The following is a 63128-nucleotide window of genomic DNA, read 5'->3' as shown; positions in this document are numbered from 1 at the left end:
GGGTTTAAATTTTAAAATCTTAATCTTGTACTCGTCCGGAATAAAATTACCTTATGTGAAGGATGCATGTGGTTTATCCAAAAATAAAAAAAAACAAATATATCAAATATGAGAGAGAGTCCGAGTATCTTTGCATCAAGAAGAGAGAAAACAATCACTACTTTATAAATATGAGAGAGAGAGAGAGAGTCCAAGTAGCAACAGTGGAAGCAGAGATATATTTCAAAAACAATCAAGGAATTAATATTTAAGATGATGTTTAATCTTTATGTCTTCATCAACATATACAAATAATTAAGCTAAAAGCAGCTGAAGTGAGAGCATATGTTATGTTCATTTCAGTCGCAAAATAATAAAGATTGAAATATAAAAAAAAAAACAAAAAACAATTATACCTATATGATAATATATAAAATATATGTATATCCAACATAAAAACAAATAATGAATATTAAGTATACGAGCTAGCCTTAAAAGAGGCTAATTCAGCTAACCTTAATTAAAAGGATCAAACCGACTTAATCTATTTAATAAATGAGATAGGGTGCATATTTTTCAGTTTTTTTTTTTTAGATTTTTATTCTTAAAAAATTACTAGAAAAAAGAATGAATGAATAAAAAATGAATATAGATTGAAACAATATTTTGTAAAGCTAATGCAGCACGCTAGGAGTTATCATCCATGCCGTAACTCATGGCAAAAGTAAGGACCACTTCATACAGCAGTTGTATTATTTTCTAGTTCAATCAGAAGGGACAAAAAGAAAAATGCTTTCCATAAATTAAAAGCAGAGACACCGCCCCATTTCTCTCATGCAGTGGCCCTTTAATTTTTAATTTTTACAATCAATTCAATCCAAAAATTTTAAGACGTTGAGTAAGTGTATTTTTAATGGTTTATAAAAGGCTTTTATGTGAATATTACACGAGCTCAGTATTTTTTATTTTACCTTGTATTTATTTTAATTTCACTTAAAAGTGGATGACAAGGAGGTGATGATTGAACTCATAATTTTATGGTCACTTAAATTTTGATATTATATAAAGAACCAATTCAACCTAAAACCTTAAGGTGTTAGATAAATATACTTTTAATTATTTATATTATTCTCTAACAAGTACATCCAATATATATATATATATATATGGAAAATGATGAATAATGTCATTGGATATAAGATTTTGTACAGTGAAAAAAATTATAACTATGTATTACGGATAATATATAGTTATAATATTAAAGTTATTTTAAAAAAAATATAATTATGTTCTAGTGATAGTACATACTACATAGTTATAATATTAGGGAAAAGTGTTTGTCATTTTAAATGACAGAAAGTTATGTCATTTTAAGAGAGATACAGACACAAAAAATTTGAATTTTAAATTAAAAAAAACCACTCACTTTCTCTCTCCCATGATTTTCGTTTTTCTGTGTCTATCTCTTTCCTAAAATGACATAACTTATGTCATTTAAAATGACAAACACCAAACTCATAATATTAACATTATTTTTCTCTCTCTTATGTCACCCGACAAGCCTTGAAAAGTTATTGAGGAGAGAAAAAAAACAATTTTAATATTATAACTATGTACTACCCGTAGTACATAGTTATATTCTAAAAAACGTAATTTTAATATTATAATTATGTACAATCTGTAGTACATAGTTATGATCTTTTAACTGCACCAATCATTACATGCAGTTACTGTGCAGTTCGTTTTTGTTTGAAATAACTTATTTTATGATCAAGATTGTTTTTAAAATATAATAATTATTAACCAAACATGTTAGAAATAAGTTATATAGGTCGACCTGTAAATATAATATTATAAGCCCAATATAGGGGGAAATCTTATGTACGTACTCTAAGAATAGTTCTTTCAACATTTTAATGACCGTCTATGTCTAATTTAATGATATTACTTTTAATTCAATAATATGCACGGTCATGCAGTATATACAGTTATGTTCGTAGTACAATGGTAAGATTCTTTCCAATTCGAGTCGTATCCTTCGAAAGTGTTTCATATGTAAGCTCAGAGGGGGTTGCTCCCAATTCCCATGACAACTTGGTGAAAATTCTGTAAAGTAGAGGTGATGATTGAAAGCAGGCCCAGAAGACCACTTGCCCTGGCATTTGGCATGCCGAACAACATGTCAATATTGATTTGGCAGGTTAAGGTCATCCCTTTGATTCACATGACAGATTAGGATTGTTTAGGCACAGGCATGGCCACCATTTTTGCAAATAGTGTGACAAAGGCAGGCAGAAGACCTCCTTTGTTTATTGTTTATCTGTTGGTTCTTGAATATAGTTATCACTATAATATGATATACGATATGATTCGTACGATAAGTATAACGTACAATAGGATGTATCAAAAAGATATTTATTATCGTATATCATATTGTACAAAAATAAAATCAAAATTTATAATTTTTAATATATAAGAAATAAAGATTTGATTTATAATTTAAATTAAAAAAATCTAAAAAAATATTATTAATAAGAAAAGATTTGATTTGTACTTTAAACTCAAAAATCAACTTGAAATTTTTTATTAATAAAGAAACTAATTAAATAAATATTTTAATAAAAAAATTTAAATTATTTTTTATTATATTTCTGTATATTATGATTTACGATACACAATAAAAAACCGACGACACACAATACGTATTTCCACCACCTCGTTCTTAACTTCTTCCCTAGTATATACAAAATAGAAATCAAATTATAGAGTCTCGAATCTTGAAGTGTGACTGACTCCAACATCAAAATACCAAACTCTATCTTTAATGAAATCTTGAAATGTGATTGGCTTTCGACCTTTAATCCATAATTATGATATTTGCCTTATAACAATAGGGGATAAAGACAAATTTCTCTCAAACTTCTATATTCTCGAGTTAAAATCTCATTTTAAACATGCGGTTTTATGTTTTTATAATTTTTTTATCAAAACGTTTTTACTTTTTATTAACATTCCAAGCACTCTTATTTTTTTATGATTTTATGTTTTATGATTTTTTATTTTTATTTTATTATTAGGTAAAAGCTCGATTTTAATTACCTTACTCGAGTCAAACATTCGAGGCTAGACCAAGAAGCTAAAATTTGGTATCATTGTTACATTTTGGGTTATTTTTTTCTTTGGAAATTAATTTGTTCTGTATATAATTCATAAACGAGAAAAATATCAATAATTTAAAGATGAGTGATAAAGTCGGCATCAAAGTAGGAATAGACTAAACAAGAAATATATAAGTGTTCCATAAATCTAAGGCCTAGAGGTTAAAGGTTTAGATATGATATACAAGTAAAATATCACTTAATCAACCCGCAAAGGGTAGTTTATTTGGCAAGTGAGTACCCAGTGGATTTCTTTGGTCAAGGATTCAAACTTTGGCTAAAGTAATTCTTTGGAATTCTTTAAAAAATCGCCTTTCTCTTAAGAGGGGATTGATCTCACACTTCCTCCAATAATAATGGTCCAATACACTCTCTGTTTTAATGAAGAATTTACCTTAAGATCATATTCTAATAACAAAATGGTCAGAAGAGGTTGAATGAGAATACTTCCATATTACATAAAAAAAAATCACTTAATCCATTAATAATTGTATAAAGATCTCTCCTATTTTGAGCTTCAGTGACAAAAAGCTCTAAATTTTGACACATGGATGAAATCTCTCCTATTTTGACTTACTCTGACTGAGTAATAAAAAGTTTTACATGTCATCAATGAGCTTATTCATTCATTGTCATAAATTAATTCCTCTTGAACTTTAAGCTACATATTTCCCTCTGCGATCCAACTCATCACAAAACGTCATCCGATGCAGATGTATATTCATCTTGTACAAGATATAAAGAGCATAAAATAGAAGATACATTGATAAAACTTGTCTGGGAAAATATACTCAAAACACACTCCTCACATTGCATACTTGCTTTTATCTGCCTCGTCATGTCTAAAAGCCCAGATAACTATAATTACATAAATATGTATTCCATATAGTATACAGTGGATCAGCAGAAGCAACACTTATTTTTGTGACAGGCTTTCGGATCTTCGCATGAAAGGCCAGCAACTACTAGTACTCACTTCATGCCTACATTGCATCCAAAAATTAATTATTTTTAACAGATAATGATAAGCATATGATATCACACAATAAAAAGAGTCTTGTATTAAATATGCGCATGCAGGGTCTGGAATTGTTATTTTTCTGCACACAAAAATTTTAGTTATCATTCATAATTTGTTAGGCAATTTGTTTTTTTAGGTTCAAACTGACTTAGTCCTTTATTTTTTACTTCTATTATAATGGAGATAACTCTCCCCACACCATTTTCTTGTTATTTGTATAATAAGAAACAACCTTGTTTGTTATAAAATGAAAGGAATACTATATTATGCTCGTATTTCTTTATATCTACTCTACTTACTAATTTATAATACCGATATATCATAATCTCAACTAACATTGTTAAGATAATATAAATATAATATCCTATTCCCAAAACAAAAAAACCATTCTGTGGTTAATTAGATATATGCCCGACAAAAATGCATCCAGCTAACAAACAACAGCCTGGCTGTAGCTCCTTTTACTTTGTCCACAAACAAGAACTGCACACCTTGGACATTTGATTTTATTCAAAGTCCTTAAAAGAAACGCCAGAAACTTTATCAGTAAAAAGATTACAATAGTTGGTGTCACATTCACGGATCGACAGTGGCTTATGATGTTAAAGCAAGGCCAATCTACCCGATCACCTGTGCATGCTTTGACTTCATTCTTTAACTTTTTCAGTTACCAAAGACACAATGAAGATTTTTGTTTCAAGATACATTGAGAAATTAAGCACAAACGCCTATTACATAATTAACCATACCTTTCACTACCAGGCTAAACCTACTGGCTTCACAATCAAGATTTTAATCACACATTTGGCAAGAAACATAATTTGACAAACAAACAACTGAGTGTTCCCATCAGAACCAAAGAAGCATTGGAAAATATACGAAGGTTCAACATAAAGTAAGAAACTAAAGATGAATCATCCAAAAAAAAAAACTAAAGATGCTAGTAACGTCTGTGTATACCTTGTTAATTAGATAGTGATTCTTAAAAATTTCACCCAGTAAATTTGCCATTAGTCAATTGATTTTGTATCATTCCAACATGAACAAACTCAAAAATATTGTCTTTCTATTTTCTATTGGTTTGAGCATACCTGCTATTACTTCTGCTGCTGCTGCTGCTACTTCTGCTACCAGAACTTTTTGTGCTTCCACTATTGATGCTCGATACACCACTCTCACTCTCTGCTCTAGAAGCTGAAAGGCTCTTCTTCCACCACTCTTTATCAAGGCTCTTAGCGGATCCATCAGAAAGCGATGTTCTAGGAGAGACCTTTGAACTATTATTTCCCAAAGACTCGTTCTTCTTCTTCTTTGATCCCAGAGAAGTTGGAAAAACCATTTTCAGATAGAACCCTCCACTATCAATATTCCCACTTCTCTTCACATGTCCCTTCTTATCAACCTTTCTGATACCAACACCTTCCCTCTTGTGCACATTTTTGTTCTCTTCTCCAACGTCAACCCTGGGGTGCTCCACGAGATCTTTCAAGGAAAGCTCGTAACATGATTCTGGCATGTTCTGAACCATTTCCATGAGCTCTTTTTGGCCGTTTGCAATGGCTTGTGTCTTTGATGCAGGGGATAAACATCGATAGTAGTTTTTGCGGTGATGGGGACTCTTTGTTGGGCTTGAAGTCCATAGAGGAGGAGAACAAAAACCTGAATCATCTTCCACCTTTGATTCTGTTCCGAATTTCACTTCCACATCGTTCCAGCTATGACAATTCTTGTAGTTTTTTGTTGTTTTCTTTGAAGCCCGGAAGCCAGAGTTCGTGGCTCCCCAAGTGTCATAACTGTGAGTTCTAACTCCTATTCCATCAGACAATGGAAAAGAAATTGTGGGTTGGTCTCTTCCTGGATCAAGCATTCTTTTTTTTTTTTCTGGTTCAATTTTCTTAGGGAGAAAGAGGAACAGAAAATATGTGTAGGCTTGTTTTTTGTGTTTAAGAGTGTGTTTGGTTTGGTTTTGAAAGCAGGGGAGGGTGCAGGGGTAATTTGAATATCTAACAACCCCCCAACGCCGTTAGCTTTAAAGGTGATCGATCATGCTACTTAATTTCTTGGTGACTAAGATTTTTAAAAGAGAGAATTTTTATTTTTATTTTTTGGTTCTTATTAAAAGAGAGAATTGATTGAGGATGGAGAGTGAGAGAGGGTCCTAAAAGTCAAGGGATTCTAGATGGGGTACCACGTGGGCCCATTCCCTTCCTCATTTCTATTCACTCAATTTTTGTCTTTCAATGAGCATCGCTTTGTCTTTTGTTTTTTCTTTTCCTCTTTTATTTATGTGGAAGGACAAGGCGGTGACTGACCAATGTCTCTCGCTTCGCTCGTTTGTTTCCAACTTTAGTTAAATTGCCAACAATTAAGCATCTCAATTTGTTTCCAACCTTTTGCCTCGTGTCCTTCTAATAATTACACGTTTAAATGTTACCAATTTTTTTTTTTATAATATTCCCTGTTTACTTTTGTTATCTTTTTATTATCGTTACGTAAATTTAAATCAACCGTCTCAAATATAATATATATTTTTTATTTTGCTTCTATTTCTTTTATTTTTCTCAACAAATTATATCTTTTGTTTATCTCTCTTTTAACCATTGATTTAAATATAATCTAACGATGATAAACATATAATAAGGATAGAAAAATTAAATAAGCAACCAATATAATCATATCAAAAGATTAATAAGCTTATTGGATTAGAGGTTTTGCGCTTCTTCTTTTTTTGTAGGGACTATGCTCTGTACCTTCCACTACTTTGGCCTTTTCATGTTTGTTCCTTTTATTATTATGGGCTATTATGAAGAAATTAGAGGAAAGCTAAGGATCGAGTTCTTGGAATTATTTGCTTCTATATTATGAGTGTCAAAAGCTTCAGATATTGGAGAATGGAGCGGGCCACAAAGAATTATTGCAATGGCATCACAGCCCCACATCAGGAGCTGCACTAAGATTAGAGTGGATCATAAAGCTATCATCACAATCATGTTGTCTTTCTTTTATTGCCTTATCAGACAACTATGTTCGCTTTTCATATTACGAATCTGTGTTCGTTAATTATTATCATCTCATTAATTTGATAAGAATAACAAATAATGTTGAATGTTCTCCAAGCAACGGCAATAGCACATACCATCATGGTAGTGTGGCTGCAAAGAGATAAAGGTAGTTTAGTTGGTAGCTGTGAAAATCAGTTCTTGTAGTGCAAGTGAGTGCCAATGAAGTTCCCCTACCCATACCATTGCTTTTCAAAAAGACCACATATAAGGTTCTTTCTAGCTTTTGAAATACCATTAGGTGAGTTAGGTTCATTTGTTCCCTTGTTAAGTTTTAATTAAGGTTTACGATTTAACACAGAAAGCAATTGTTTTTCTGATAATGGTTGTCAAAGACCTAGTTAGGTTGCATGAATACATGTTACCAGATTCAACAAAAAAAAAAAAAAAAAACCACTCTTCTCCTCATTAAACTCTGATTAGAGAGGGTGAGGTGAGGGCAATTATTATACGTAACTTTACCTTACCCTTACATAATTTGAAACCCTTCTCACAGACAGAGTCAATGTTCGATCCTAGAGAACCGTATTGCTATACCGTATGGTATGCGCTCATATATAGCCTAGAGATAGGTATCTTTGAGCGCATATAGTCAATATCTCTGTGCACAAACAATAGGCTTATAGCCGAGATGTGAGTGTGTGCACAATGTGGACAGAAATAGTAAATGAGTTCAAAAATATGTACACGGGGTCTTTAACCTCTTGTTTACTTGTTTATAAGGGTTATCTCTTGGGCTTGTGTAGATCTCTCAGTTGTAGTAGGATTCAACTTCCTTTCTGTTGGATGAGACTCTATACTTAGCAGTCTTACTGTTTTATATTGTTAGGATAATTGAGTAATTATCCTTTAATGGATTCTTAGGAAGGTAGTTAGGATATGGTATATATCCATAACAGTATCCATCACCTTTCGATCATACAAAAACAATTTTATATCGAATACAGCTTGCTCCTATTAAAAGATGCCAGTACCAGTTTAACAAATATATATGGAAATGTTATATTTACAAATTCTTACAAATTATATTAAGTATGACCGGTCATACTTCAATCAATCAAGAGTGTACGACCGATCATACTTAGTGTAATTTGTAAAAAAATTTGTAAACGGATCCTTCCCCGATATATACATATATATATATATATATATATCTCTGTTTATACATCTTTTTTCCTATTCCTTTTCTTTTCTCATGAAATTTTCCACGGGCTCCTCCTATGACCCATCAAAGGTGAGCCTTCCCTAATCCGGAAAATAGATAAATATGCACCATAGTCAAACACATCCTCACAACGTGTAGATAAATAACTCTAAATCTCTTTGGAAAACCTATATATTACGGTATTGCCTATATAATTATTTACTTTTAACAAAATAAATGTTTTTATATGTATCTTCCGTCAATTATTTATGGTTTAATGTATCTTTCGTGAATAGAAATAATTTATTTTCAATGAGTCCAAAATAATATCATTTTAAAGTTAAAAAAATGTTTTTTTTTTTTTTTGTAATTCTAATTTTTTTAGAGTTATATTAATTTTTATTAAACATTATCGTTTTAGACTCCCTAAAAATAACTTTATCTCCACTAAACGGAGCAACATTAAACCTATAGATTTCATATGCTTAATCATTTCATTGCTACTAATAGAGAAAAAGTACTTCTTTTTTGGTCTGAGTTATTTATTGAAAATTTGAAAGTAAAAGTGAAAATAGAACCCAAAAGAAGTTGGAAACCAATGTTACGTGCTGCTGTGTCACAAACTGAATAGATAAATAAGTTAGATAGAATAGAAGGCAAGGCATATATGATATATCACTTCATTGGTAAATTTGACATCATTGAGGGGCTTAGTCTTCCTACTGGGACCATTGGTTTTAGGCTGAGAAATTGTGTATACCGACAATTGCCAGTTTCTCGGGTTGAGTGGGTTTCCATAACTCTTCTTGAAAAGGAAAGATATGATATTTAGCAGTACCTTTCACTTAATTAAGTAGTGGTTGAGATTTTGTTTTAAATAGATAAACACATAATATTCATGATTCATTACATTTTTCTTTTCATTACATTACATAACATGTCCTCCACCACCACCTTCTCCAGCAATTTCAAAATATTGTCAATCCAATCCTTTCCGCAAAATTTCTGGACCCTATAACTCGATTACTATATTTGACAATGACGAACTCCTCACTTAAGTTCTTTCCTTGAAAATTGAAGTTACTAACTGTGCATCACATCAACGATTTAATGAAATTTATATATTTCTCTTAGAAAACACGACAGCATCACAATATCATATTCCATCTCTTTATAAGAAAAATAAGGCAATTAAAATAAGCAAAATAAATTAAGTTGATTTACTTTTAAGAAAAATAAATTTTATTTATTTATTTTTAAGAAAAATAAGGGAGAAAACCATCTATCTCTAAGCAATATATTAAATTAAGTTTATTTTTACAGATCTCCTAATGCCAAATTTTACGAGTGATGGTATAGAGCATTGATTTACTTTTTTTTTAAAAAAAATTGTTTATCGAAATTATTTAATTTCATTGAATACCATGTAATGCAACATTTTTAATAAGTTTACCATTTAATGCAATATTTTCAAGAAAATATTTTCAAATAATAAATCTAACAACTACAAAAAAACATATTAAAGTCTATTATATTCATAACAACACAAATATGTTTTTATGAATAATGCAATATACCCCAACAACCAAATTAAATACAAGAATTTCAAATAAAAAGCCTGAATAAAATATTTATTTATATATAATATGTTATAGTTATTTCTCGGCTTCTCGCAAGTCACATCATCGCGAGCATTCATTTATCGAAACTATTTGATACCACTTAACTCCATTTAATGAATTATTTTCAAGAAGTATAGAAACAATATTTTTAACCAATGAATTTATTGAAAAGACTATAATAACGTCTTGAAAACCTAAAATAATCATAACAAAAAAAATGATTTTATGAATATTACCGTACATTGCATAAACTATTCATAATACATTTATCGAAAATAATACTCTCATGCTACAGGAGAGTAAAAAATTTTTCTACGCAAATTTGTTTTCTGTGTCAATTAATTTTTCTTTTCTTTTTTAATATAAAATATAGAACCCACATTTAACTTGTCTCTACTTTTTTTCTCTCCTATTATCCTACAACGTAAGAAAACTTGAACCCTAAATTTATAGATATTATGTCATCTACGTCCTAGTAATATAAAACAATTTTAAATAAAAATCATGAATAAGATAAAGGATATATTTTCAACCAAAATAAATTCAATGGATATAATGCAGTTGATGGATAAATATTATTTCATCACGATAAATTTTAGGTATTTAAAGAGGAAGATAGTTCTTTTATTTTGTATAATTAAATGTGCACTATCTCAACTTTGGCAGTATAATACAAATTAAATAAAAGGTAAAAATGATATATAACTGAAATAATACTTAGTAATTGATACTCCTATTCTTAATATATTTAAAGTTGGGTTTGAAACACGGACAACGTGATATATATAGTGTGAGAGATTAATGTTTTACCTACTATATATGAAAACTATAAAATTAAAAAGTACCTATATATATATATATATATATATATATATATATATATGTATATATATATCACGCTTTTCATTGGATGCTTATTAAATAAAATAAACCAATGTCTTTAATTCATAAAAAATTATATAATACAGAATATTTTTGTATGTACCATTTTATGATAATTATCATAAAATTTCAAATTATATTAATATATTATTTATGGGTTTGGTGTTTGTCATTTTAAATGACATAAGTTATGTCATTTTAGGAGAGAGATAGACACAGAAAAACGGAAATCATGAGAGAGAGAGAAAATGAGTAATTTTTTTAATTTAAAATTCAAATTTTCTGTGTCTGTATCTCTCTTAAAATGACATAACTTTCTGCCATTTAAAATGACAAACACTTTTTCCATTATTTTTTTAGTTTATACAAAAATTATCAAACATTTGATAAAATTTAAAAATTATCCACCGCGCACTCTCCTCTGACCCTTCACCACCTTTTAGAGAATAATATAAATCATTAAAAAAACCCTTACCCAACACCTTAAGATTTTGAATTGAAGTGATTCTTTACATAGTATCAGAGCTTCAGTGACTATAAGGTCACGAGTTCGATCCTCATCGCCCCACTTTCAAGTGAAATTAAAAAGAAGCACAAGGTAAAATCAAAAACATTAGACATGTGCAATATCCACACTTCATAACTTTTGTGTGAGGAGCTGTGTTAGAAATTAATATAAATTATTCAGAAGACTCTCACCCAACACCTTAAAATTTTGGATCGAAGTGATTTTTTAGAACCCTGAAGCTCCTTTGCAATCCCAAACAGCGTACGAGAACCAGAAAGAAGAGAGATAGGTTATAAGAACAAGAAAATTCCAACCCCAAGCTTTAAAAAAAGAAAAGAAAAGAAAGAAAGCAAATTCTAACCCCATTTGGTACGCTGAGTTGAAGAGGATTGAAGGAAGTTATTGGCTGGAACTTGAAAAATAAAGCATTTTGGTACAAAGCAACCACTGGGGCATGTCATACAAAATTTCAACACAAAGATCTTTTCCTATCAGCAAATACTCGGCAGCGTACAGAATTCAGATGAGAACCAAGTTGCGAAATGCAAAAACCAAATGAAATTGAAATAAAATCCGATACCCGGAGTAGCTTCTACACCATGAATATAATTAAGATATTTCTAACATGTAAAGAACCAGTGACATCGAGGTTTGATATCATGTAAAGCGTCAACTCAATCCAATAGGATAAGTGGATAGTGGATAATACACAATACACAGACTCTTCTAAGTGTGCTAAAAACTCCATAAGACATAATTAATTATTAATAAATGAGAGGCTGTGAAAATCAAACATTGACAACAAAGTTCTAATACCATATAAAATGTGAATCCAACTCAATATATTAATAGTTATATATCTCTTAGATTCACATTTATCAATAACTCAATGTTTAAATATTTTTTTCTCTCTATTTATTATTTGTAGAAAAATTAGAAATGTAATTTTAAAATAAAAGTTATAACAACAGGCTAAAAGGCTGGTTAAATAGTATAATGTATGCTGATCAACAGCTGAATAACTAACCGGAATTTATTAAACAAAAGATTAAAAAGAAAAAGGCAAGTAATCAAACTATCAATGACGACTTGACAAGGATGTATAATAATTTTAAAATCACAAAATGTCACGCAATCTTGGAAAAATGTGTGTGCGCTAACGAAGCACGCGTGGAGTTGGACATTTTTCCCTTGACGTTGTGGATAAGCACTGATTTATTACATATAAGTATTTTAAATTTTCATATAATATTAAAATAATTATAATAAGTATTTTGTTATCTTTTTAATATTTATTCTAATATTTCAAATTTTTAAATAAATGTACCTAATAAGTATTGTATTCATGCTAGAATATTCTAGTTTGGTTTTGTTTATTTTTTAAAATAAGGAAAAAATGTTTGTCCTTTTAAATGATACAACTTATATCATTTCACTCTCGTAAAGAGGTAGAACTCACACATTTATATTTTTCTATCCATTCTCTCTTCTCTTTTATCTATCTCTTTCTCTCACTTAAAATGACACAACTTTACATCCTTTAAAATAATACACACTTTTTCCCTAAAATAATCAATAGAAATGAGTTAAAAAGTGCAAACGTACGTAAGTGGTCAACTTTCTTCTCCCTGCCATTTTCATGTTTTCTAGAAGTAATTAGTAGTTCTATCTCATCGATTATATTTCATAGTGCCTAAAAAATAGCTTCTTGTAAGACTTTGTCAAAGGAGATAATTACCTTACGTGAAGTGTAGATTAATAATATCAAAAATGAGATACCCTAACAGTCCTAGGGAGCACAAAATATCAAAGAAATGTTATGCTATGCCCTGTGTCCTCTGTGACCTGTTTTATACGTCAAGTTATTTGTAGAAAGTAGAGGGAGTGACAAACAGAAACAAACAATTATGAAGAAATCTAGTACCCAAATAATACTAAATAAAACCTTTAATAATTGTTACAACTCATCTAGAAGACTGCTTGCGCCAAGTCAACAAAATCTCCATTCGTTGAAAAAAATCTGCAAACAAATATGTCAATTTCCTGTGGTTTCTTGCAAAAAAAACAGATAGTCTACTTGTGGGAATAGTGGTCAAAGTGTCACTTGTTAGAAAAAAAAAAAAACACCAAAATGTTATGCCAATAGTAAATTTTACTAAAATGCAACGTGGCATATTTCGCTACACTGTGTAGCGAAATACGTGTGCAAATAATTCGCTATACGGTGTAGCGAAATATGCCACGTCAGAACCAAAAATGCCACGTGTCAAACAGGGAGAATTTCGCTACACTGTGTAGCGAAATTCTCCCTGTCTGACACATGGCATTTTTGGTTCTGTGCATTCTGACGCGGCATATTTCGCTACACCATGTAGCGAATTATTTGCACACATATTTCGCTACACAGTGTAGTGAAATATGCCACGTGGCATTTTGGCAAAATTTACTGTAGACGTAGCATTTTAGTGTTTTTTTTCTTCCAACAGTGGCACTTTGGCCACTGTTCCCTACTTGTGAGAAAAAAAATTAAAATTATTGGTTAAGGACTTGATTTTTTGCTTGATTAATTCTTTATACTTTGATAAAATGTCAAGTGAAGTTTGTTGGAATATTAATTCCTCTTAACCTTCTGGTGATAACCATTACCAACAAACCAAGATCCATCATACCAAATCATAAAGGAATATTAACAAAAAGGTGGAGGCATACTCATAGTTGTAAAACCCGGCCCGACTCGGAACCCGATGAACCGGTCATTGGATCGGATCGGGTTAAGCATTGGACCGGTCACGCATCGATCCGGTCAAACCCGGATAAAACCGACCAAACCCGGTGACTCGGTGACCCAGTGACCCGGTCGGGTCACGTATTCTAAAAAAAAAAACCAAAATTGTTTCATCAAGTCAAAAAAAATGTAGAACTCATTTTAAAACTTTTTGTAATTTTATTTGCTAGTATACTCTTCTACAATGACCTCAAATTTTAGCTTCTAATACTGAAGTAATTTGCGGAATAATAAATTAAGAGAATGTGATATATGTCATTTTAATGTAGTTGAATTTGAAAAATACGAGTTCAATGTCATTGAGAGGTATGTTTATGGGGATTCTGAGTTGCAATTTAAATTGACATAGTAATAACATTCATTTTTATTTATTTATGCTTCTTATTTTTGAGTTTATTTAATGAACATTGTTTAATTCATTTTAGATATGGAGAATATAATTGAATTTATATGTTCATAATTTTATATATCTATATATATCCCGATCAACCGGTCCGACCAGTGACCCACCGGTCCGACCAGTAACCCAGTACCCCGACCGGGTCGATCCCCGGGTCGGGTTTAATAACACTGGGCATACCTGTCTCCATAGCAAAGGATTAACTTCGATCTTCACCTTTGGGTATGCGATCTTCTTCAGTCAAATACCCCTAATCTTTATTTTTTAGTATGATCTTCTCCTTTGGGGTATTTAATCTTCCTCAGTCAAATAACTCCAATCCTTATTATTTAGTGTGTTGTCTCTTTCTTGATGGGGAAGAGAAACTAGGGTTATTATTTGATATATTGGAGAAAATAACCCTTTATAGTCTTTTCTTTATTGTTGGGCCAAAAAGCTCCCATTATACGTAGTTGGCCGAACATTGATATTCAATCATTTGTCCCACACTTACTTAGGAATCTATTTGGGCATCTTTATTTGATCACTTTAATTTATCTAATATATATTAAATACCATAATATAATTATTAATACAATATGTAGCCCACAAACATATTAGGAAATATAATTTCCTGACAATGTTCGACTTGGGCTACACATTGATCTGAGATAATTATATCATATATCCTTAGTGCGTAACCGTATGCTATTTATCCTTAGATTTCTCCCCAGATACAATCTAGTCCATCTCTTATATTAATATGAGATCATGGCAACTTTTGTCACTGTATGGATGAGTGGCATGGATATTAGATGCAATGTGATCTCTACCATGCTTATTTCCAACTGGTCCTACTTTTAGTCCTTATGAGATCAATCCTTAATTTTTTGCATACAAAAAGCAAAAACACAACCACAGAATATACACATTCAGAGGGAAAATAACATCAAAATCTTTATTCTTCAGAAAACAAACATATAAATGTCATCAAACAAAACAACACACATATGAGTAATATACTCGTGAAAGACCTTAGGCACTAAGCCTTTAGTAAGTGAATCTGCAAGCATGTAGTTCGTCCCTATATGCTCCATGGATCTCTGACCACTCTAAACTCTTTCTTCAATAACCATAAACTTTTATATCGACGTGCTTCGATTTTGAAGAGCTTCTGTTATTATTGGAGTACAACACTGCTAACTTATTGTCACAATAAATCTTTGTTGGCTTTTCAACGCCACTTACTATACGCAGTCGAGTAATAAAATTACGTAGCCATACCCCATGGTTGGATGCCTCAAAACAAACTACAAATTCAGCAGCCATATTAGAGGAAGCTACGATTTTCTGCTTAGCATTCTTCCAAGAAATAGCTCCTCCAGCTAACATGTAAGCATAACCTGACGTGGATCTTTTACTGTCTTGGCATCCAGCAAAATCAGAGTCAGTATACCCAATGATCTCTAATTCATCTGACCTCTGATATGTGAGCATTTAATCTTTTATTCTCTTTAAATACCGCATAACCCTCTTGGCTATTTTCCAATGATCCACTTTTGGATTGCTCAAGTATCTACCTAATACTCCCACTATAAATGCTATATCAGGGTGAGTACAAACCTGGGCATACATAAGGCTTTCTACTGTCGAAGCATAAAGTACCTTTGTCATTTCCACCATCTCAAGCTTACCTTTAGGGCATTGACTGAGACTAAACTTGTCTCCTTTAGATTTGGGCGTGTCTTCTGATGTACAATCATTCATGTCAAATCTATCCAAAATCTTTTTAATATAGGCCTTTTGTGATAATCGTAGGATACCTTGAGAGCAATCTCTAAATATCTGTATTCCTAAGACAAAAGATGCATCTCCAAGATCCTCCATCTCAAAAAATTTAGTGAGAAATTTCTTGGTTTCATGCAATAAGCCTATATCGCTGTTGGCAAGTTATATATCATCAACATATAATATTAAGAATATGAATTTACTCCCATTGAACTCGTGATACACACAATCTTCTACCAAGTTCACCTCAAAGTCATAAGAGATGATAACCTGATGAAATTTGTGATACCATTGATGAGAAGCTTGCTTAAGGCCATAAATGGACTTTTTTAATTTGCAAACCATAGACTTTGAATCTCAAAATATAAAGTTTTTTTGGTTGCACCATATAAATGGTCTTATCAGTGTTACCAATGAGAAACGCTGTTTTTACATCCATTTGATATAGCTCTAAATCCAAATGAGCCACAAGTGCCATTATGGTCCTAAAAGAGTCCTTGGTAGAAACTGGAGAAAATGTCTCCTTATAGTCTATGCATTCCTTCTAAGTGAAACCTCTAGCAACTAGACATGCCTTATATCTTTCCATGTTGCCCTTGGAATCTCTTTTGGTTTTAAATATCCATTTACAACCAATGAGTTTTGCAACTTTAGGTAACTTGACAAGATCTCAAACATCATTATCTTTCATAGATTTTATCTCATCTTTAATTGCATCAATCCATTTATGAGCATCAGAGCTTTCTAAGACTTATTGGAAATTGATTAAATCATCTTCCTTAAGCCTAAAAATAATTGCATGCTCTTGAAGAAACACAATATAATTATCTAAAATTATGTTTCTACTTTCTCTAATGGATCACCTTATGGAACTTCTTGAGTTTGTTCTTCATGTAGCACAGGAGGTGGTTTATTGCTATGTTGACATATAGCAACGTTAGGGATCAAAGCCTATTCCATAACCATGTCATGAACAAGGACCTGATCATTAATTGTTTGTACCGAAATTGTATCTTGAATGATAACAATATTAGGAAGAGAAATATAATTTTCTTCTTCATCAAAGACAACATTCCTTACTTTATCTTCTCCCAAATTCCACATCCTCAAGGAATTAGGAATTTTCGCCTCAAAAAAATCTTGTAGTGGGATTATAAAACTTAAAGCCCCGAGAGCGTTCAGTGTATCCAACAAAATAACAGCTGATTGTTCTTGAGTCCAACTTTCTTTCATTTGGCTTATAAGGCCTTGCTTCAGCTGGACAATCCCAAATGTGTAAATGTCTTATGCTAGGTTTCTTTCCAGTCCATAGCTCATAAGGGGTTTTGGTCACTACTTTAGTTGGAACCCTATTAAGGACATAAATTGCGGGCTTTAGTGCTTCTCCCCAAAGTGACTCGGGTAAAGAAAAATGACTAATCATACTTTTCACCATATTTTTAAGAGTCTTTTTTCTTCTCTGTGCAAAAAAAAATAGCAGGTAAATACCTCATCCTATTTCTTTTGTTTCTTTAGCATGAGTGATTCATCTGTAGTGTCCTTAGCTCTTTTCTTTCTCTTATTCTGAGAGGCTGATGCCAAGTGAGCACTATCAGTCTTTTCTTGCAAAAACCTTTCTTTCTTTTGCACATAGTGAGCAACGAGCTCATTAAGAGTCCATTTGTCCTTTTAGGTATTGTAACTCACTACAAATTAACCATATGATGTAGGAAGAAAGATAATAACTAAGTACATGAGCAACTCAGATGGCAGCTCTAACTTTAATGCCTTTAGTTTTCCAACAAGGTTAGACATTTCCATAATGTACTCCCTTATGTTTCTCTTTCCATTATACCTCATATTAATCAGTTTGGACAAGGTTTGACCAATTTCGGCCTTTTTTATTTCGAGCAAAGTATTGCTCGAGTTCCTTTAGAAATATATTGGCATCAATAGTCTCAACTTTTGAGCCCCTAAACGCCTCCAGAATGAAGTGTTTCATGATCATCAAACGCATGCGCTTTGAGCGTTCCCACTTCTCAATCTTATCCGCATTCGGATTTTCTAGAGTGGAAGTGGGTTTCCCAGTCCTTAGCGCATTGTCCAAATCCATGCAACCAAGATTAATTTCCATATTCTCTTTTCATGGCTTGAAATTCGCCCCATTAAGCATGGAAATAATATTCACTTGAGCAACCAAGTTAACTATAATAGCAGAAACTATATAGAGAACAAATAAAATAACATACCTCACATTGATGTCATACCAAATGTCCAAATAAAATAAAATGCATATGCATGACATTAACAAACAATCTAAAGCAAAGTGAGCCCATTTACAAGATACCTAGCATAACATTGATATTTGATCTTTGGACAAAAAATATCAATTTGCAAGTGATACTCTTAATGTAACAATCAAATATTGATAATAAATTCTGTCAAGCTACAGTCTTCCTTTGGGTTAATTATTGCTTATATGGAAAATCTTTATAATCGTCACATATTTATTGCCACATGTATATATATTATTTGGCCAAATAATAATCTTCCTTTGGGCCGATGATTATTCGAATAAATAATAAATATACTCATTTTTATACCTTATAATAAATTATCTCCTACAATAGAGGTTACTTTGGCAACAATATTGTTTCAACTAATTTATTATAAAATACAAGACAATTAAAAACAATAATAATTAAATAAAACAAACATAAACCAAATATTTATTTTATTTAATTAAATACATGAGTTCCATAATTTTATTGCTTTCATTTTTTTGAATGTGATTATAATAAAATTACCTAAACTTTATCATAATGGATTGAATATCATACATAATTCGAAGTCAAATGGGTTTATTTACAAGATACATAGCACAATATTGACATTTAGTCTTTGGACAAAAATATCAGCTTGTAAGTGGTACTCTCAATAATCAAATATTCACAATAAGTCCTGTCAAAACATAGCCTTCCTTTGGGCTGACTATGATTCACATGGTGAAGCCTTAATAATTGTCACATATTTATTACCACAGGTATGTTCATTACTTGGCCAAATAATAACCTTCTTTTGTGTCGATTATTATCTGCATAAGCAAAAAACACACACATGATCACATAACATATATTATTTGGCCAAACAACTACCTTCTTTTGGGCCAATAATCATTCGCATAAATAATATACATTTATATGATCAACCTATTTGAAATCAAATTAACCTTTATATGATCAACCTTTATAAATTAATCAAATCAACCTATTTGGGCCAATAATCACTTTGTCAAATTAACATTTATATGAAGTCAAATAATATACATTCGCATAAATAATATACATTTATATGATCAAATTAACAAATTTTCTTAGACATTGAGGATTGATAAATAATATACATCTATACATACCACAATACCCAAAAAAAAATTATATTTGGCTTTTAACAAATAATATCAAATCTAAGAAAACTCCAAAATCAAATACCTTAAACATTCGATTTATTTCAAAGTATAAGTCCAAATTTTTCTAAGAGAAGTCATTGTTCATTCAAATTTTCAATTCAAACAACAAACGCTCATCAATTATAAAGCCAAAAAATTTCAAACATTACATCTTTATGCATATTCAAAAGTTTAAATAATAAACCTATTAAACTACGAATCTTAGATTTTCAAAAGATTGTAACTTTTGTTCAAAAACCAAAAGTTACTGCCAGAGAACAAAAATAACACTACATAACTAATAGAAAATACATAATATTGAACCAACATTCAAAAAAATAATAAACTTTATGCCAAAAGACAATAAAACAAAACTTTTCATGATTCATCCTAAATAAAAATCATAAAACTTTATTCCTTCGTGATTCAATATGATGATGGCTCTTATACCAATTCTTGGAATATTAATTCCTCTTAACCTTATAGTGATAACCATTACCAACAAACCAAGATCCATCATACCAAATCATAAAGGAATATTAACAGAAAGGTGGAGGTATAATTGTCTCCATAGTAGCGAAATAACTTTGATCTTCACCTTTTGGGATATGCGATTGTCTTTAATCAAATAGTCCTAATCCTTATTCTTTAGTATGATCTTCTCATTTGGGGTATGCGATCTTCCTCAGTCAAATAAACCTAATCATTATTATTTAGTATGTTGTCTCTCTCTTGATAGGGAAGAGAAATTAGGGTTGTTATTTGACATATTGGGGACTATAACCATTTTATAGTATTTTTTTATTGTTGCGCCAGTAAGCTCCCATTATACCTAGTTGGCCTAACGCTGGCTTTCACTCATTTATCCCATACTTACTTAGGAATCTATTTGGGTATTTTTATTTGATCACTATAATTTACCCAATATATATTAAATAATATAATATAATTATTAATATAATATGTAGCCCACAAACACATTAGGAAATATAATTTCCTAACAAAGTTATTTTTATTTTTTTGGATAAACCACAGATATGCTTCACGGAAGGCAATCCTATTCGGGGGGATTCAAAATTAAGGCTTTAAACTCCTCCCGAAGATGATACTGGGGAGTATCAAACATATGCTCTTACCCCACCTGCTTAGCTCTCGTACGCCAATTGAGCTATCATCATTTGGTATGTGAAGTGAAGTTATTATTAATATTCTCGGAAAATAATCTCTTCCTCTAAAGTTTTCAAGTACATAGTAGTTTATATTAGTATGTCAAATTTAAAAGAGAAATAGATATTGCAGCAAAAATGATAAATCATAAAATAGGCATTAAATTTTAATTGAATGATCAATTTTGATTCATTCCATATTTCTGCAATGAACCACAAATTCTTTACCCTATAATCACATAAAAATTTAGAAGCGTGAATTTGGTTATTAACTTATTATAGAAACTTCATCAAAGATTGTTGATGTATAATTCTACATACTCAATGATAAATTCATATTAATAAATTGAAATTCATGGCAATCATAATCAAGATCAAACCAGATCTATACAATTCTAGATAAGAGTAAAGGCTCGTGATAAAACCAAAGTTTTCAAGATTCTAAAGATTGACTACAAAGATCATGACCTTCCATGAAGGAGAAAGAAAGAGAGAAATGGAAATAAAGAAAAAAAAACTTAGAAAAAACTGCAAATAGTACTTATTTATTTTTCAAAAGCTACAAATAGTAACTTGGAAAAAAATCCTTACTTTTTCCCCTTATTCTGGGATTGTGGCCTTGAAATAAATATGGAGCCCACTTGTAAAAGTCTTCACCATAAAAAAATATCACAAGTTGACAGTTAACAAAGTTACCCTGCATCTCAGCTATGTTACTTTTGCATCTCAACAAGCACCTTCTGCAATCTATGCAAAGCTTATCTCAAGTCACCTACTCAAGAACCAATTAGAAAGCTTGCTGCCTCACCCATTGAAAGCAACTTGCAGGGACATCTCCCAAAGCTGGTCATTTCTATAATAGAAGACAATCGATGATATATAAAATCACTGAGAGATTTGAACCCGTGTATGGAACCAGATATATTAATTAATGGTATAAGCAAAGTGCAATAAAATTAAAGAACGAACTAACTTGATTTAGAAGTAGAAGTATGCAAAAAATGATGAAAAATTCGAGCCCAACAGAAGTTGCCTCCTTAAGATAATTTGTTCCCTCATTATTGATGCTAAAGGTTGATAAACACTTGTCTCCCATGATAGAACGCATTTGCGTCTCAAGAATGATGGCAACAATCAATCAAAAGCCCAAACAAACACAATTGGATGTCTGAGGAATCATACCATGTATGATATAGATGCATGCATGCACGAACGAAGTAAAAATTCGGCAGAGTAACAATGTAAAAAACTAGATGAATTTCTGTTGGGTTTAACGTCTATATATAGACACTGAATGGACAAGATGAATCGCTGCCATCGGCGACCGAGACGAGCCGAGCAGTGACAACGACACGCGTGTATTGTGGACCTAGGCCCACCTAAGTCCTATCTCCTCCACAAAATATGGAATGCCCCGAGGGGCATTCTAGGAGTGTGAGATGGGAGCTTATAAACCTTTTGCGGTAAGTGGGAGATACATATAAGGTTTTATATCTCTTCGATAAAATGTGGAGGACAAGAGAACATTTTGCAGCTGAGAGAAATTTTGCAGCTGAGACATATAAGTATTCATTTTATAAGTCATCTCACACTCCTAGAGCTTATATTTATAGGGTTTATATCTCTTCTGCGGCAGGAGTAGAGAGCATATTGCAACTGAGAGAAATTTAGTGGGCCCCACCAAGTTAAATGAAAAAAAGGGGCACATTTTTTGATCTGAGAGTAGCAAGAGAAGTTGATTTTTGCAGTGAAAAGAGAAGATATATATCCTTATATATATAGGCAAAATCACTTTTCCTTTCAACGCAGAAGAAATCCTCTGCAGCCACCAATTACAACTATGTCTTATGGGTAAGACATAGTTGTAATTTTAAAAACTATTTTTTTCTCTCTATCCTCAAAAGGTTGTTGGCTGACGTAGCAAAGAGTAAGTAATTGTAATATTACAATTATTTATCACCGGTAAGACATAGTTTTAATTGATGGCTGTAGAGGATTTCTTCTACTGTGAAAGGAGAAGTTGGGGACCATATATATATATATATATATATATAGGGTTAAGTGTGCGTCCTTTTAGTTTTTTACACTATGTACTACTAGTAATATATAGTTATAATATGAAAAATTATTTTTTTCTCTCTCCACGTCAGCTGAAGTGACTGAGAAGAGAAAAAAGAGAATAATTTTTCATATTATAACTATGTACTACCCGTAGTAAATAGTATTAAAAATTAAAAAGACACAACTTGTATCCTTTAAAAAGACAAACTTTTTTCCCATATATACGTGGAATGTTATATTTACAAACTTGTTGTTCGCAAATTCTTACAAACTACACTATGTCTTACCGGTAAAACACTCTTGAGTGGAGTCTTACCAGTAAGACATAATGCAATTTGTCAGTTTGTAAAAATAAAGTTTGTCAATATAACCCTTATATGTGTGTGTGTATATATATATATATATATATATATAGGAAAAAATATTTCTACACTCACTTTAGATAAGGTTATTTACAGCTCCCTTTTTAACTAAGTATGACCGGTCATACATAGTTATAACAATAAAGCTATTCTTTTTTTCTCTCTCCTATTCAATTTTTATATATGACCGGTCATACTTAGTTAAAAATGGGTAACTGTAGACAACCTTATCTAAAGTGGTTGTAGAAATATTTTTCCTATATAGGGCTTAACATTTCTGCAGCTGCCGTAGATAGTGTTATCTACAGCTGACACAAAAAAGTGGGCCCTACGGCTTTAAAAAAAAAAAAAAAAACTCAGGATCCGATGCCGTATCCTAGGATCCGGACGTGGATCCTTGCTTGCTGTAGGTACAGCAGCTGCAGAAATCATTTTGCCATATATATATATATATAAAGTATGACCGGTCATACACTCTTGATTGAAGTATGACCGGTTATACTTAGTGTAGTTTGTAAATAAAAAGTTTGTAAAGAGTTTGTAATAGTTTTTTTCATGCAGTAGGAGATACGTATTATCTCCTATTGACTCATTTACGCAAGTGGGGTCCACTTTCAGTGGGAGAGAAAAAAAAATAAAGTGAAACCCATTTTGAATTTGTGTGTGTAGGAGATAGATTCTATTTTATGTAACATAAGAATAATAAATCCCTATATATATATATATATATATATATATATATATATATATATATATATATATTTCTACAGTCACTTTAGATAAGTTTGTCTACAGCTATCCCTTTTCATATCCCCAGTGCCACTTTTGGGAGGGGTTTAAAGTCTTAATCCTGGACCCGCCCCAAATCGGATTAGTTGCGAAACAATGAACCGATTGGAATATTTTCAAAAAAAAAAATACTTTTTCTTATATATATATATATATATATATATATATATATATATAAAAGAAAAAATGTACGAGTAAAAAAGACCAGAGTACTATGTTTCTTGAAGCTTCTCATACTCTTTCGCACTATGCCATTGTTCGTGCCGGCAGATTTCCCGCCAAATTTGTCTTAGAATATCCTCCAGCATATTATCTTGTTTTCATCGAATTCTTCTTTCTGGCCCAATCAAACTAGAGAGACAAACATGAACACTTGTGTCGTTGCTGACACAAATTTGGAAAGGGAAACAGGAACCTTCTGCTGTCTTGAAATCATTGGACACTCAGTCTCAATCTTCGATTATCATATCATGTTATGTACTTTTCTGCATCACCCCATTTCCTCTCAAATTCCAAGCTTAAAACTACGAATCCATATACCTCACAAGGTGTCAAAGATGCTTATGATTCGAAATTGAAATACCCTTTTGTGGGTTTTGCTTAGTTATGAGCATGGACAACCCTGGTTCCTCGTCTTACATTGTAGTTGCATGTGATGCCACGAGAGATCGCAATGAGCATGAGATCAAGCTTGTCGTTGATCACCTTCGAAGCAGGGATGGCATTCTCTCTGCAGGTGACAGCTTGCTTGTGCTCGGTGTCTTGCATAAGGTGCCTCATCCAAGTAAGTATATATAGGAAAAGATTTTTCAATGTGTCTTAATTAGAAGCATTGCACATTTTGTTGAAATTCTTTGATTTATTTTACTCTTTGTTAGTTGTTTTATTTGGTTCTTTGTCAGAGAATTTTAATGCTAATTTTACTTTACATAACATGTGTTTACACTAAAGTATTTTCTAGAAATTTCATGAAGGTTTTTTTAATCATTGTGAGCTAGAGATTTAAATTGAAGATCAGTCAATGCGTTGAAAAATTGCCTTTTTACTTATTGAATGGAGGGAAAGTTAGTATTTTATAGATTTTTAATTTCCTTCATTTTTTCTCTTCATTCTTTGGATTAACAGTGGGGTATCAGTTATTAGCATCCCCGGAGTCCTTTACTGGCACCAACATTCGTGCAATGGAGGAAGAAGTTAACAAGAAAGTTGATGCATATAAAAGTGTGCTTCTCCCTAGTTACGAAGAATTTGAAAATAATGGGGTAATTTAAGTTCTAATTAAATTTCTTTTTTGCAAATATCATATATGCCATACTACTATAACCAATACCCCATGCTTATTCATGCAGATGACAAACACGGTAACTCTGCAACTGTTATTGCATGACACATTACCATTACAGCATACACTTTTATAGCTTTTTTGTTTAGCTCATTCATTATGTGATATCGATTTTGATGTTGATAATTATATCATAGTTCTGCTATCACAGTGATAAATGTCCATCATTCTAATAATAAATTTATGTCCAGGTTAGCATCGAAGTTAAAGTCACTGCCGGTTTTCCAATTCGACAGGTTGTTTTACAAGAGGTTACAAGCTGTAATGCATCTTGGGTAATTCTTGATAGGTATTACTTTCACCATACTTGAAAATGATCACTATCTTTTACATTTGACAGTAGTTCTGTGATTTGTCTAGCTTTGATTAATCAAAATGTGGAAAAAATTATTAGTACTCTACCCAGTGCAGCACATACCAAAGTTAAAAAAACATTACTCAGCTAACTGCATTTAGTGCATAAAATTTTTTATTGTTAATATAAGTCTCATTTATTTGTAATTTTAGTAAAGAAATATGTGTACTACAGGAGTACTGAATTAGGTTAAGTCAATCCAGAGCATACTTATTGCCTTGTAACGAAATTTCTTCTCATCTGATACGGAAAATTTTAACCTTTTTGATAATCAGAACAAAACATGCTATCAGCTATTAAGTGGTTTTAAGTTTCCAGTCAATTTTTGTATAATTTTCATTTATCAATGAAAATAAATATCTCAAGATGGTTTAAGCTATAAGAATAAGATAACATAAACTAAACAAGCAGCTTTAGAGTTTAGACAATACCTGTACTGTACTAGAGTAGTGGATAAGATGGATGTTCAATCCAAAAGGAAATGGTTTGTTATGAAGGTCGAAACACAGCCACTGCAGGTTACTGGTATATGGAATTAGGCCTCAAATAGAGTGATAGAGGGTGGCCACAAAGGTCATCTTCTCATCATCTCATGTGTGAGTGGGTGTTTTATAGTTTGTTAGAAATATTTCAGAGAATTGGATGATTGGTGCGAGAACTGTTAGAGATCATGGACTTAATCATTGTAGTATGCATTATGTAAGTGATAGAGACAATTTGTCCTGAGGTTGGATTGAGTGCTAAGACACCTATTTAACAATAGCATTGCAGTAATCCTTGTTTACATCATTGTCATATTGATCGATCGCAACAATAACTAGCCTCAAATCCAAACATGAAGAGTCAGCTGCAAGAACTTTGAATCAAAATATTCAGAACTCACTAGGTTTATTCTATTTTGCCATTCTATATCATGTACTCCTTTTGAATTCACATGCTTCTACTTTCCTTAGGTTCTTTCATATATTTCTCCTAATGATTTTTAATTGTAACCGGAAATTTTGAGCAGGCATCTTCGGCGTGATTTGAGATTTTATAAGAACAAGATATCATGTAAGGTTGCGTTGGTTAAAGATGACTTGTCTGTGGATATTTGGAGATCTCATCATACACATGAAACGGATGTCACAGAACAAAAACTTATCTATTCTTTGTCAAAGTGTGTTTCACTATCAGATTGTCATAGTGTCGAAGATGTGGATCAATCTATTATCTTTTGCAAAGGTTATCCCGTTTCCACAACTTCTTCTGACAGCTCTAGTATGTTTAAGAGCACTAGCAGTACGAAATACTCAAGTTTTAGCAGGTCAGGGGAGAATAGTTCTTCAATAGATATTGGATCTTCCTCAGGTCAGGAATCTCTTTGAATTTTACACTATATATACATACATATTACTCATTTTCAATCTGTCCTGTGAAATCTTGTGCTTTCTGCATGCAAGCCTCTCTCTTAACAGTATTAGTTTATTGTGTTAGGAAGTGAGCATCTTTTTTAGGTTTTTTCTTGGAAAAGATCAGCGTGATATATTCCTTTCACAAGGGTATAACGTGAACTAATCACATTCCTTGTTGTGCAATGTTACATTTATTTATTTTGCACCAGTAATTTTATTGTATGTTGGAAATTGAAATGAACTTGATACATTCAATCACTTATTATTCATATATCTATACATTCATGTACATGTACTTAGTCGATGCATTATGTAATATGAAGTTAAGTTCATTATAAGAGTTAATAAGAGATATAATGTGTACTTATAAACAGAGTAGTTAAACGTGGCATGTAGCAGCCATGGCAGCTCCTACACAACACAACAGAGCATTTCAGATTCATTAGTTATACTAATGAAAATATTGATATGGCATAACAATAGATAGATATAAATAATAGGAAGATATGGCATTTCAGAATGTTGCTTCCTTTTTTGTTCTTTTTTTCAACCATAAGTGAAAACTCTAATTAAACAAAGTGATTAAAAATTTAGGTAGAAATTAACTGAATTCCTTCATTTTAAAGTTGAAATGGTATTCCATTAAATGTCCAATAGTCTGCGGGCACTATGATTAACTCTTATTTTGTATTCTAATAAGTTCTTTGTACTAAATATTAGTTTGAACTATCTTTCAGGCATAAGCATAAAAGGAGAATATGATCATCCCATTATTTCTCATATTTTCCAAAAGCAAAACAAATATGGGTTTCTACCAAATTCTTCAGATGCTCCAGTTCTTTGTACTGGTTGTGGGACAAGGACTGAATTATATACCAAGGAGTTATCGAGGTTTAGCTATTCTGATATACAACTTGCAACAAATGATTTTTCAAAGGATAACTTAATAGGTGAAGGTGGATATGGCCACGTATACAAGGGGATGCTTAAAGATGGACAACAAATAGCAGCAAAGGTAAGGAAAGAAGAGAGCAAACAAGGGTTTTCTGAATTCCATTCTGAGGTTTACGTCTTGAGTTTTGCCCGACACAAGAATATAGTGATGCTTTTGGGTTACTGTTGCAAAGAAAGGCTAAATATTCTAGTATATGAATATATTTGCAATAAGTCTCTTGAATGGTATTTATTCGGTAAGTACCTATAGTTTTTGCATTGCTTTTATTTATTTTTGAGCAGGGAAAAGTGTTTGTCATTTTAAATAACATGACACTCTGTTCTTTAAAGAGAGAGACAGACACATAGAAACAAATTTTATTTAAATTTTAAATTAAAAAAACCACTCACTTTCTCTCTCCTATGATTTTCATTTTTCTGTGTCTATCTCTTTCCTAAAATGATATAACTTATTATGTATCTTGGTCATTTTAGGTCGCAATTTTTTTTTTCCAGCAAGATTTAGATTTTATGAATCTGGGGAAATATATTTGTAGATAAAAATGATGGGGTTCTTGAGTGGCACCATAGATATGCTATTGCCATTGGAACTGCAAAAGGATTGCGTTTTCTACATGAGGATTGTCGTGGAGGTCCTATTATTCATCGGGACGTGAGACCAAGCAATATACTACTCACTCATGATTTTGTTCCCATGGTAAAATAAAACAGCATGCTTCATTGTCTCTTTCGGTAATTGATGAGACTATTATACCAATTCCATTTACTTGGTAACATTAAAAGAGGATAGGTGTTGTTAATTAAGTGATGCTCATAAAAATGCAGCTAGGTGATTTTGGCCTTGCAAAATGGAAGACTAGTGATAAGACTCTTCACACAAGGATAATGGGCACATTAGGGTGAGGATTTGTTCAAGCCTTTTTATTACTAGCATGCCAAATTAATAATAAGCAAGCTCTCTCTCTCTCTCTATTTTTCCCTCTCTCAAAATGTCTTTTTATGTAGATACCTTGCTCCTGAGTATGCTGAAGATGGTATTGTTTCTGTGAGGATAGATGTGTATGCTTATGGCATTGTTCTGTTACAATTGATATCAGGACGCAAAGCCAATTCTAGTCCAGATCAACAACTCTCCCTACGACAATGGGTATATTCTTCTATCATTAATTATGTCTTAGATATTTGTAAATTTTTTACATGTTCTTAGCTTATCCTCACTAGATTTCAACTTGACTTTTTTAATAATATTACAAACTCAAATTTTAGGCTGAGCCAAGGATTGAGAAGTTAGCATTTCACGAACTCATTGACTCTCGTCTTGGGGAGTCATATAACTCGAATGAGCTATACCTTATGGCGAAAGCAGCATACTACTGTGTGCAAAGAAATCATGAGAAGCGCCCATCAATCGGAGAGGTAATTGGATCGGACTACAATACTAGTGGCCTTTACTTTGTATAGTTTAATTGGTGGTGCTTGTTGCATTATGTGTTGACATGGTTTATCAAATTACTATAACTTTCTTTAATATTAAGGCTAACTTATAATTTTCAATATTAGTGGCAGCTCCCTTTAAATGATTGTATTGCACTCTTCTGTCAAAGTCATAGTCTCATCTATTACCAACTGGGCAAAAATCTGAACCGAAAGATTCATTCATCATTGCATTGCATCAGCCAAAGTACAGTGGTGAAATATATACAAAGAAGAAAGCCTAAAAAAGGGGCAACATAGAATGCCATTATAACAAACTTGGTGACGTGACACTAAAGCTATGATATGCCACAAAAAATTGATACTTACATAAAGAATAAAATGAAGAAAAAAATAGTGTGCAAGTGTGTGTATATTTTAACACTCCCCTCAGATGGAGAGTGAATGTTGAGAACTCCCACCTTGGATATCAGATGAGCAAATTGAGCAGGATGCTGGGGCTTGGTCAGCAAGCTGTTGTGCACTAGGAACTGGAAAAGTGAGAAGACATCATTGAGTGATTTGATAATGAAGAGTGAATGTTGAGAACTCCCACCTTGGATATCAGATGAGCAAATTGAGCAGGATGCATGGGCTTGGTCAGCAAGCTGTTGTGCACTAGGAACTGGAAAAGTGAGAAGACATCATTGAGTGATTTGATCATGAACAATGTGGCAGTCATTTTCTATATGCTTTGTACGTTCATGAAAAATAGGGTTGGCTGCAATGTGGAGAGCAACTTGGTTGTCACAGAAAAGATGAGCTGTAGGTGAATGAGATACCTGCAAAACAGTCAGCAAAGAAAAAGCCATAACAGTTCACAGGTGACATTTGCCATGGAACGATATTCAGCTTCAACTGAGGATTGCGCAACAGTTGTTTATTTCTTGAATTTCCAGGAAATCAGAGTGTCCAAGAAACACACAAAAACCAGAAACAGACCTACGACTATCTGAGCATGAAGCCCAATCTGATTCACAAAAAGCATGGAGTTGAAAAGAAGACTTTGAGGGGGAAAAACAAACCCTGACCAGTGGTAGACTTCAGATAACCAAGAATGCGTTGAGCAACTTGGAGATGAGGTTATCAAGGGGCTGACATGATTTGACTTAAATGATTGACAACAAAACAAATATCTGGTCTTGTAATAGTTAGATAAAGCAAACGACCAATTAATCTGAGATATGCAATGGATCTTCTAAGAGAGAACCAGTAGTGGCAGATAAATGTAGGTTTGGTTCCCTAAGAGTGGAACGAGGTTTGCAGCCAATGAAACCAGAATCTTGAAGAAGGGATATAGTATACTATCGTTGATACAAATAAATCCATGTAGATGATCTTACAAACTTAAGACCCAAAAAATATTTTAGAGAGCCCAGGTTTTTTAATTTAAAGGTGTTGTCCATAGTGGCAGTGAGTTGCTGCACATGATCAAAATTGTTGAAAGTAACAATTATGTCATAAACATAGACCAAGATAGCCATAAATGAATCAGATACATTGCGGATAAACAAAGAATGATCCATGTGTGTTTGAGAAAAAACAAGAGAAAGAAGAATGGAGGAAAACTTGGAAAACCATTGGCGTGAAGCCCATAAATTGATTTTATTAAGCGGCAAACAACATTGGGGGGCAAAGGCTCCCCCTGTGGAGTATATCCGAGAGGGAAACATATAAACCTCTTCATTTAAATCCCCATGAAGAAATGCACTATTGACATCTAATTTAACTAGATGCCAATCATGGAGGTAGCAAGAGCAAGCAGCACACGAACAATAGTTATTTTAGCTACGGGAGGAAAGGTCTCTATGAAATCAATGCCCTTCTGCTATGTATAACTTTGAGCAACCAAGTCAGTATTGTATCTTTCAAGGGAACCATCATAACGAAGCTTGACAAGGTACACTCATTTACAACCAACAGGGTGCTTACCGGCAGGTAAAGAAATAATCTTTCAGGTGCAATTCTGTTCCAAAGCATTGAGCTCAGTAGCCATGTAAGCATGCCACTCAGGGAGTTGGGAAGCTTCAGAAAACGATGGAGGTTCATAATGCGTAGAAATGACATTGATAAAAGCCTTGTGTGATGTGGAGAGGTGATCATAAGAAATATGGGAGGAAATAGGGTGCTGAGTAAAGAAATGACAAACATAGTCTTTCAAGTGGGGAGGAGGATTTCTAACATGGCTTAAGGGAGGTGAGAAGGGAGCTGCAGTGGTGAGTGAGGGAGAGGGAATAGAAGTGAGAGAAGAATTAAAAAGAGACAAATTGGCAAAGGAAAAATCTGTTTCATGAAAGATGACATCATGTGAAATGAAAATATGATTCGATTCTATATCAAGAAGCTTGTAGGCTTTATAACCAGGGGGATGGCCAATGAAGACACAAGACGAACATTTGTGACGGTTCCTAGAAAGAGTTGAGCTAAAACAGAAGCAACCAAAGACTCGAAGATGACAGTAATTTGGAGCCTTGTGATAGAGAAGTTCAAAAGGAGTCTTACCTTCCAAGAGAGGAGAAGGAGTTCTGTTGATGAAATAGACAATAGTGAAGACAGATTTCGACCAATAAGCAAGAGGAAGATTGGATTGGAATGGAGAGCACGACCAACGTTTAAAATGTGTTGATGCTTGCGCTCAACAACAGAATTCTGTTGGGGATAATCTACACAGGAATGAAACACTTGGATGCCTTTGTCCGAGAAAAAATAAGTCAAACTCAATTCTAGAGCATTGTCACAGCAGATGGCCTTAATAGAAGAATTGTATTGATTGAACATGAGATTAAAAAAAATGGGGGAAATCAGTAGCAAAATCAGATTTCTGATGAAGAAGATACACCCAAGTGAAACTGTTAGGCGGGTCCAGGGGAAGCTTGTGGCGGGGGACCACCACCAATGAGCCAAGTTACTCCAAGTACATCAAGTGGGTCCGACACCACATCTCAACCCAAAACCTTAAGGCGTTGGGTTCATGGGTCCCTTCCACTTATATACTCTTCACTTAGTTCATTACCAACCAATGTGGGACTCATCACACTTGAATATCCCAACAATCTCCCCTCAAGTGTGAAACCCACCATTGGTATGCTCCCCCTCAACTGAGTACTCCTGGCCCAAGTACTCAACCTGCCTCCTAGCCAATCACCAGGCTAGCTCGAGCCCAACCCGGTTCTGATACCACTTGTCAGGCGGGTCCAGGGGAAGCTCGTGGCGGGGGACCACCACCAATGAGCCAAGTTACTCCAAGTACATCAAGTGGATCTGACACCACATCTCAACCCAAAACCTTAAGGCATTGGGTTCATGGGTCCCTTCCACTTATATACTCTTCACTTAGCTCATTACCAACCAATGTGAGACTCATCACACTTGAATATCCCAACAATCTCCCCCTCAAGTGTGAAACCCACCATTGGTATGCTCCCCCTTAACTGAGTACTCCTGGCCCAAGTACTCAACCTGTCTCCTAGCCAATCACCAGGCTAGCTCGAGCCCAACCCGGTTCTGATACCACTTGTCAGGCGGGTCCAGGGGAAGCTCGTGGCGGGGGACCACCACCATTGAGCCAAGTTACTCCAAGTACATCAAGTGGGTCCGACACCACATCTCAACCCAAAATCTTAAGGCATTGGGTTCATGGGTCCCTTCCACTTATATACTCTTCACTTAGCTCATTACCAACCAATGTGGGACTCATCACACTTGAATATCCCAACAGAAACGAGTGGCATCATCAACAAGCGTAAAGAAATATTTTGAACCAGTAACAGACATAGGGGTAAATGTACCCCAAATGTCGCAATGGATCAAATCAAATGCATGAGAAGACATCCGAGGGTTCAAAATAAAAAGCAAATTCCTTTGCTTAGCCAAAGGGCAAACAACACAAGGAGAATCAACATGAGAAGAATCATTAAAGTGTAAAATATTTTTTATTGATTTTAAAACAGAAAAAGACAGATGCCTTAAATGGGAATGCCACAGTACATAATCAACCACAGAAGCAACAAACATATGGGGATGGGGAACATGCTCAAAGGGGAAAGGAACATCAGTGCTGAAAACATAAAGGTTGCCAAAGCGATTAGCAATCCCAATCAGCTTGCTTGTGATTCAATCCTGAAGGTGATAAAAAAAATGAGAGAAGTGAGCAATAATAGGGAAGTCGCGAGTTGGGGCACCAACAAGCAAGAGATTAAAATAAAATGAAGGGACATGTAATACATCAACCAGAATAATAGAAGGAAGAAAAGGAACAAGACCCATAAAAGAAACTAGGATAGAAAGACCATTTGGAAGACAAATAGAAGAAGAGGAAGAAGAACGAGTATAAGAGAAAACTTGAGAGAAGCAAGAAACGTGGTGCGTAGCACCAGTATCAAGAACCCAACAAGAAGAAGGAAGAAAAGAAGAAGACTCACCACTGAAGCTCGTGATGGACGGCGGCAAAGAAGCGGCAGATGAAGTGGAAATCGACAGCTTGCTCGTCAGAAGGTTTAGAAGTTGGGTATACTAATTAGGAGTAAAGGGTGATGGGTTAGGCTCATTTGGTGAATGAGAAACAGAAGAGAGGGCCGCATGATATTGGGCCTAGGTTAAGTTGAAGTTGGGCTTTGGTTTGTCCCAGGGGTAAAGCCATGGAGTTTGAAGCAGTGCTCCCTAGTGTGGCCATGTGTCTGACAATGGGTGCAGAAGGGAAGGGAATGGCGAGGAGCGGCGGCAGCAGCAGCCATGGAAGCTGCAGACGGTGGCGTGGAAGCAGAATCAATCGAAGCAGCTACGGAGACCAACAATGGTGTGTCAGGTGCAATAGGAAATGAATTAGATTTTTGGTGCTGACGTCCTTCTTGGAGAACTAGAGAAAACACACATGATAATGCTGGAAGAGGGGTCATCAATAGAATCTGTGCATGAATGGAGGCAAAAGATCATTAAGACCCATGAGGAATTGCATGGTCTGATCTTGCTGCACCGAATCAAGGACAGTACGTGAGGCACCACAAGTGCAAGCAGTCGGTGGTGAATAGTCATTTAGCTCATCCTAAAGGATATCCAATTTTGTATAATAAGAGTTGACATCCATGGAACCCTGATACAAATAAGAAATCTTAAGCTTCAACTGAAAAATTCGAGGGCCATTAGCTTGCAAGAAGCGATTGTGTATGTTATTCCAAATGTCATAAGTATTGGAAAAATACATGAGGCTATCTGCTATATCCTCAGAGACAGAGTTGAGTATCTATGAAATGACCATGGAACTGCAACGATTCCAGGGAGGAAAAAGAAAAGCAAAGGAATTGGGACGAATGATAGAGGAATCAACGAAACAAAGCTTATTTTTATCGATAAGGGCAATAGTCATGGCTCGGCTCCATGAATTGAAATTGGCTCCGGTAAAGGTATGGGCAACAAAGACAAGGCCGAGATTATCTCTGATATGGAGGAAATATGAACTCGAAGAGTCATCCATGGGAGGGGGGTAGCAGAGGATGAAGAAGAATTATTGTTAGAGCCTAGAGTCATGAAAGAAAGGATTAAAAATCATCTGATACCATATTACAAAGTGGGCAAAAATCTGAACTGAAAGATTCATTCATCATTACATTGCATCAGCCAAAGTACAGTGGTGAAATATCTACAAAGAAGAAAGCCTAAAAAAGGGACAAAACAGAATGCCGTTATAACAAACTTGGTGACCTAGCACTAAAGCTATGATCTGACACTAAAAACTAATACTTACATAAAGAATAAAATGAAGAAAAAAATAGTGTGAGAATGTGTGCATTTTTTAACATCATCTTCCTTCAATTTTCTCTTTTGGGACAGCAACTCTTTTTATGAACGTAGTATACGAAGGCATTTACTCTATTGCTTCCTCAAAAGGAATATATTTGAAATTTCTTGAAGACTTTCAAGAATCTAGCAAATTGCTTCTTTTGATTCTCCTTTTTCAACCTTTGAAGGAATTGATGACATCTCCTATCTTCACCCAAAAGTCCTTTTCTCCTTTATTTCTTGTATATTTAGGAAATAACACATCAGGGTACTCCACTGTCTAAGCAGTGGTTTATATGACTCGGTGCTATGCCACCACTTAAGCAATGATGGCTTTTGGGCACCTAGGCGGTGGTTGTCCAGAAAGTATGAAGATATCCCCCACTACACAATTGAGAAGGGGTGATATAAGGTTGATTTAGAGAGTTTTGTCAACATTTTGCTTAAGAAGAACATTGTTTTAGCCTGATTATTAGGTACATAATATAAAATCACCGTCAAAGAAATTTGCAGCAGTGTTGATAATACGTTTTATACCTTCAATTTCTCTCTATCTAGTGTTTAATTCCAATTAATAGCTTGTTACTTTTAGGTTGTGCGCCTTCTTGAGGGACAAAACGACCACTTCCGCTCTATTGGAGACCAAATTATACCAAAATATAATATGTGAAGAAAAGGTGGGGTTTGCATATGCTTAATACGCTGTGTTGCTTTTTGCATCTGTTGTAGGATCTTTGTTTTAGTTTCTCCCATTTTTGGACTCTAGGGAGATTTTATAGGGCCTGAAAGATAACATATAGAAAAGCATATGGCAAACACGTTAGTTTGCCTATACATGCTATTGTTATGTCACACGTTGTAAAACTACAGTGATCTCGAAAGCATTTTCCTTTAAAATAGTCTATGTATGTGGAGTTGCAAGTAAAAAAGTTACAGTTTGAGGTGGAGCTTTCAAGTGATATATTTGATATTTATTTTATTGTATAATAAATTTATTCATAATTTATTTCGTGCAATAAAATATAATTCACTTGATTTGTATCTATTTGTTTAGAATTACACATAATATTTTTAATCACATACTTGACATTCTACTTGGAATCATCCATGCGTCAAATGTGTTCTATGTGATTGGAGTGTGATATAGACTGATGAGAAAAAGTATGCGGAATTGCAAAGCTGTGTATGTATAAGAATAATTTATTTTATCTTTTTTCACTAAATATGGGAAAGGGGAGGGAGGGGCCAAGGATAATAGAAGTGGTGAACTCTAGCTTCAATGGCATAATTGGAATGTTTTATTGACATAGCGATAGGAGCAAAGAAATGTCAAAAAAGAGGGGGATGTTAAAAGGATATGGTATTACATTTGGTTAATTAGAGTGCCATAACCAAATTGGAATATGGCATTATTTTTTTATTTATAAACACCGACACTGAGATTTAAAGCTATGATATCATGCAGATTATCCAAATTCTTCGTTATTAATTTTAGTGGCTTATCAATTACTAATTTTTAAAATTCAATATTGTTTAACATTTAATAAATGTTTTAATATATTTCATATTATTACATATAAATTAATTTTATGAACATCATCCGATATGATCATAAGATGGTTTGATTTATTGGTTAACCAATTGAATTGAAAATCTTGTCCGTTTAATATCCAGTTCGTTTTTAACATTACTCAACTGATCGAGTAATTAGTTTTCATCATCAACACTGCAATGTGCATGATTATTGACCTTGTACGATAATAGAAGATATGACTGTACATCGAGTACAAAAAACATTGAAAACCCAAGTATTGACTCTTTACCAGAAAAAGCTAACTGAGACGCGGCTACATTGTACTGGTATAGATATGAAATAGAAATACGACATGGCATAACATATCAATATATTAATTTTTAAAAACATTAAATTTTGATTTATTAGAATATGTTTTGATATTAAATAATTTTATTTATATTTAATACATATAACAACTCATAATAAATTATATAATTATATGAAAAGATAAGTTTATATCCCTTAAAATATAAAGTCAAAAAGAGAGTTATTAATTAATCCACAATTAATAATCTTTGCAAATTTTAAAAACACCTAGGAGCTGCTACCCGATTGAGTGAAGGTGGCATTACTCATCTTCAACAAGCATTGGATAACAGCTCAATTTTAATAACAAAAAAGAAACTAAGGATACCTCATTTTTTAGCATCCAATGGAGGAGGATAAGGCCCAATAATAAATAAATATAATGTTTTGTTTTCTTTCTTCAATTTTTTGTTTTTTTTTTTTTTTTTTCACTTCTTCTGTTTCTTTCATTCAATTTAAAGGTTGATGATGGCGGTGGCACGTGCCTCAGACGGCGAAGGTGTTTGAGGAGCGCTGTAGTACGACAATGTCACCATCGTCTTTGTCGTCAATCAATAGGATCAATGATGTGTCATCGGAGAAATCAATGGTTGATGACGAAAGTCAAGAAAACGAGACTAAGAGTGCCTACAATGGACCGTTGCATGCCATGGAAACCTTGGAAGAGGTTCTTCCCGTCAATACATAGATTTTCATTTTATAAAAATTTCAAAAATATTATATTTTTATCCCTTGATTATGTCTGACATGGTCAAAATCCTGTGTACAGATAATTAATGTGTCCCAAAATATTAACCGCGTGTCAGAATGTGTCGGTGCATGTCAGTATCCGACGCATGTGTCCGAAACATATTTTTTTCTGAAAAAGAACATATCGGTGTATCATAGGCGGCTAGTATATGTTGCGACTTGCTAGTAATATAAATTGAAATTGAATTAAAATTAGCAATATATTATTATAAAAATTTATATTTCTTCAAATTACTTTTAATAACATTCAAGCCTTGTTAAGTAAATAAAGAGTTATTTTTTTTTTTTTTTTTTGATAACAAAAGAGTTATTTTATTTGTTTACATCTTATAAACTCACTGATTTTTTTTTTATTCCATGATACTATCTTTTTTTTGGGACAAGTCAGGTCTCCGGGTTATCTTCATTTCTATAAGGAGAAAGGGCCTGCAACCTAGAGTTGAATAACATGACAACTATCTGTCTAGGATTTAAATCCTTGCTCTTTTAGCAATTCATCCATTCTGAAGCTCATATTATCATTTCTGAAATTTTAATTAGGTTTTTATAGTTCAGAATAGAGTTTTTCCATTCTTAACATCAACACATTGATATTGGAATAATTTTTTTCCTTTTTTTTATGTCTTAATTCTACGATCTGAACGAGTCGCACAAACACCCATATACATGTTCCTCAGCACTGAGGGCATCCTTGAAGGGTGGGGGATTTCATGACATTTCAGATTGGCTATCTTGTGTTTATAATAAGTTGTTTCGATCAATCCTAACCCCTAATGATTATATTAGGAATTATTTATAAGTTTGTAAGAAATCCTTACTCTTATTTATTTTTTTCAATAATTGAGTAGGCGTTTTTGCATTTAAAATTGCTTTTTTTTGTGTTGATAAATTATAAATATCCTTTATCGGAGGCAATTCTGTTAAGGGCAGTCCAGGATTAAGGCTTTAAACTTCTTCCAAAGATGATACTGGAGAGAATCAAACATATACTCTTATCCTCACCTGCTCAGTTCTCATATGCCAATTGAACTATTATTATTTGGCTGCATTTAAAATTGCTTAACTTTTGTTGGTCTGGCACTAACCTTTTCCAAGGATATTTAGTATAGGAAAAGTTTTTGTCATTTTAATTGACACAACTTATGTCATTTCATTCTCACAAAAAGATGTGATCCAGGCCTTTATATTTTTTTGTCCACTCTCTCCTCCTTTATCTATCTCTTTCTCCCACTTAAAATGACACAACTTTACAATGATACACACTTTTCCCATTTAGTATTTGTTGATAAAGCACATATGATTGGAATTATCTTACTCAATTTTTTCGGATACTAGAGCCGATAACCAACTTGAAACCTAAAGCATTGTAATAAAAATGAAAATTAAAAAACACACAAAATGAAAGAGTGAATCATGTTAAAATATTTAAAAATTATCTTTATTGTATTTTAGAATATTTCAAAAATATCTTAAAATTTATTTTATATTTTTTATATTTCTTAATTTATTTTCTTATCTAACTAGAATCGATAATTTAATATTATTATAAGTAAGAAATAGTGATTATGGTCTTTTATAACACGTCTTATTACATTATATCCCCTCATTATTATACAAAATATTATTGAGAGTCTCAATTTTTTTTTTCGTTCTTAAATATTTATAATTTCAGCACATCCTTAAAAAATAATTGCATTACTGTTGCTAACTAGTCAATTAAAAAACAAGATGATTACTCAATGGATGTAGCTTAATTGGTAACACATGTTGAGTAGAGTATGGAGAGAATTTGTATTCGATTCACATCAAATATATCTTTCAAGAGAGGCGAAAAGCTAGTCTCATAGCCAGCTCAAAAAGTTGAAGCTACCGATAATATTCAGAGGGTCGACTCACCTTACAGAGATAATTAATTAAGGTCGGTATATATAAAAAAAATTCTATTATCTAGGCTTTCTCTGCAGAGTTATATTGCCAATTGACAAATAGATTACTAACTAGTGGACTAGAAAGTATTCCCAAAAGTGGGAGCAACGCAGAGAATGAGACATGTTTGCTTTATGTTATGCTCTTGAAAGTGTTGGGCCATAATTTAGCCTTCAAAAGGGTTGTACCAAATTGTTTCATTTGTCTCCTCAATATTTATTTCTTCGTTGTCAATCAATCGGATCTGTACAATTAAGATTAACAAAGTCCCTTAAAAATGAGGTACCATCTTCGTGGGCGAGAATTGTTATTCTTCGTGGGACTAATATGACGCGTATATAATTTATAAAGATCTATCTTGCCGAATCTTGATCCGAAAGACCAAAATCAAAAGAAGTGAGAAGAGAAGTCGGAGGTTAGCCACTCAATGCATGATGACTAAAATAATAGCTTGAAGTGAGTTGTTTATACACAATTCATTCGATTGTAATACATAAAATATATAAATTATTTCTACATTGCACAAGTTTGAATCAATGTGTATTTTTATATTTAAAGTCGTCAAAATTTTCATGAAGAGTATTACTTGTTGCTTTTACTCTTTTACTAAAAGTTTATTTGTCATTAATATATGAGAAGAGTCCAAAAATTTTAGGGTTAGAGTTTTTGTGTGCCCATATTAATGTTAATCATGGATCGTTAGAGTTATTAAGGTCAGAACACGAAAATTCTAGAGTGCCCACACATTTTTCCTCTTTTCCTTTGTTCTGCCCGTGGCAGAGATGTCTAACCAAAGGTTAGCTGGTTGGTAGTAAGTATATCCGTCCTATATATATATATATATATAGGGATAGGATATTGTGACACACAAATAATGTTACGCACAATGTTACGACCACATCTTAACCGTTGATTTCCGCCAATCAACGGTTATCATTTATTGCGAATTAATAATTAATTAATGAGTTTGATTTGAAAAATGATAACCGTTGATTGACGGAAATCAACGGTTAAGATGTGGTCGTAACATTGTGCGTAACATTATTTATGTGTCATAATATCTTATCTCATATATATATATATATATATATATATATATATATATATGGGAAATGATTCGTTTAAATTTTTTTTATATAAATTTTTACAAATTACACTATGTACTCCCAGAAGCACATAGTGTAGTTTGTAAACAAAAATTTTGTAAATATAACCCTCCACTATATATATATATATATATATATATATATATATATATATATATATATATATATATATATATAAGAAAAAGTATAATTTTAGGGGAAGGAAATTGAGTCTTGATAAACTCGTAATTTATCATGTTTTTAAGGACTAAAATCACTCTTATATATAGTCAAAAGCATAAAAATCTAGAGTTATTTGGCTAAAAAGCATTAACTTTGAAATATTGATTCATATGAATAATTCTTTCTTGTTTTGTAGGACAATTGAATTGAATTTGAGCATTGAAGAAATGGTTAAGACAAAAGGACTTAAAGGGTAAATGAAGAGCAATGATTTAGTGAAAATCTCCGGGATAATTTTTCGTATCAAAGATAAAGGATTTGGATATTGAGTCCTTCATAGAAGTTTTAAATCTTTATTTTATCTTTCCAACTAGACTAAGATCACATCAATACGAAGAGTATAGCTCAAGTTATGCCGAAAATATAAAATCATATTCTTGTTGTCAAAATAGCGTGTTTAATGCGCTGATATGCCCGATTCTTTTTGCCAGAGCGAGTTTTAACGCGCTTCAGCATGTTTATTAAGGCTTATTACGTGATTTTCACCGAAAATAAGAATTTCTACACCTATTTAAGCTATTCTTCATGAGTCCTAGATAGCTTTTGACAATTCTTGATACTAGAGGCATAGTTTTCATCGAGGAAGTGCATTCTTCATGCTTTTGAGAGCTGAAGACGAGTCAGAGGCAAGATTACGTTGGAATTCTTGAAGATTTATTGTGCCATCACACCAATGATTTCTTGCATTATTGTTTCTACTATGTTAGGCTAGTTTTTTTTGTAGTTAGGGCTAGATAGAACTCAATCAAATCTTTATGTTATGAATAATATTTAATATTCAATTTCCTTATTATATCGTATGAATTTATCTTTTCTTTATGTCTTCTACGAGTTTGATCTAGGGTGAGTATATATGACAATAAAGATATTGGTACATGAACCAAGTGTGGTAAATTCATCGTAATTCTTATTATTCTAAGGATAGACGTAGGGATTATGCAATCTTTATGATTCTTGGAGTTAATGCTTATTTTCTTGAAGAACAACCAGGGAATTAGGATTTTTTCAAGAAAGTAAAGAATTAGGATGTCAAGGGATTGAGTCTTAATTAACTTATGAGAATTGATTGACGATATGAAAAATACGTTTAATTAAGGATTTTAATTCATAACATAAAAGGAAGATTGAGAAAAATCAAAACGCTAATTACGTTTCTTGATTGTCAAGTAACTCGATTATTACTTTCTTCCTATGTTATTTAGTTTAGTTTTCATACAATTCTCTTGATCAATTGTCCATCTTAAGCATGAATAGTGAATTAGTGATTGGAATCTAATTCTTGTGGGAACAATACTCTTACTCACATATTTTATTACTTGTACGACCGGGTGTACTTGTCAAATCCACAACAAGTCTCTTATTTTAATATAAAGCATGTCACAACTTACCAATTACCTACTTTAAAAAATATTGATTGCTGGAAACGGAAGACTGAATCAAAACTTTTTTTTTAGATGAACCTGAGCCTTTTTAAATTATTGCTTCCCTATTGACAAGCTAATTAACTCTAAAGTTAATCATCATCAATTTAAATACCAAAGTGATGTTATTCTGAAACTAAATTAATTTAAACTTTATATGGCTCTCCATTGCCGAATTGCTTCTGGACTACAAAAGACAATCAACATTATCCACGAGCGTAGTCGCAAAAACTTCCAATCATGCCATCTAGATTCCTTCGTAAAGAGAAAAATAGAAACTTTGGCAAAATACCATGGATGTTCAATTATATTGAATTATTCTTTTCAGTTTACAAAAAGAAAATGTATTGTATTACAAGTGGGAATGAGATTCTCTCGTAAAGTGATGACTCTCATCTCATCAACAACAATTCAACGTCGTATTTCTGAGTTAGATTCTTTTTAACATAAGGATGACAGATTTTTCCAGCATTTTCAATTTTTTTCCTGAAGGAATATTATAGTACATTGTAAATTATATTTAATCAATTTCGGAAAATTCCACCGGAAAATTTAGTCTTATTCAAGACTCTTGAGTTATTCACATTTATCACACCTAACGAGAGGAAAATGGTGTGATTATGGTGATAATATTACAACAAATTTGATGGACGTCTATTTGTCCAAATTATAATTGTTAGTTTAAGAACTTTTTGTATTAAAAAACAAAATAATAAATTATATTTATTACTGGTTACCAAAAAAATAAATTATATTTATTACTATTTTGATAGTGACAATGTTTTATATGCATATGAATTTGCGTGAAAATTTCATCAATTTTTTACTTTGACTATATAGTATGAGTATATATTTGGAATCAAATATTTTAAAGACTGATTTATAATTTATAATTTTTTATTTTAGCAGTATATACAAATAAAAATCCACTTCAGCTTAAAAGAAAAAAGAGAGAAATATACTCGATTTTAATAAAATTTGATTTGGTTTTAAATTAAAATCTGTTTTTTTGGATATAAAAAAAAAATCTTTTATTCTTATTAGTTGTGTCCTTGAGAAAACCTTTTAAATTAAAGGGAAAAGTGTGTATAATTTTAAAGGATGCAAAGTTGTGTCATTTTAAGAGAGAGAAAGAGATAGATTAAGGAGGAGAGAGAGTTGACAAAAAAAATAAAGGTGTGGATCCCACCTCTTTGTGAGAGTGAAAGGATGTAAGTTGTGTAATTTTAAATGATAGACACTTTTCCCTAAATTAAATTATATATTTTTTCTTGTAATTGTAGTACTTGAGCGCGTGGTCCTTGAGAACCAAACTTTAATCTTGAGAGCATTGTAAACATGAACATGCATTTACTCAAGTGATTTATATATATGGTTTGATGCAATCTTGTGAAACCGGATCGGACTGGTCGGGATGATTCGGAATCCGATGAACCGGTCATTTGACCGATCCGATTATCACATTAGATCGGTTCAGTATCAGACCCGGTATGACCCGGCCAGTTTTGAAAAAAAATCGGTGACCCGACCGGTTAACCGATGACCCGGCCCGGGTTTTAAAAAAAATAAAGTTTTCCAAAAAAAAAGAAACATAATTGACATATTTGAGTGATCTGTTACATATTGACTTACATAAGTTATGTACTTACAATATAATAGTATCTCAGTTATGCACTATGGAGAAAATTTTGATTTGATAGTTAGAGATGTCATTTACTGAACCTGAAACACCAATATAACAAGCATTATGTGTTTGTTAGATCCTTTATTGGATAATAATGTATAATTTATTATTTTTTATATTAAAAATATTTAGAATTTATATTATTTTTTTCAACTATTTAAGTATATTTATAATTTTTTAATATAAATTATGGATTTATATATAATCACCGTGTCATGCGGTTGAGCCAGTGACCCACTGATTGAACCAGTGACCCGGTACCTCGACCGGGTCATTGACCGAGCCGGTTTTAATAACATCGATTTGATGTGTATCTTGTTATATAAGATAAAATTATCTCATATATATATATATATATATATATATATATATATATATATATATATATAGGGTAAAATATGTGTCATTTTAAAGGATGTAAAGTTGTGTCATTTTAAGAGAGAGAAAAAGATAGATAAAGGAGGAGAGAAAGTTGACCAAAAAAAATAAAGGTGTGGGTCCCACCTCTTTGTGAGAGTGAAATGATATAAGTTGTGTCATTTAAAAGGATAAACACTTTTTCCATATATATATATATATATATATATATATATATATAGGGTTTAGTGAGTGTACAATGAGTGGATATAAAATTTGGTCCAATGCACTAAGTTCTCCCGCGAGAACACAGTTATAGTAAATATTATAACTATGTTCTTTCAGGAGAACACCATTATAATATTTAGTGCTTTATGTTCTCGCGGGAAAACTTAGTGCACTGCCAGTCACTTTATTTTCATATTTTCCATATATATATATATATATATATATATATATATATATATATATATAGGGATATATTTTTCTTATGTTGTAGGAAAAGAATTATCTCATGTTGTAGAGATAAAAGTATAAGTGGGACCCACATGTAAGAGGAGAGAGAGAAAAAATGGTGGGACCCAACCCCTTTTTGTGTGTGTAGTAGAGATGTTTATCTCATGTAAAATGAGATAAACATAACCCATATATATAAAGCCTATGTGAGGTCATGTGAAAAAAAAAGAGAAAAAAGTCTCACGTATTTTTGTGTGTGTAAGAGATAATTTTATTTTCTACAATATAAGAAACATTAAACCCTTATATTTATTCAATTCGAATTGAACTCTCCTCGTATCTTTTAGGAGCTGGAATCACAACATAAACCAATGGCGGACCCAGGTGATTGCCATTGTCTGCACTTGCAGACATAAAATTGAGGGAAAAAAATTCAAATGGGATGTGTGATTCAAGTCAAGTAAAAAATAAATAAATAAAAAAATTGAAAGAAAAAAGGTAAAGAGTGGAGGAGAATCACATGAGATTTTTCACGTTTTTTTTTCTGAACCAAAACTGGTCAACTTTGGATCAAATAGATATCGATAAAGATGGGTTTTTGATCGATTAACCCCTACAATTATACTATATTTTACAAATGTATTTTTGTGGTGTTTATTTATTTTTTCGGGAAAAGTTCACAAATGCCCTTGTAGTTTATTTTAGAATCATTTATGCCCCGTATTTATTTTTTTTATCACATATGTCCATGTGTTTGTAAAAAGTAAAAAATCGCAGGGGCATATGTGATAAAAAATATCCTTTTGTAAACCATAGGGACATATGTGATAAAAAATCACAAGAGCATAAGTGATTCTAAAGTAAATCACATGAGCATTGATGAACTTTTCCCTATTTTTTAATTATCATTATTCATTATTTCCTTAAAACTTTGGTTGATTCTTCAAAGATTTATTTTTGAAGTGGAAGCAAAAATTGGATCATGATTATGATCTTTAAAAAAAAGAATGGGGGCGGCGCCCCCGAACCCCCGCCCTAATTGTGCAGACATAAAGAAAACTTTCTGAGTCCGCCACTGACATAAACTCTTGCAATACATATTTAAAATATTTTTTCACTATTGGATTTGTGATATTTAGTCTATTTAAAAATAGATTTGATGTTTCTTATGTTATAGGAGATAAAATTATCTTCTACTTATATATAGAAATATGTGAGATCCATGTGAAAAGAAGAGAGATAAACAAATATAAATTTTACATACTTTTATGAGTACACAGGAGATAATCTCATTCAACATAAACGCTTTAAAAATAAGGCTATTACCATTGAGCACATGGATCAATTTGAAGGGATATTCCAACTTAATCAATAATTTTGAATTTAATTCTTAAAAACACAATTATGTTAAAATTTGGTAGGAATGATGATAATATAAAAAAGAAAAAAATAAGCCTGTTGATTAATGGTAGGTTTTGTGATTTATTTAAAAGTCTATCTTTAAATAAGTTAAATTATACTTTTAAAAAGGTTAAATTAACTCAGACCTTTAAAAATAGTCATATGTTAGAAAGAAGATAAATTCAAAGTTTATATTTTAAAATTAACGTGACCTATTGAAATCCTAACCTGACTGACGTAATGCGTTTCCCACGCTTAATTCCAATATGCATATAAAGGAGGAAGAAAAACTTTAAGTAATCGTAATTACGGAACTCGGTGCTTTTTTTTATAATTTTTTTTTTTTATCCATTTTTTTTTTAAGTCCAAATTTTTTCTCTATTTGATAAAAGGAAGTGCCAAGTTCAATGGTCTCGACTAGGGTTGCCAAAACGGGTCAACCCGGCCCAACCCGCATACAACTCGAAAAAACGAGTTGGGTTAGGGTTGGCTCGAAAAAAAAACGAGCCAAAAAACTCAACCCAACCCAACCCGAGTCGGGTTAGGGTTGGCTCGCGGGTTGACTCAAAATATGGCTCGTGAGTTGGCTTGAAAAAATAGCTCGCGAATTGGCTCGAAAATTGGGTCGCAGGTTGGCTTGTTTTCAGCTCATTTAAATGAACATGTAGTATTAATACACCAGCCATGTGGCTTCCATAAGCTTAAACAAAGGGTTACAAAATGAGAAATAAAAGCAAAATATTTTAGTTTCTAATTTTTTTCACAACAAATTTACATCAACATCAAGAAACAATCAGAACCACTTACTACCAAGTGGGTAAGATATTTGAACCAAACAAAGCCAACACAGCCTAACAATATAAAAATGTTAGGGATGTGATAAGATTAAGGATTTAGGTTTAGACATGGAAGAAAGACGATGATAGCATGTGTGGATTTTGTATTTTTTTTTTTTTAAAAAAAAACTCAACCCGCGAGCTGGCTCGTTTGACCCACGGGTTGGCTCATTTTTTTTCCGAGCTGGCTCGGGTTGGCAGCTTGTTCTTGCCAACTCAACCCATCTCGTTTTTGACGGGTTACGAGTCAACCCGATGGATTGACTCGTTTTTGCCATCCGAGTCTCGACATATTATAATTTTTCTAGCAAGTACGAGTGAAACTTTAGTGCCATCGCTGCATCATACAACGGTCTAAAAAAAAGAAAAAAAATAGAATTTAAATGAAAATAAAGATAAAAACAAAGATTTAAATGAGAAGAAATTTTTTCCTTTTTGAAAAAATCATATACATCCGACGTAGTGAAAAAAATTCGAGAAAGCAGAAACACACGTAAAAAGGTTGTGGTCAGAAATTTTTAAGATGCTAAGGTCGCACCACTGAACAAGTGCAACGGATCAATCCAACTGGGGAGAAGATGTATGATGGTACCATTTTTTAAGTGATTCTTTAGTATAAATAGGAGGATAAAATTAAAAAATAAAACAAGTAGCAAGGGTAGAAAAAAAAATTAGTGTTGTGAAAATGAACATCAAATTATTAGACGATCCTAGACCATAAAAAATATTTCTCAATTGTGAGTGAAGATGTGCAGGTTGTGCACTAGAGAGAAAAAAATTAATCCAAATATAAACTTTTTGAATAAAAATAGCACCAACGAGACAACGACCGATGCACCGAAAAATCATTAGCTGTGGCCTTGTGGGGTCAATGCAAACAATGCAAGTATGCAACGAATGAATACTAAAAAGGGAAGTCAGCCACGTCATTTTCCAAATTATTGATTAGTTAAACAAACAGAATACAAAAATAAAACAAGTTAAACAAATGAAAATATTTTATATCAACGATTACAATATTATTATTTGATAATAATTAGAACAAAGCTAAAAAAAGTTAATATTTACCAAAAAAGAAATTATTAAAATTTTATAAAATCAAAGTAAATTCAGTAGTAATAATTAGATGAAGAAAAATGATAAATATCACTCACTTAATTTTAAAGTCCAGAAACATTTTAAATATGTGTTAAAAATGGTAAGATATGAGTTTTGGTTGTCTAACAATTTTTATTAATATTGAATGGGATCCCCTACGTCATCACCCGGTACCAAGCGTTCCATAATTTCATTTCCTTTTGTGGAGAATAAATCATTTTATGTTAAAATTTTGGGTTAGGTTATATATATGGGGTGGTTATATTTATCACCAGGTAAGTTTATTATCCTTATAACCAATTTCCTAACTGTCTGATTAAAATTAAATCTAACGGTTCATAACATTCTCTTATAATCTTAATTTTTACTCTCTCATCCTCTTTCTAAGTTTGGGATCTGCACACACCTCTTTCTCTCCAAACGAAAAAAGAAAGAAAAACAAAAAAAAAAACCCAAGTAACAAACATTTAATAACATTTACAGTAAAAAAAAGAAAATTAAAATGGAAAAAGAAAAACGAAAAGCAGAACCGTGTTAATAACAAAATTGAATCAAGGAAAGTGAGAAATGAACCCAAGGTAACAAACATCTTGATCCTATATTATAAAAAACGATGCAATGCAATCCTCATAATTTTATTTTTTGTTAATTTTTCTTTTGTTTTTAATGGAGAATCGAAGAATCAGAATTAAAGTATACAGAGACACACAAATAAACAATTAAGAAAGAAAGAGCGAGAATGAGAAGGGAAGCCTGTTGAATAAATCGATGTGCAGCTAGTTCAGATATCGAATGTGAAGAGAGGATGAGAGAGGGTATGAAATCTAGAGAGAGAAAGACAAAGAGGTAATGTGGGAGAAAAAATTAAGATTATATGAGATAATTATGGACCGGTGGATTTAATTCTGATCCGACGATGATGATATTGGTGGTAAACTTAGGGAACGTATCAACTTACCACCAAAAAAGTTTACAACTCTTACAACCAATTTAATCACCGTTGATTTTCGTCAATCTAACGATTATAAATTAATAACATTTATTGTGTCACATTTATTAATTCCCAATAAATTATAACCGTTAGATTGATGGAAATCAACGGTGATTAAATTGGTTGTAAGAGTTGTAAACTTTTTTGGTAGTAAGTGGATCCTCCCTCGGTAAACTTATCTGATGGTAAGTATAACCGTCCCCCATATATATTTACAAATTCTTACCAATTATACTATGTATTATTGGGAATATTTTTCTAGCCGAGTCTATTCCTTAAAGAGTGAGAATATTCTAACTACCAAAAATTCTTACTACTAACTTACTACCCATCACATCACCATTGGATCAAAGAGAGAATGTTAAAAAGTTTTTGAAGAGAGAGAAAATGTTAATCTAATAGTGATTAAATAGATAGTAAGTTGGTAGTGAAAATTTTTGGTAGTAAGAATATCACTCCTCCTTAAAAAAAATTACATGATCTAGTTATATAAATTTTTTATACTTATCTCGTATTTTATTAATAATAATTGAACCACAAGATGTGAAGAGAGAAGTAGCCACATAAATTTCAAATATTCATTGCTTACTTTTTCTGATGGTGCTATTTATTATTCCAACATCAGCAGAATAGAGACGCAAAGGTTTCTCCTAAAATGTTGTGTGTTCTGTGTTCTTTCTCATTTCTCTCTACGTAAATTGGTATGTCTCAGCATAATCAGTATTACTCTCTGCGCAGCGGAGGATGTGAGAAATTAAGAGCTATATAAGTGTTGTGTTGGTATTGGAACTTGGAGTCTTTGCAGGAACGTACTTTCTCTTTCGGATTAGAGGTGAGTTTTTTTTTTTCTGCAACTTCCTTGTGAATTGTGATTCTTAAATGTTGAATTCAGTTTTCTGAGTTCTAAGAATAATTATCTTGCAAATTAATTCGAATTATGCTATACGAATTCTAAGCATATTTCACTTGAAGGGATAAAGGAGCGATTACGATAGCAACCTACTCTTGACTTCATATAATGTGAAATATTATTTTTGTTTCTTTTTGTTGTATCGACAGTATTCACCGCATTCGCAGGCTCATTAATAATAATAATTATTATTATTTTTGTTTCTTTTTTGTTTTTTTTTTCACCCCATTCTTTCTTCTATGTATTGTGTCTGTTTTTTAATTTATCATCATATGAATAATAATAATTTCCTTATAATTCCACACCTTACAAGATTTATTGACTTTGCTATTGGACAATAAGTGCCATTTGAGAGAAATCTCCTTTCTCTCTCTGAGATTTTGTAAAGGTGGCTTCTCCTTCTTTCTCTCCGGCGTGCAGCTTGTGGTTTTTTCTTTTTCCGATACAAACTTCAATCTTACTATTGAAGGTTTTCTCATAATTCTTTTAAAATGTTATTATTTTTAGAATAAACGTATAAGAATGTATGTTTTCCTAAATTTCATGATTTAAAATTTTGATACACTTAAAATTGAATAATATTAATATATTGTTACTTATTTACTTTAAAAAATATTCATTTTGATAGTAGAGGTGTTGAAATTTATATTTGAAAAAAGTGTTTGTTATTTTAAATGACATAAATTGTGTTATTTCATAGACACAAAGAAATTGTGTCCCAGAAAAAAAAATAAAGATGTGGATCTCTTTTTTTGTGTTTATAAAATGACATAATTTGTGTCATTTAAAATGATATACATTTTTTCTTTTATATTTTATTTAAAGTTTAAAAAATTTGTTTATATTTTTTTTTCTTTCAAAATTGACAATGAGATATTCAAAATAAAAGGGAGAGAAGTATAATTTTTTAAAGTAAAAATGACAATTTTTCATTTATTGAAATTGTATTTTTTTTTTTTTTGATAGACTATTGAATTCTAAAATCATGAAACCAGATTGATTTTTTGTTTTTTAACTTTTACAAAAGGGCGTTAGTTAAGTCATCAGGTTGGGCGGTGGTGAGTGGAGACCAAGTCATCAGGTTGGGCGGTGGTGAGTGGAGACCTTTCTGCTGTACCATGGGATAATAGTAGATAATAGGGTGGTGGCAATTTATGATGCACCGACACGGGATATGGAACACGATATGATATGACACGCTGACACGTTAATTTCAAAAAATATTAAATTTTGACACGTTAAGACACGTTTTGATATTAATAATAATTTTAATATATGTGATATAATTTATATTTAATACACTTATCAAATACGCAAGAAAATATAAAAAGATAAAAGTGGGACAATCTCTCTCGTGGCTGGCACTTTGCCTCCATTATTTTTGAGTTTTTTTTTTAATATCCCAATCTCTCTTGTGGATGGCATTTTACCTCTATTGTTTTTGGATTTTTTTTTTTAATATTCCAGTTTTTTGGTTTTAGACGGAAAGAGAGAGAGAAGCTACACGTATAGCCCAGCATCAAATCTCTTCTTTTGTCTTCCATTTTACTGAGTTACTATTTAACTGTCATTTCTTTGTTGAACAACTTCTCTTTCTTTCATGGTCATACTCACACCCACCCTTCTCATTTCTCTTTTCAATCACACTAAGGTGGTGTTTGATTAGGGGTTTTGTTGAAGAAACCCACGCAACTTTCACGTGGATTTTCACTTGACCATGTTTGGTTCAACAGGTTTTGACCAAAACTCATCTATATGAAATGCCTGGCTTTTTTAGAAAGATAGTAATTTGCACTGTTTAGAAACCCGATTTGAGGGTGATTTTTTAAAAAAATCCGGGTAAAGCACTATTGACACACTTTTTGTCATATATTTTCCTGATAAAATTTTGTCAAACCAAACTACTTTTTTTTAACTTCCCCATCTATTCAACTTTTCTTATGGATACCTAGTAATTACATTTCTCTATTATTCTTAAAATTTATCTTCAACCAAACGCCGCCTAAATAGACTCTAGCCACCACATATCTTGAGTTAATGGGTTTAGAAGCTAACAAGAAAACCACCACCCTCCTCAATAAGAACGACGAAGAACAACACGAGGAAGAAGGCTGAAGCAGAGGGCTATGGCGACGGAGCTATGTTTGTGTCTTTCTGTTTTTTTTTTTTAGAATTATTTTAATTTTATAAAAATTTCAAAAAAATTACAATTTTGCCTTTTTCCTTCCTGTGTCAAATTCGGTCAAATTCGCGTGTCAAAATAGATAACGTGTCCTAAAATATTGATCACATGTCGAACGCGTGTCTATCTCCAACACGTATTTTTTAAAAAAAACTGCCATGTCCGTGCTTCACTGGTGACAATTAGACACGGATGTACCTACGGATTTACCTTATGTGATGGTTAAAATTTATCAAGGAAGTGTTTGCTAAAAGAGAAAAAAAATTTATGTTTGAAAATTGTGATTATTAGAAATATGTCGGGAAAATTTGGGAACGTGACTAAAAAATTGTCTGATAGATAAAAATATTATCAGAAATGTTAACTCAAATTTATTAATTGTATGTTTAGTTAATTATCAAATATTATTAAAAATATATTATGATTTTAAAAATTGCATTGCTAACGCTAGCGGCATCATTACTATCCTATTAAAAAAATTCGCTTGCACCAAACATGGATAAGTAAATTTTTCAAAATTACTTTCCCAGAAATTAAAAAAAAATCCTTCTAACAAATTCCTCCTAATAAATAAAGGGATAGGAAAATAAGTATACAGTTAAAGTTGGAATCAAATATTTACGTCACCTTCAAGTTATTTTTGGTCGGGCCATCTAGATTCTATTGAGCTACCCATCCAAGGGTTTGCCGTTTTCGCACGAGTTCGTGGCAAAGTTTCGTGGTCATTCTTTTGCAGGATTAATATTTTTAGGAGATAATTTTATCTTCTATATACATATAAAAATATATAAGATGTGTGAAAAGAAATAAGAGAAAAAGAAAATGTGAATTTCACACACACTTTAATATATGTATAAAAATAATTTTATCTCCTATAACATAATCAATATCAAACCCTTCTTTACCGGCCTAGGAATGTCTCTTGACCACGTGGAATTTTATTGTTGCTTCAAACTCCCTCTAAAGTCGTCTTCCCGTTTTCTTAATTATCTGTATTTTGATGAACAGTAATGGCAAATATATGAATTTAATTTATATTGTATGCTTTCCTCTTAGGTATAAATTCCCTCTTAGGCTTGACTAATTTATTCTGGTATAAGAACAAAAAAGTTTTGCACATAATTTTAGTCATTGATTCACTTACATCTTTATTCACCTATCTAATAAATTAAAGCCCTTGGATCCAAGTTAGATAAATGACTAAAATGTAACCTAAAAATTTGTGGAAAGTAATTAATGGTTATATTTGAAAAGTAAAATGCTTTATTGCGGAGCTAAAAAGAAAGGGAAAAAGATAAAAGCTTTTTCTAATTCCACTATGGCTATAATATATACTCGTATGGATTGTTTAGTATAGCCATCCAGGTTTTGCACCGAAAATGTCTCCTTTTACTGATGCCGTGATTCTCCTTCTTTAACTCTTTATTCTTCTCTCCCTTCTCTCTCCGCATTTCATAATCTATTGGACACACTTAACTTATTCCTAAAGTCATGTTCTAAGGTCAAGAGAGGAAGCATGTGGATTCTATTGTACGAGATATGCTTCAAGAAAGTGTGCTCAGAGCATTGACCAGTGCTCTATTACCACCACTGACACCCACCCACACCCTAAAAAAAAAAGGGAAAGCAAGAGACACTTCATACACCACAACATAAGCATTCATCTTATTCATGATGGGATCTTTGGAAGTGTACAATTCACTTAGTTATATACATATGTTGTCTGCTGAGAATATGCACCAGTGCAACAATATTGACCATTAAATTAGATATAGAGATTTCACCCAAAGAAATAGAAATCATGACTTTTGGACCAAGATATATAGTGCTATTATGTGAATATTTATCTAGAATAATGCTGCTTATGCTACACAAGAAAGTAATGGTTCTGTTTCCCTCTCTAATTAGACTTTTTTTTCACTTTGATAAAGGAAAAACTAGGCAAGCTGTTAACTGAAGAAGTTGATTGAATGGCAAAAGTTTGTTGGCCATATTTTGATCCCGAGTATGAGAACTTCAGCAATAGAATCAACCCTCCAAGGTTCACTGTTATCTTCCCTCTAAATACAATTTTTGTTTTCTTTTTCCAAATGATCTTCAAATTATTTAGACTCTTTAGGAAAAAGCATGAAATATAAAGGATTGTTTAAGCATAATATGACGATTTTTAGTGTTGGCATTCATGGATATTGAAACATTTTCAGATTTTCCTATGTTCTTAACTGCTTTAATGCAGTCTTAAAAGTACAAAAGGAAAAGAACAGCACAAAATAAAATTAAAAGCTTCTTTGATTCCTAACTAGTCATTGTTATAAGGAAGATGTCATGAGTTGAATCCCTATTGGAGTCAAGAGGTTAAACTCTTAGAGGAATTGGGGTTTATGGTGGGAATTTCTGATACCTAGAAGAAGTGACTCGTTGTTGTGAACTCTGTTTCCACTTCGCAGGGTCTCTGTGGACAATGATAGTTGCCATGATTGTACACTGATCAAGGTATAATTTCTCAAAATAGTTATGATAATTTTCATGACCTCGTTGTGACTTGTGAGTCCTGATTTGGCCGCTGAGCATCTTAGGAAACCTAGCCCGTATGGACTTTTAAGTTGCTTGAACCCTATAACTTTTTTTTTTTTTTTTTTTCAAACTTCATTGAATTTAACTTCAGTTTTTAGGGATGTATCTTTCTCACGTTACATCAGATAACATACCTCTCATATTCATACATCAAAAATTGTACAAACATTTATTTATTTTTGAAAGAGTGGACTCTACGTACTTTGTGTCTATGACATAAGATAACAAGTCTCCTATAACATGAGATTTGTATTTCCCTTAGTTTTATATGATGAATGAGATTTTATGAGCCTCATTCAGACAGGAGTCTTGTTAAAACCTCATTCATTCAATTGGTAAAAGATTTCTCTATTCCTTTTAAATTGTGCAAAACATCAGGATACCCCGAATGACCATCATCATCAGATCACCTTTTTTCCCATAGTTACTAAAATAAATAATTAACATGGAGATAAGATTATGCAATATCTAATGGATTCTTTTTTTTCCCCACACAAAAAAAAAATGCAGTTTGATAGTGTTAACAAACCTGGAATTCTGCTGGAAGTCGTGCAAATCCTGACAGACCTTGATTTCATAATTACCAAAGCTTACATATCTTCTGATGGTGGATGGTTTATGGATGGTATGTTTACGATTGAATTGAAACTTGAATCGGTAATGCATTTACTACACAGATGTGTCGTGTTCGTGCTTGTTATTAGCCTAATTAAAAGCTGGTAATTATTGAGAACATTGGTTGCTAACAAGATGCTCTTCATTATTTTTATTTTTCTTTTGACTACAGATGAAAATGTCCATGAAGTATTTCTTGTGTCTTTGCATCTTTGAGCCACAAAGATGGAAAATTCATTGTTTATTAAATTCAGTACTTGGACAGCAAACTTGTAGTTCTTATGGACATAGTTACTCAAACATTGTCTTGGAAATGAATTTGAGATTAGTTTCATTCCTAAACCCTTATCTATATTTCCTCTTTCTCAAGTATACACAGACACAAATTCATGCTTATATGTGCCTGAACACTCCCTATTCAAACTAGTAGTTAATATGTTTAACTAATGGAATGAACAGTATTTCATGTCACGGATCAACAAGGAAAGAAGATAACCGACAGCAAAACTATTGACTTCATTGAAAAGGTATACATCTCCCTTCTCCTCTATAATTATCTGATATACTCATATAGTATAAGATATGATAGCAATCTAACCATCATGTAAAAAGATCCAAATTACTGATTTAATAAATTGAAATAGCACAACCATTTTAAGAGTAACTTAAATATGCTTTGTCTCTGTCTTAGGAAAGGACCATACATGATTGCCAATTCTTTTGTTCATTCAAAAGCAATGTTAGTAGTATAAACCAGATACTAAGGTTCACACTTCACACCATATTCGAAATCAGTTTCAAATGCACTTCCATACTTGGAGAGAAATTATAAACTCACCTAGGAACTTCCACACTCATTAGGAAATCCCCTAGTCATATTGCTCATAAATCTAGAAGAAAGAATTGATTAGGTTTATTAGAGATATATAAATCCATTAATGTAACTTCACTTAACAGCTTAAGCTGTAAAGAATCAATTCAATCTAAAAGCTTAAGTTTTTGAGTTGAATTAATTGTTTACATGGTATCAAAGACTCGGTGTCCCGAGTTCAATCATTGCCGCCCTCTATTTTCTTTGTGGAATTTCTAAGCACAAGTAGGCTAGGCCTTATGTATCATCCATCTTTCAAGCTCAATAGTCTCTCTTGTGAGAGGTGTGTTAAAGATATATAAATTCATTAATGTAGCCTCACCCAACAGTTTAAGTTTTTGAGTTGAATTGGTTCTTTACAAGGTTCATGCTTGTAGCTATCTTTCCATTTCCAAAATTACCTATAGCAGTATTGCACCTATGTACATACACATCAAATACTAAGAATTACTTGTTAACATTGCTATAGGCTTTAGGACCAAAGGGAAAGAGCACAGAAGGGGTGAAGAGTTGGCCAGGCAAACGGGTTGATGTGCATTCTGTTGGTGAACATACAGCCATTGAGCTCATTGGTAGAGACCGTCCAGGTCTCTTGTCTGAGATATCAGCTGTCCTTGCAAGCCTTCAATTTAATGTGATTGCAGCTGAAGTTTGGACTCATAACAGGAGAATAGCTTGTGTTCTTTATCTCAATGATGCTACAAGCCAAGCTGTGGATGACCCAAAAAGATTATCTATTATGGAGGAGCAACTCAACCACATCCTACGTGGTTGTGAGGATGATGAGAAAGTGGCTCGGACCAGTTTCTCCATGGGTTTCACACATATGGATCGGAGGCTCCACCAAATGTTGTTTGCTGACCGAGATTATGAAAGTGCTGGAGCAACAACAACAGATGTTGATTGTCCTCCCTCTTTCAGGCCAAAAATCAGAATAGAACGTTGTGAGGAAAAAGGTTATTCAGCTGTTAGTGTGAGATGCAAAGATCGGGCAAAATTGATGTTTGACATTGTTTGCACTCTCACTGACATGGAGTATGTTGTTTTCCATGCCACAATATCTTCGGAAGGGCCTTATGCATCCCAGGTATACATCATTTCTTAACAGTATATGTCATTCTCTATATTTTAATTTACTAATCACAGATGCACATTTATGCATTATTGTTTAACTTTTAGGTTTGGTCTGCTAACCCAAATCTTAAGGGTGCAATTAGTAGTTTGTAAGAAATTTGTCAAGGATTTATAAATCGTAGAAAAACATGAAATTCTTTGTGGAGAATTTGTGACTTCAAGTGGCCAAAGGAAGGAAGAAATTGAATTATATTTTTTTATACAAAACTAATTTCTTGATCCTTGAAAATTTCATCCTTTCTTTGCTTCTAATTTTCTGGACTGAATCCTGACATGTATAAATTTGCTTCAATTGTGTTGTCCTATGATATTTGAAGCATGTAGGGTGTAAAAAATGGGCTAGTTGAGAAAATTCATACAAGGAATTAATTTAGAAAGACCAAATTATGAAATGTGGACTAAACTATTGATGTGGTAATTTTAGGAGTACTTTATTCGGCACATGGATGGATGCACTCTTGATACTGAAGGGGAGAAAGAAAGGGTCATCAAATGCATTGAAGCTGCTATTCAAAGAAGAGTAAGCGAGGTAATGTGCAGTTTAAAATTGATTTCCGCATGCTACTTTAACCCTTACAAAAATAGAAGACAAGGATGAACTTCTGGTTCAAAACTCATAGTAAGTCTTTCCAGCTCTACAAAGGAACTTGGATTCTTGAGATGGTTTTCCATTAATCTTTATTTTAAGTATCTTATCTAGTGAGTTAATTTTCTCTTGACATGAATTCACCCCAGCTTCATATATCTTCTTCTAATGTCACCGATCTACTATTCTTTTTCTGCTCATTTTCTTTCCCTCTTTCTTTCTGTGTATGTAATTCTACAGCAGAAAGTCTTCTGAGTTTAACCGAGTTAATACATTTTGCACCTGCAGCTATCTACTTGTATTGTTGCGAATGGTACGGCAGATACATGAGGCTATGTTCCACTCAGATTGTATCTGACCATCGTATCCACTAATGAATCGGTGACAATGATGGTCTTTTGTCTTCAATAGAGCTTAAGAATCTATATTATCCACGTAATATCATCCTCATCCTTATAACCTTCAAATAAAAAAAGTTTAAAAAGAAATACATATAAAAGAAAAGTTAAAGTTTCATCATATGAAAATTGAGTTTATGTAACAAATGTCACTTTATCAGTCACATGCTGGTGTACAAGTATATTATAATCTTCTCTAGTTGACATTTTATTCATACAATTAATTAATCTTCAAGAAATAGAGAAGATCATATATAGTCTTGTTACCATTGATCCTCTGGATGATGGACACAGGGTGTGAGCCTTGAGCTGTGTGCAAAGGATAGAGTTGGCTTGCTGTCTGAAGTAACTAGGATTCTACGAGAGAATGGCTTAAGAGTTTGTAGGGCAGGTGTATCAACCATAGGGGAGAAAGGACTAAATGTTTTCTACGTGAGAGATGCATATGGAAACCCAGTGGACATGAAGATCATTGAAGCACTACGTAAAGAAATTGGCCAAACAATAATGGTCAATGTGAAGAAGGAACCAGCCAACACCACCAAAGCACCAGAAACCAGAGGATGGGCTAAAACAAGCTTCTTCTTTGGGAACTTGTTGGAAAGGTTCTTGACTTGAGAGTTGAGAATCATGCTGCTGATTCTTGTTGCTTCTTTGCCAAATGACACATTACAATGTATAGATAAGAATAAAGCTGTTGTGTGTCAAACTTGGACAGTGCTTGAACTTGGTCCTTTTGTTTTAGACCAATGCTTATATAAGTTGTATTCCTTGTCCTACTTTTATGTATCCCATTTTAATTATCATATCCTTTATGGCATGTTTGGTGCATAGTATAGGATAAAGCCTGATGGTATAAGACCTGATTAAATTTTAATACTATCCAGCGTTTGGTATGGCATCGTATAAGATAATATCCTCTAATATTTTAAAAATTAATATATTAAAAAAATTATTTTAATATATTAATATTGAAATTATATATTAGTTCTTGAGAATTGTAATTGTAAGCAATATTAATACATCAATCCCTTATCAGGCCTAATCCATCCCCTTAGGCCGGATTAAGTTAAACATCATTTTGATGTATTAAGGGGTTATGCTGTATAAGCTTATACTATACGATGATTACACCAAATAACTAAAAATATCATAATGTATAGTATAAGCTTATACTATCAAGCCTTATACATCACACTAAACAGGCCCTTATGACTTTACCTCTCTCTATTTCAAACTTGGACTGTGCTCATATATATATGGAATAAGATCAATTAATTTATACTGGTATAAAAATAATAAATCTTCCACTCAATTTTAGTCATTGATTTCCGTACGATTGTAATTTATTATATTATATATACAAGAAAAATTGTATATATCAATATATAGGAAGAAGAATTATTCTCGTTACATAGTGAGGACATGTAAAAATTAAGCTCAAAACTTTAGCTAACCAGCATTAGCTTTTTCTACTACTATAGTACCGTTTTATTTGTCTCTGAGCATTGCTATTTACTAGAAAGAGGGGGCCACTTGCAGTCATGGGCTTCATTAGTAGCCCAATTACAAAACCAAGAGCGAAAGATAGAGAGGCCTTATTATTGACAAATACATGATGTCACTCACAATGATATTCACCTTCAAAACCAGAACTTGGATTTATTCTGTGCATGCTACCTGTCCTCCTGTGGAAATTGAAAGTTTTGTGATTAAAACATTGGTATGATTAGAGTTTAATTAGATACGTACTTGTATTTTTCTCAATTGGTAAGCTTCTCATGACCACGGTTTGGAATGATATCCAATTATAATATTTGGTTATATATGGTTATCATAAAATATTATTTTTAGTAATATAATGAGTAAATATTTAGTTTAGTTCTTAAATGTGGGAATAATATCGGTCATATTAATTCTTAAAAGATGAAAATTATTACTGAAAATCTGAAATAAACTTTTTGCCAGTCAAATTAGTCATATATGCCTTTAACTTAGAAATGAAGTATATTTTATGTACCTATATATGTCATAATTTTATTTTTTTAGCAATTAATGTGACTGACGTTGTATTTTTTAGGAATTCATTTGAGTAGGGGTGTAAATAGGCTAGGTTAGGCTAAGCTAGACTTTGGCTTAAATAGGTCAGGCTTGTGTAAAAAATATTGGATATGGTCTGGCCTATTAGCCTGTGTAGGCCTCAAATTACAAGTCTGACATGACCTATATTTAAAAAATAATAGTCTTGGCCTAGGCCTGTTAGCCTGTTTAAGCTTATTAAATATTCAACAATTAAAAGAATAACTAAAATAATATTATTTTATTATTCAAAATTATTAAAATAATAATTTTATTTATTATATTTTAAATAAATAATATGATATAGGCCGGTCTGTAGGCTTATAAGCCGGACATGTATAAAAAAGTCTATGGCCTATTTTCTAAATAGATTTTTCTAAAAGTCTAGGTCTGTTCTATTTTACTATTTATAATAGGCCAAGTCTGACCTAATATAGGCTAGGCCATAGGCCCCTGTAGGCCGGCCTAGCCGATTTACACCCCTAGATTTGAGTATTTACTCTAATATAATTAATCTTTAACAAATTATGGGAAGGGGAAAAGGGCATAACATCTAGGGGTGTAAATGGGCTAGGCTGGCCCAGCCTAGCCTACGACTCGGCCTATTGAGCCCAGCCCAGGCCCGGCCTTTCAGAAAAGTAGAGTAGGCTTAGGCTTATAAAAAAGCTTTTTTAATAAATAGGCCATAGGCCAATTTTGTCAAGCCCAGCCTACAGCCTTGTAGGCTGGCCTATTTAATTTATTAAAATAAAATAATAAAATAATATTATTTTATGTGACAGACACAAAGTACCAAATACCAATATCTCTTACTTTTTGTGCTATTTTATTTTATGAAAGGAAAATTTGTCTAATGTCTCCAAATTTTACATGTTGTTGCAGCTTAATACCATGGAGCAATGGGTACTTGCTGGATTATGATATTACTGATGAAGATCTTTCAATAATACTCTTCTTTCCCTTGTGTTGATGGTGGTTTAAAGATTTTTAGATGAATGACATTCTCTTGTAGACTTTATTTTAGCATCCAGTATTTGTATTTTTCTTATTTTCCCATTTCTTTGACTCTATTCCTCTATGATATACATTCTAGAGCTGAGGTATTATGTTGACTCTTTCTTGTTTGTCATTTTTTTCATATGAGAAGTACTAGTGCATGCATGAATGGAACTTTCTTTGCTCTATACAATTATTTTTTTTGCTTAGTGTATATAGTGGGAGGCCTACAAGGCCTGTAGGCCATGTCAGGCTTCCTTATTTTTGAAAATGGGCCGGCCTTGGCCTACAAATAAAGCCTTTAATAGGTCAGTAGGTCAGATAGACCGAATTTTTTCTGACATAGGCTTGGGCCAGGATGGCCAAAGCCCAGCCCAGCCCATTTACACCCCTAATAGCATCTACCTTGTGAAGGATGAAATGCTACCCTTGAGGTTTCACATAATATAGGGCTACAAACTTTGATTAGGGACCAAAATAGGACAATGAGAATCCGAGTTAGAAAACAAATGGACGTATAGTTGGATCCAGAAAAATATTGTATTTAGGAGTTTGAGTTTTGAGAAAGAAAAAAATAGTTTTTATAGAACTGTTCTTAATGTGGGTTTGACGGATTTGGAATTGGACTCATTGATAAACAGGGTGGGAAATAAAATATATATATAGATATAGTTAGTGAAAAAGATTATATTAAAACAATATTTAGTGACATTTAATATAGAATTCACACAAATAAAATGAAATTCTAACTATAATGAAAATTTGGTCAGACTTCAAGGATAAAAATACGATTCCAACTAAATTTATTTAGATTTTACATAAAATAGTTTTCTTTTACTTTCTATTTTTGAAAATAAGACAATCTTTGTGAAGGATTTCGATAACAATTTCAACATACAAAATAAACTAAATTAAACGCAATATAAAATACTTAAACAAATCTTGAACAATTATAAGGAGCCTAAACAAATCTTCGACTATTTAAATTATTTTAAAAAATTAATTAATTATTTCATTAGGTATATAACATAAGTCTAAGTTTACCAAAAAAAAAAGTCTAAGACTTAATATGATCAAAAGAATAAAACTCTATAGAGCCAAAACTGTCTCAGTAAAATTCGATTTCAAAATAAGTAGTCTCTTAAAGTGTACTATATCACTTTTAGGTTGATAATAATTAATATTTATTCATAGTATAGCGGAATATTTAGACAATTTAAATGTAACACA

The 63128-nt window shown here is 32.4% G+C and overlaps 3 protein-coding genes across 4 annotated transcripts; 2 read left to right on the top strand and 1 right to left on the bottom strand.

The window, feature by feature from the left end:
* Nucleotides 1–3672: 3672 nt before the first annotated feature.
* LOC133302915 (uncharacterized) lies at nt 3673–6210 on the bottom strand. The gene is made up of 2 exons (XM_061502745.1): nt 5250–6210; nt 3673–4120 (listed from the first exon to the last, which is right to left on the bottom strand). Exons 1-2 carry the CDS (start codon nt 6023–6025, stop codon nt 4054–4056), a joined length of 843 nt encoding a protein of 280 aa, XP_061358729.1. The 5' UTR covers nt 6026–6210; the 3' UTR covers nt 3673–4053.
* An 18532-nt stretch (nt 6211–24742) lies between these two features.
* On the top strand, nt 24743–36093 carry LOC133302908 (proline-rich receptor-like protein kinase PERK3). Its single transcript, XM_061502732.1, has 10 exons — nt 24743–24914; nt 25256–25392; nt 25664–25761; nt 26837–27177; nt 27959–28411; nt 28712–28872; nt 29001–29074; nt 29181–29322; nt 29442–29591; nt 36016–36093. The coding sequence occupies exons 1-10, from the start codon at nt 24743–24745 to the stop codon at nt 36091–36093; spliced, it is 1806 nt and encodes a 601-aa protein (XP_061358716.1).
* Nucleotides 36094–50186: 14093 nt separating this feature from the next.
* LOC133302910 (ACT domain-containing protein ACR3-like) lies at nt 50187–59631 on the top strand. 2 transcript variants are annotated; one of them, XM_061502734.1, is made up of 8 exons: nt 50187–50385; nt 54577–54686; nt 55093–55138; nt 55730–55844; nt 56294–56361; nt 57175–57792; nt 58264–58368; nt 59118–59631. In XM_061502734.1, the coding sequence occupies exons 2-8, from the start codon at nt 54616–54618 to the stop codon at nt 59439–59441; spliced, it is 1347 nt and encodes a 448-aa protein (XP_061358718.1). In that variant the 5' UTR covers nt 50187–50385; nt 54577–54615; the 3' UTR covers nt 59442–59631. The 2 variants fall into 2 exon arrangements, with proteins under 2 accessions (XP_061358718.1, XP_061358719.1); XM_061502735.1 differs by lacking the exons at nt 50187–50385; nt 55093–55138 and having other exon boundaries at nt 54665–54686.
* The last annotated feature ends 3497 nt before the right edge of the window (nt 59632–63128 follow it).

The sequence above is a fragment of the Gastrolobium bilobum genome, unplaced genomic scaffold (assembly GCF_033153095.1).
Source record: "Gastrolobium bilobum isolate Gb01-03AN ecotype WA unplaced genomic scaffold, APGP_CSIRO_Gbil_v1 utg10412, whole genome shotgun sequence".
Taxonomy (NCBI): Eukaryota; Viridiplantae; Streptophyta; class Magnoliopsida; order Fabales; family Fabaceae; genus Gastrolobium; species Gastrolobium bilobum.
The sequence above is the reverse complement of the archived record's forward strand: the minus strand, read 5'-3'. Positions and strand labels throughout refer to the sequence as shown.

What these genes read in the sequence shown, in the direction of transcription:
- LOC133302915 (XM_061502745.1), bottom strand. Translation starts at nt 6,025, where the DNA reads ATGCTTGATCCAGGAAGAGACCAACCCACAATTTCTTTTCCATTGTCT. An exon ending in AGCAGCAGAAGTAATAGCAG is followed by an intron (nt 4,121 to 5,249) that starts GTATGCTCAAAC and finishes GATGCAATGTAG; the next exon opens with GCATGAAGTGAGTACTAGTA.
- LOC133302908 (XM_061502732.1), top strand. Translation starts at nt 24,743, where the DNA reads ATGGACAACCCTGGTTCCTCGTCTTACATTGTAGTTGCATGTGATGCC. An exon ending in GCATAAGGTGCCTCATCCAA is followed by an intron (nt 24,915 to 25,255) that starts GTAAGTATATAT and finishes TTGGATTAACAG; the next exon opens with TGGGGTATCAGTTATTAGCA. An exon ending in AGGATAATGGGCACATTAGG is followed by an intron (nt 29,075 to 29,180) that starts GTGAGGATTTGT and finishes CTTTTTATGTAG; the next exon opens with ATACCTTGCTCCTGAGTATG.
- LOC133302910 (XM_061502734.1), top strand. Translation starts at nt 54,616, where the DNA reads ATGGCAAAAGTTTGTTGGCCATATTTTGATCCCGAGTATGAGAACTTC. An exon ending in CTATTGACTTCATTGAAAAG is followed by an intron (nt 56,362 to 57,174) that starts GTATACATCTCC and finishes ACATTGCTATAG; the next exon opens with GCTTTAGGACCAAAGGGAAA. An exon ending in AAGGGCCTTATGCATCCCAG is followed by an intron (nt 57,793 to 58,263) that starts GTATACATCATT and finishes TGGTAATTTTAG; the next exon opens with GAGTACTTTATTCGGCACAT.